This window comes from Cheilinus undulatus, linkage group 1 (genome assembly GCF_018320785.1).
Source record: "Cheilinus undulatus linkage group 1, ASM1832078v1, whole genome shotgun sequence".
NCBI classification, from domain to species: domain Eukaryota; kingdom Metazoa; phylum Chordata; class Actinopteri; order Labriformes; family Labridae; genus Cheilinus; species Cheilinus undulatus.
Genome location: NC_054865.1, coordinates 5,874,011 through 5,946,099, shown reverse-complemented (window position 1 = coordinate 5,946,099; position 72,089 = coordinate 5,874,011). Strand labels below are relative to the sequence as shown.

Sequence of the window (72,089 nt, the reverse complement as noted above, 5' to 3'; positions counted from 1 at the left end):
GCAGCCAGATGTGACTACCTCCAAGTCAGCAAACAACCTCTAAACCAGTGATATGAAACGTGTGGCTCTTTTATGATGTCTTGTGGCTCTTTCATGTCTTAATTTGAAATATTATTCCCCAAGAAAACCTTTATAAAGGGAAACTATGACCTCAGACATTACCCATTGCAAGTCACATTAATCAGTTTGAATCCCCACATTGATACAGTTGGCTTTAATTTTTTAACCTTTATTTTTGTTTGTATATTTCCATTGCCCTTATTTGCTTTTTTTCACCACTTTTGACCCATTTCTACTGCTTTAAACCCACTTTTGCCATTTCTCTTTGCCATTTCTTGCCCATTTGTAATACTCTCATTCCACTTTCCACCAGTTTTTTTTGCCTGTTATACTGCATTTTGCTATTTGCAATTTTTTCCCTTTTTTGCCACTGTTCACCAATTAAGTTGCATTTTGCCATTAAACGCCACTGTTTTCAGCATAATTGCAATTATTTGCTGCTTTTTGACCATTTTCCCCACAATTTCGCCCATTTCAGTCACTTTTACACTTATTTCTTGCTATGTTTTTTGCTGTTTTTTGGCCATTTTTTTGTCACCTGTGACTTGTTTTTTGGTAACTTCTCATCTATTTTTGCCGCTTTCTGTCCTATGTTGCCATTTTTTTCCGTTTTTCCACTTTTAGCCCATTTTTTGCCATTTTATGCCTACTTTGCCCCTTTTAGCCACTTTTTGTTGCTGTTTGACCATTATTTGCCAATTAATTTTTAATGCCACTTTAATCAGTTGTTGCCACTTTTCACCACTTACATTGTGGCTCTTGCAAAGGCATTTTTCAACAATTTGGCTCTTTGGTTGAGCAGGGTTGAGTAAAGCTGCTCCATAAGTGTCCAATGAAAGCACTTTAAGTTTCAGGTCTTCTCAGTCCAAAGGGGGCAGCCATCCTAAATGCCTTTTTCCTAAGTTCTGACTTCTGGAACAGATCGTAAGAAAAGATCCTGAATTTGAAGATTATAACCTCCTGAGATCCTCTGACTGATGTAGGGTTAAAATACACCAGTGTTTAAGTCCATGTGTAAATAAAACAAAATATGATTACAGCAATAGTTTACCCAGGTGATTAATAACTGGGTCCTTAAATGCAGGTAAAAAATGGCTATTTGTCATTTCTACATCCAGCTCCTAACCTTGCATCGAGAGATCCATCCTGCAAAAGTCCAATCTGAAACAATTGTACCTGGTCTGAGAACGGACCGGACCAATCAGCTTCATTTGAGGAGAACTAGCTATGGGTGGGTTTAGTTGTGCTGCTAGCAATGGTGTAGCAATGGTGTAGCAATTATCTTGAATATAGCTTTAGTCCAGTAGCCATTTTTATCAGAGCTTGACCGCATTTCTTTATTATTAGAAGAGAAAAGAACCCCACTAAAAGCTTTTCTTGCCAAAAGATGTTCTGCTCTCCTTCCGACAGGCTTCAGCCTGAGTTTGCAACAGTTATGGGCGGGGCTTAGTTGCACTGTAAGCTGGTAGACAGAGGCCGCAGCTTCAGCAAAAGTTTTATTATAACTGGACAACTTTTTCATTGAATTAAGAGCAAAGTATTGCGCTGAGCACTTTTCTTTGTGTAAAAGATGTTTTTGCTTTTCTCCCCGACCAGCTTTGGCTCGAGTTTGTTTCTCTATCTGACTCAGATAATAACTAGCAACCTTGGCAGCTACTGTGGCGAGTTCACTCCAGGGCTGTGCACGCCCACTACATCGTATGTGATTGGTCCATAATGAATGAGACAGACGAAACATTCCCACAGTCACCCTCTGAGACATCTGCCCAGATGGATGTGAGGCATTTTATGCAATGGAAATATGAAGCTGTCTGTCTGGTGAGTCAGGTTATCCAGCTTCCTGTCTGAGTAAAATTGGACCTGTAGCCATAAGTTCACCCATTAGTGGGATGGTTTTGTCATTGGACATTTGTACTGTAAGGCAGCATTCACCAACAGCATCACTGAGCAACAGAAACTTGGTCTGAAGTCAGTGGTGTAATGTTTTCTGTCTGTATGAGGAGTGTTACTCTGATTGTTTTATCAATCATGTTTGCAAACCATTAAAAATGTCCTTTGTCTGTCATTGTGTTTTTTCAGGATAGGTTTAATTTCCTGTTATTTTTTTATATCCATCCAAAGACCAGATCCACAAAGAATGAACTGTGTGCTAATAACACCAGGATTCCCTTGTGTCTACCATTTGCCTCACATTTTTTAATCTTGTCCACTGAGGAATTTGCACTAATCAGGCACCAACGCCCTCAAAGTCTGGCAGCTGAGCATACTTAGCATTTGTACTGCTGAGAGCAGATGAGTGGCTTTGGGCTTAGATAACACTCTGCAATGACAGAGTCAGACAGAAAAGAAGAAAAATACAATTTTAAGACCAAAAACTTAAGAGTTCATGCAGATACATCCGCACTCTGTTGCAGTTGTATAGAAAACACATTACTGTCAGACTAATGTGTTTGGAGGTCAGTTAGCTAAGAGAGGCCACTCTTTATGACTTTAGACTTCTTTATAAGTACAGTAATCCAGAATTAAATCATCAGTATAAACAGCACTTCTCACATTAGCATACTGCAAACTTCAGGCTGCAGGTTCACACAGACATGGTCTTTAGGAGACATTTATTCAATGCAGAGGATGAGGAGATGGACAAACTGAGCTGTTTATATAAGACAGTCAGGCTGTTATCAGACTCTAGAACTGATCATCAACTGGCGGCCCGAGGGCCTAATCAGGCCCCACAAAGCTCCCTATCCGGCCCCCAGAAGATCGTAAAATTCAGAAAAGGAGGAAAAGAAATGTTCTGGTCTTAAGAGTATCTTTTGGCTTCAAATGTCTGCAGCTGTTAAATCCATCCCAAAAACAATTACTATTGAAATAGTTTTAGAATGATCCGATTTTGATCTGTTTTTACAGAACTTTTACATGGAAATAAATATCTTTTTAAAAATGGGTTGAGACTGGCAGAAATGTTGTAAAAATGGCCAGATTAAGTGATGAAAAGGCGTTAAAGAATGGCAAAATGGGCAGTGAAGTGGCACAAAGGGGCAAAAGCGTGCAGGAAAAGAGGTTCAAATGTGGAAAAAAATAGGTAAAAGAGGAAAAAAGGGGCAAAACGTATAAAAATGGGTTATAAATGGAAAAAATGGTGCAAAAAAAATAATGGAAAGAGGTTAAAGAGTGGCAAAAAATGGATACAAGAGTGGCACAAAGGGTATAAAACTTGCAGGAAAAGTGGTTCAAAAGGAGTTATAGAATGGAAAAAATGTTTTAAAGAGGCATAAAGTATCAAAAATGGGTTAAAAGTGGCAAAAATATAGCCAGAAATGGCCTGGCAAAGTAGTGAAAAGGGGTTAAAGAGTGGCACACAGGAAGAGTAACTGGCAGGAAAGTTGCAAAAATGGGTTAAAGAGTGGCAAAATGGGTGAAAAGTGGCAAAAATTGTTTTAAAAGTGGCAAAAATGATCAAAAATAGCTTAAAAGGGGCAGAAAATGTTGCAGAAATGGGCAAATAAGGTAATTAAAAAGGGGCTAAAAGTGTCAAAAATGAGTTAATATTGGTGATTAATCACAACTGGGGAGGGCCCATTCTTTGGGATTTTCAGGGGCCTGGACAATTCTGACCTGTCTCCCTGTGGCCCGCTGCATTAGAGATAATAGGGATAGATCTCTAAAAAATTCCTAAAAAATAGCTAAAAAAAATTCCTGCGTTTAGAAAATAAATACAAATACTAACACAATAATATGTTAATCAGACCTATTTCTTCAGTTTTTGTTTGTTTGAAAGACCGGCCCTCAGAGTCTCTATCAAGACTAAATCTGGCCCTTGTGCAATCATACTTGATGACCCCTGCTCTAGAGTGTTCTTTACACTCTTTAACAGGTAAACTGAATTATAAAAGGACCATTTAAATTTTTATTTTCAGTCGGCTGCCGTCCATAGACATTCTCACACTTTCCAAATGAGCGCTTTCCTCCTTTCAAAAGAAAAATCTAATAAAAAGATATGAATACTGGACACACCTATTCATGTGGGTCCTGCTCTGTCTGACAGCATGATCAAACATTTTAGACAACTTTAGTGCTGAAAGCCAAATCATCTCAATGTGCCAAACCCTGTGTGCACTCTGCATAACGATAGGGCTGTTGCATTCTGCAGGAAGAATGAACAGTTCACAGGCAAATGGCTAAAAGTAAATGGATGATCCTAATGTATTTATTTTCTCTGAACATGAATTATGTAAACTTCATCCACCAGGGGGCTCTCTACCAAAACAATAACACATGAGCAGGGACGTAGCACGGGGGGGGGGGGGGGGGTACTGATTACCTGGCCCCATAGTAGGGAGGGGCCCTTAAAAGGCCTGCAATGAAAAAGGTGTTTTTAGTCATTTTTCCTTAGCATTTAATGTCATTATTGAATCAAAAGTGACTAAATGAGTGTGGGGCAGGCAAAATAAGAATTTTTCTTTTCCCTGCTCCTTTCTAGCCATGGAGTGGAGTGAGGTTGAATGTCTCTTTGTGAGGGAATGTGGATTTTGCCATGACTAGAACAAATAAATGAAATGAAATGAAATGATATAAATGAATTGGTCAACGTACTGAAATTAGAATCAAATACAGTGAAATACAATACTGGGGGCCCCTGCTTCTCCCTTAAAAATGTCCAAATGGTGTGGTCCAGTGCTGCAGAATAATACAAGTGAATTTAGTAAAAATATTGCTCATAAATGGGGTTCAAAAATACATTAAAGTGCAGAGATATTTGTAAAAATGAGGCAACATTTGCTGCTTGGCTAGCCGATTAAGGGGGCCCTGTGAAATATTCTTTCTGGGGGCCCAAAATCCCTAGCTATGCCCCTGCACATGAGTACAGACCAGCATGCCCAGCTCAACTGTTTACTTTTTGTTTAATTTGAGGTTCAACGAAAATGGCATAAGGTGCATTTAATAAACAGAAAACTAACACTTTGTTTTTATACATAAATTTCTCATTACTGAGGAACGTATGCACTTAAAAGTTTACTTCCATTTTCATGCTGGAAGCAGAATGTGCATGTCCAAGGAGGTGCATGCACTCTGGCGTCACCTCATGGGCAAATGCTGAAGTGCACTTTTTAGTGCTATCTCCCTTATTCTGAGAAATTTATATACGGAAACAAAATGTTGGTTTTCTGTTTAGTAAATACACCTTATGGAGTGCCTTTTTATTGAACAGAACCCCCAGTTGAAAACAAGTAGTATTGAGAAGGAGGCCAGTTTGGGTCCTCGACTTGTCCTCAAGACCCGTCTTGTTGCAATTACAAGAATTTTCTGTCTTCTAAAAGTTTGAGAAAAATTTAAAGAAATGAAAAACTTAACTTAAAAATATGTATATTTAACACAGGAAAGGGCAGTTTGAAAATTATATATATTTCAGTGCAAAAATTCAACATTTTGTGAATTTTATTTATTAAATAATGGATCAGAAAGTGGTTTGTTCCAGCTGCAGTCAGATTCTTTAATGAACATCCTCAGTAAAACTGTGACCTCAAGCTGTAAGTTATGCATCAAATGTATTCATTCTCTGGTGTTATTTATTTTCTTGTTGTGTATTAAAAATGTGTTGATGAGGTGGCAAATGAGTTTACCCACTGGGGATCAATAGTTTTCTAATGTAATCTAAAGCCAAAGGGTTTTTTTTGTGTGTTTTGTACCAAGGAGAGCCTACTGCCACTCTGCCATAAAGTCCAGATCAGTGGAAGGCTACATTGATGGTTGTCCTTCTGGAACTTTGTCCCGTCTCCACACAGGATCTCTGGAGCTCGGTCAGAGTGACCATCAGGTTCTTTGTCACTTCTCTTACTAAGGCCCTTCTCCCCTGATTGCTCAGATTGGGTGGGCAACCATCTTTTGGAAGAGTCCTGGTTGTGCTAGACTTCTTCAGTTTGATAAGTATGGAGGCCTCTGTGCTTTTGGGAACTTTTAGTGAATCAGATTTTTTTGTAGCCTTCCCCAGATCTGTGCCTGTCAACAATTCTGTCTCTATGCTCTGCAGGTAGTTCCTTTGACCTCATGGCTTGGTTTTTGCTCTGATATTCATTGTCAGCTGAGGTCTTCTATAGAGAGGTGTGTGGCTTTCCAAATCATGACCAATCAGTTTAATTTACCACAGGTGGAGTCCAGTCAAGGTGTAGAAACATTTCAGCAAAAATTAAGAGAAAGGGGAGGAACCTGAGCTACATTTTAAATGTTTTTGCAAAAACTCTGAATACTTATATCAATGTAGTGTGTCTTTTATGATTTCTGGCATGTCCTTTTCAGATGTTCTGTTTTTTTTTTTTTTAACTCTGTAAAGCTCTTTGAATTCCTTCAGTATGATCAGTGCTCTTTATACAAACTTTCCTTGCCCTGCCTTTTTTATTGAATAGACTGCTTGAATCTAAATCAAGTTTTCAAATTTTCAAAAGCTTTAAGAATGAAAAAAGGGAGAAGCATTACTGTAAAACAAAACAGAAGTCTGAACATAAAGAGCAGCAGCTCCTGTAGAGCTCTGAGTGTGTGTTAGTGTGTGTGTGTGTCGGGGTGTGTCACATGACCTCACTCTGCTTCTCACTCCGGTGCGATTACACACACATTGATGCAATCCCTAACAGTGGTTGTCATGGTAACCAAGTCTCCGCACCCTGTAAGATTTATAGCTGCGGCTGTTAAAAAACATGTGACGTGTGTTTGTGTGGCTATCAGGTGTCTCTGCCAAAGAGCACAGCCAATCAGAGAGGGAGTACGGGGAAGAGGGCGGGGCCTAAGTTTGTTATGTTACGATGAGAGGGAGAGAGAAAGACGGTCTGTGTGGAGTTAAAGTGAAGCGTGTGGGTTTTTGTGAAGGTGTCAGATTCCGTTTAGTTTTCAGTTCAGCGAGTTAAATCTGTAAAGTCAGACTGAAACATTTAAAGTCAACAGAGTGTGAACGTTAAACTAAAGCTTTTACTGCAGCTGACAATTCTCTCTGTGTTTCTTTAAAGAGTAAATCAGTCACAACAGAGCTCCAAAAAACAGAGAAATAAAGAGGAACCTGATGTAAGTGGAGGTCTGTGCAGTGTCACCACTAGCCTCAGGCCAGTATGATCTGTATGCACATTTTAACAGCTGTGTAATTTTCTAAGGAAATAAAACAGTGACAGCAGCAAATCCTGTTTATTCCTTTTTCACTTCTCTTGTCTTTTCTGCTCTTGTGTCTGCTCCGCAGTGTCAGGATGGATATAAGTTTGAAGGCCTGTGATTGGTGTAAGAACAGAAGCAGGTACAGATGTAACTCACCAGCTTCAGCACAACACCATATGATTCTGATTCTTTGGATTAATATGATATTTTCAGGAATCAACAAATCTGCTATGATATGATTCAGATTCAAACTGATAAAAGGTGCCCCATTTTTACACAGTTACAGAAAAAAAGGAGTTTTGGCAATGCAAACTGCTGTAAGTTTCTGCTTTTAAATAAAAAAAAACAAAGACTTGTGATTCACTTATCCAAACTGTGGATACTTGTGATGTAATATTTTCATTTTTAATCAGCTAACATTTTAAATTCCAGACATTTCTTAGGTTGTTTTCACACCTGATAGCCCCTACCAATGTCCTCATCTTGTTCCATTTGGTTCAGTTGATTTTGGTTTCACTCTGTGATTTTGGTATTACCATCAACTACATGGCTGCTTGTAGAACAAATGAAATAGTCATCTCCACCATCATAATGTTGATTTACAACAGTGTCAACTCTAGGAGCAGTACATAGGGCTAGGCTGAGTTTGCCTTCTTCGTTGGACGACAACGTTATCATCGTAAGCAGGAAAAGAGAAGACAGTTTGTGATCCAGCGTGACCCAGGCCCCGTCCATACAGAGATGAATTCAGGCGTATACACGAAAGTTTTTTGTCGTATCGGCGTTTCATCCAAAGGAAACGGTGTTTTGGGTGACTGATACTTTTTGAAAATGGGTCCCAGAGTGCATAAATCAGTAAATGACTACGGTTACGTCTCCGTGTGGATGGCTAACCGCATCTTTCTAGAAACGATTACGTCACACACAGCGTAGCTCCCTCAAGGCGCCTGCGCAGGTCTGGCCAAAACAATAATAGCGGACTGCACAGTTCTGTTCGTGCTGCAGAAGCTACTGAGCTTGTTATGGCTTTTACAGCAAAATCTGATGCTCCTTTACCACCACTGCGAAACGCACACGCCAGATGTTCTTAAACCCAATGCTGAGAACAACCAGTAGGGCAGCTAGAAGAAAGTTTGTGTCAGTTTTCTGTGATGTTCTTCTTCCCTTTTCGTGCATTTCCGTGGCAGCAACACAGCGCCACTTACAGGCTTGGCATATGCACTACAGCGTTTTCAGTCATTTCCAGTGGTTTCATGCTTAGGCGGATATTTCCTGAAACGATCCCTTCTTTACGGAAAACTTTTTCAACACGAAACGGCAATATATCGTTTTTGTCTCCATGTGGACAGGGCCTCAGTACCGAAGAAGAAGGTGAGCCAGAATGTGAGCAAGAGTACGAGGTGTCATCGAGCACAGATGTCAAGCAAGGTACTGACATATGTTTGAATGTATTGAATGACATAAATATGTTTGTAAATCCTTACGCTTTGTGCCAGTCTTTCACAATCAAACAAACCACACCCGTAGTTGTTTGAAAGTGAACTGAAATTTTAAGTGGCCCAGGGTTTGATTGTTTGGTCTGCACCAGAGTTCGTATGGGCTTTTACAACCACTTCAAACAACCTATCAAAAACAAACTATCTGGGACCAGGACCTGCTGTGAATGCAACTTTAGTGCATCAATGGAGACATTAAAGCAGATGTTTTGTTCTCAGTTTAGCTGCAGAGCCTGGATCAAACACCACTCAAACTACTGCAGCCATCGATAGACAGCAAGGCCGGATCAGGAATAGGAGCATCTGCTGGTTCGGCACTTCCCATGTCAACCTTGGTCATATACTGTTCTGGCCTCCTGATGGTCATACTCAGGTACCCTCCCAGCTGTCCCCTCAACAAAACACACAGTCGCCCCTGGCCTCTAGACCAGCCCACCGGGTCCAGGGCACCCAGTATGCAGTGAGCTGGATCAGGCCTGGGAAAGCAAGCCATCCCCACTCTCCCAACCACGTCAGCATTGGACAGCTGGTATTGTCAATGATACCCAAAAATGTGCTGAAGAGAAGTCATCACAAAGGAGTCCAGTCTGGCCATCAGTCAGATAAAAAGGAGAGAGGTTCTATCCCTAAATTACCATTTGGTGATTGTTTACAGATGAAAAGACACACAAATGTAGTTAGCAAAAAAGGTGGGAGGCCCACCCTGAGAAGTCTATGTCTGACAGAGGACTGGATATCTTCTTTATCCTCATAATCTTAGCTGATAGCTGTTAGCCCATTTCTGCTAGCTTGTTTAAAGGTCAGGATGACGCACAGCTGGGCGGAAACCGTTATAGGGCATATGATTAAACGCCTGTTGCTATTGCTTCTCTCTCCTCAATGATTGTGATCAGTCAGGTCATTCTCTGAATAAGCAAATGATCATCAAGCTTTGTTAGACGCATCCTCCTGATGATAGACATGGAGTGTGGCTAATCCATCTGCTTTGTAAAGCCAAATTAAACAGGCTTTATTGATTTAAATACAGTGTACCACTAAGGACTGAGGTAAACATGCTTTTATCTTCACAGATCCATCCAGATCATTGTGACGCCCTTGCATTCCTCATTTTCGGTATCAGCTGTGCCATTGACTTTATAAAACATTAACATAGTCTCAGTTATGTCACCTGTTGGCCTCTGAAATGCATTTTTATGGACCAGAACTAGAAACAAAAGACATGAAAACCAGTAAAAGGGGGCTGGAATCCAAAGAAAAAGCAGAAAGAAAACAAAGGGGTCAACACACCAGGAAGCTCCTGTTTTAAGCATTTACTTGCAACAAGTGATGTTAAAGCCATCATACTATGGCTCAAAGCCTCACTAGTTTCCAATAAATGCTTGAAACAGGAGCTTCCTGGTGTGTGGACCCCTTTGTTTTCCAACTAAGGCAGTCTCCTTGAACACTTTAGGGGTAGAAAAGCTGCCAGGTCTTTGTACCGTCACATAAAGAGGCTCTCTGGAAACTTTGGGTTCACTGTGCTCACGGTGGCAGTCTGCAGGATGTGTGTAGAGTTAACTGCCTTTACTTTACATGGCAGTGTCTTTAAAAACAACATAGGTGTTTCAACCTACTGAGGTCTTTGTTGAGCCGTTATCAGCAGTAGGAGTCACATGATTGAAATGCTTTCTCAAACCAGCTGTCATAAACCTTGGAACAGGTGATAAGCTGGAGGTTAGCGAGTTCTCAAGACTCCAGCTGAACTGTCAGCATGATTCTGCCTGTCAGCCAGATCAGCCACACCCCTAACTTTGCAGAACTCTCATATATCATCTACTAAATGAACTCAAAACTACAAATGTAAAACTGATGATTTCTTTATCAACTGTCCTGCTAATGATTGTGCACATAAAGTCAAACTGGGAGCAATAAACTGGCCTGCCCTAAGACTTGGCTAGGACCCTGAAAAACCCAGAGAACGGGTCCTCCCTAATTGTGATTCATGGATATCAGTGCATGTGTGTTGGATCAGTAGCATTGGTGCTAGCGTCCTGGCTAACAGTTACTTAAGTTTGGAGCTGAAAAAAGTGTCAGCTATAATTGGGTTCTGATGTTCAACTTGTGCATTTATGCCACTTTTAAACCACTTTCATCACTCTTTTTCCTGTTTTAACCAATTTTTGCCCCTTTTAAGCCCTTTTCACTACTTTATCCAGCCATTTTTGCAACATTTTTCCCCACTCTTAGCCCATTTATGCCCCTTTTTTGTCACCTTTAACCTGTGTTTACAAATTCATCTGGCAATTTTGAAAAAAGTTTTCCCACTTTTTTTCCCTTTAGCCCTTTTTGGCAACTTTTTAACCCCTTTTCAACACTTGACCTCATCATTGTTGCAACATTCTTGCCACTTTTAACCAATTTTTCCTTTTATTGCGCCTTTTATCCACTCTTTAACCCATTTTCACTACTTTGCCTGGCAATTTCTGAAACATTTATGCCGCTGTTTGCCCCTTTTTTGTCACATCTAACCCATATTTATTGATTCCGCTGGCCATTTTTGCAATAGTTTTGCCACCTTTTTGCCCCTTTAGCAATTTTGGCAACTTTTTAACCCCTTTTCAATACTTTACTTGGTCATTGTTGCAACATTTTTCCTGTTTTAACCAATTTATTTCCCCTTTGCCCCATTTATGCCACTCTTTAACCCCTTTTCACTATTCCATCTGGCAATTTCTGAAACATTAATGCCACTGTTTGCCCCTTTTTGTCATCTATAACACCTTTTCACTCTTTCGTCTGGCAATTTTTGCCACTTTTAACCTGTTTGTGATGATTTTTTTTTTTGCCCTTTTTAACCCATTTATGCAACACTTTGCCTCTATATGCCACTTTAAACCAATTTTAGACATCTTTTGTCCCCTTTTTCCCCCACTCTCAGTTCCTTTTCAACACTTTATCTGGCCATTTTTATCCATTTGTGATACTTTCACCCCTTTTTGCCTCTTTCAACTAATATCTTGATTCCTTAACCCCTTTTCAACACCCTTCCTGCCAGTTGTTGCCACTTCTATCCCTAAAATTTGTCTCAGTTCCTTCTACTTCAGTTGCTGGCATCTTTACATTTGTGCACATTGTGACTCATGAAGTCTGACATTATTTCCCATGTAGTTTAGTTCTTTGTGGCCATCCTCATTAACATTACTAAAAAAGGTAATTCTGTTTAAGAAAGGAGGCTTACATTTTGAAAAAGGCTGTATTGTGTATACAGCATAGACAAATACAATTGTAAGTTATAGGTATAACTATACCAGTTAAATATAAAATATGGTTGCCACAGATTAACTTCGTAACAGACCATGATTTTACTGACCTCCATGGGCCCCCCCATTTGGCTGGGCCCCAGAAAGCTCCTCCCTGTGTCACGCCTAATGGGCGGCCTTGACAACAAGTACAGTACTAAACAAGAGTGATGGATGCACATCTCTGTGAAACTTAAGTCAACATTATGTTTGAAGGTCTCAAACTTCAGTATGAGCTATTTCTGGGTTACGTCCACAATATAAACAACATAATCCATATCGATGTAAACCATCCTTTAATAAGAAATATTTATTCTGCTCAGAGATATAGTCTATTGACTTCTAACAGAGAAACATTTGAGCTTTTACAGCCTTATCAGCAAGACAAAGACTTCTGCTCCATTGGAAATCTACGCCTCCACTCTCACAGATATAATCTCTTTCCTAAAACTGCAAACCACAAGACAACTCAAAGATTGTTTTGGATTTTGACAACCTTATCTCATATCTTTCAGCCCCTTAACTCACTAAGTACTCTTTATATTTAGTACTTTTCCAATTCTGTTACTGTCAAATAGTCTTGGGCTTGTTTTTCTGTGCAAGATTACTGTTGTTCATGTAATAATTGGAAATGCATGCACATCGTTTATAAGCAGATCTGTTCGTCTCTGCTTACGTTCTAGCCATTCTGTGAATGTAAGATTGGAAAAATGCTCACCCTGACCCCTTCTTCTGGTCCCAACACTGGACCTGTACTGTCTGATTAACCTTCACCTTTCAGAGACATAAAACATCCTGGTGGTTTTTCTAATCTGTTAAGTTTTACTTTGGGTTTAAAGGTATGAGTGTGTCGGGCTCGCCAGTGGTCGAGTGGTTGAGGCGCGCACCATGTGCGCAGGCGACCAGGGTTTGAATCCAGCCTGTGGCACTATTTCCTGCATGTCTCTCCCTGCTCTCTTCCCTGTTTCCGACTCTATCCACTGTCCTCTCTCTAATAAAGGCACAAAAAAGCCCAAAAATAATTCTTAAAAAAAAAAGGTATGAGTGTGTCACGCTCTTTGTACTGTATGGGTGTGTCTGTGTGCCACTGAGTGTGTGTGAGGATGCTCTTACATATCTCTGCAAACCATTACATAAGTGTGTGTACAGTCCTACATAACACAGACAGCATTATTCTCACAGTTTCTGGTCTAAACACAAAAAAATATAGCCAACACTCATTTCAAATTAGAAATGACACAATTTACAGCAAATATTTATGAGACTAGCATCTTTACTGATATAAGGATATCTTAATAAAAATTAACTGTAAAAAATAAATACATGATCACAACAGTCTTCCTATTTAGAGCTAAATTCTTCATTCAGTGAGGCAAAGGTCATGTTTTTGATTTTCACCTAAATTACAGATAAGGGTTTATTTCAGATCCTAAAATCTAAAAATATAGTTCAGCCTGTATCTAAATATTTTAAAGCCTTAGGAGATAACTTTATTGCAGGACACTTTGCAGAGTTAGTATTTTATATATAAATGAGGGTATAAATGAGGTTTATTGTAACATTTGCAGATCTTATCTGGAATAAAGCACAAATTAAGTATGCATGTGCATAATGTGCATGCACTTTTTAATGATTCAGCATGTTCTGGTAACTTATAAAGGATTTGCATGAGTCAAAGTCTTGTTTCCAACTTGCTCTTTGCAAGTCTTACCTTAATCTGTCCCACATAACCTGAGAGTTTTTACATGGATTCAAAAAATGTACAGAAAAAGTTTCTGGTTTGCATTTTTGCATCTGTAAAGCATCTTATGCTGCATGTTTATTATATTTCAAAGTTTGACTCATCTGTGGAGAAACAAAGACATCTGCAGCTTGGTTTGACAAATTTCTTGTGCCAGTTTAAGTGTAGAAAAACATATTTTTTCCTATTATGAGTTAAAGTATTTTTCATCTTTCTCCTAAAATTGAGTTAACACTCCAAAGGCAGAAAAACTCGCAGACTGAATCATGCAGTCTTACCTGTCCGTCCTCTGTCCTCCTCAGTCTATCCCTGATTCACCTTCGTCTCTCCTCTCCCTCTTCTGGCCCTCTGCAGCAGTCCCAGCATTCAAATGAGCGCTGCAGCGCTGAGGGCTTGTTATCATCTGTTTATCCTGTCACCATGACGACATCCTGTCCCACATCAGGGGAGGGCAGTGAAAAAATGGAAGAGGAGAGGAGGAGAGGGTCCATGCAGACTTCTATAAGCCACTAAAACAAGATGTCAAAAGCCATTTTTTTCTGTTTTTGCAGCTCAGTAGTAATCATTAAAACATAAATTATTTTAACAAGTGAACCATCAGCTGTTAACAGGCCTCCACAAGGTGCATTATATGGACTACAGTATTTGGCACACCTGTTAACTATTGGATTTAGGGGTTTTAATCAGATCAGTTGCCACACCTAGCCATGCAGTCTCCATTTTAAAACATTTGTGATATTAAATGGGTCAGTCTGAAGAGCTCAGTGATTCAAGCGTGATACTGTGATGGATGCCAGCTTTGCAACAAGACGGTTGGTGAAATGTTCTCTCTGCTGGATATTCCACAGTCAACTGCAATGATATTAGAAAGTGGAAGCATTTAGGAACAACAGCAACTCAGACACAGGATCAATGACTGCTAAGGTACATGGGGCCTTAAAGCCGCCAATGCTCTGTTGATCTCATAGCAGAGGAGCTCCGAGGTTCCACTAATGCAAGCACCAAGTGTTGGATGAGTGGTGTAAAGCTGGGACGTCACTAGGATTGAAAGATAGGGGGCCTTAGCTCCAAGGGTTGCAAGTAATGCTTAACATGTAGCGTGAATCAAAGTTTTGTGTCCACACTTAATACTTCATTTACTAATTTATTATTAGTTGTAGAGTATTTATCAGGACCTATAATCTGGCCCACTCTCTTTTCCTTAGAAGACTGTCCTTTCCTGAGGAGTTCATCCTTTTTTCTAATTAAAACCTTCAGTGAGTTTATGAGTTGGTATTTGAAAGTCTATATGTTAGGGTGAGTTTATAGAAAGATGTTGGAAAACAGATCCACCAATACATTTAGTAAAATATAAATGTGGTATATAATGTCTAAAAATAAATGGTTTCATAACTCCTCTCTTTCTTCTTTCAGGCTGTTCATGCTTTCCAAATAAAACTAGTCTATTTCTGCCTGCCACTGATATTTCTCTGTGTCTGAAGGCAATCTAGATTCACTGATCCATAGGTGAAATAAATTGAAACAGTGAATTGTTGGATTATTGTGTAGTTAAATAGGATGCAATAGGCCACATAGAGATAGTGGCAGGAGAATGGATATGTAACTAATAATGAACATATATTTTTTATTCATGCAAGTTCCACCTAGTCTAATGACGTGTTAAAATATTAGTTTGAGCTCTTCTTTTCAAAGAACTGATGAATTATGGTTGGCTACTTGGGTTTTTATATCTCACACTGGGGCATTTACTGTAGTTCTGTGGCTCTGTTTAACTAAAGAGAGATATTTTCTATTTTTTTCCACTCATTACTGATGCCTTTAGCTGAAGGGGGAGGGGCCTCATATTGGATCTTTGCCCTGGGCCTCCAGATGACTAAAACCGGCCCTGCCTTTCACCTGCAGCTCTCTTAGGGTGCTTTCACATTAGGGGCCCAGTCCCGGATCCGAGTGCACTTGAGCCCAAAGTCCGGTTTGTTTTATTAGTGTGAATGCAAATGAACCATGCTCGGGCACCGGGCCCGGGCCCACTTGGGGAGGTGGTCTCGGGGCGCGATTCAAGTGGACTCTGGCTCGGTTCGGATGAGATGTGAATGCAACCGCGCCCGGGTACGGGACAGAGCGTCATATCAGCTTTATGACGTCATCGTAAAAACTAAACTTCTTTCCACAGCGCAGCAGTTTGTTTACATTTTTCCTCTATAAAGGGTGGAAATCATCAGAATCTAGTCAATAAACGAGCTGTTGTGACTCACCTTACAGACGAATACTAGTTGGAGTCAGTGAGAGGAGGTGCAAAGGCAATAAAAGTCTAAGATGTTGCTAGTGTGAAAGCAAGCCAGCAGGGGAAGGGAGAGGGGGAGGAATTGCGCCGCGGTTTGAAACAACTGGGCCTAATGTGAAAACACCCTTAGGCACATCGCTCCACCCCACCTCATTCTGTAGCTTTGGTTTCCTGTTTCTACTCTTTTGACCGTATTTATTATCAGTAGTGCATTAACGATCAAAGAAAACACCCACGTTTCATGTGCTATCAAGTCATTTCAAACTGTGATCTGTGTGTGTGAGGCTCAGTGATAATGACATGTATCACAATAATCATTATAAGATACGAGTGTGGAAGAACATGGGCAGAAAGCGGCTGAAGAAACTTGTTAAAACGAGGGCATAAGAAGCTTTAGTTTAGCTTAGTTTAGCACACCTCAATGAATGAGCTTACTGAAGAGACGCACAACCAGCGGACTTCCTCTGCTCTCTTACACACATTCCTCTGTCACGCGCACCAGACGATAATAATACATGGATTAAAAGTAAATAAAGGTTTTTATGTAGACTTGGCACTAAAGAGCTACAGGCAAGTGGAGAGCCATGAGTTGAGTATCTCTGCTCTACTAGTATATGTTAAGCAGAAAGTAACCTAATGGTGTGGTGCATTCCTTCATTAATTACGTCACTGTTTTTACTGTAATTATTGTTAAGGGGGCTAAGGAACATTTTTAGGGTGGCTTCAGCCCCTCAAAAGGGCCTAGTGACATCTATGGTGTAATGCACATCAACTCAAGGCTGTGGAGCAGTGGAAACGTGCTCTGTAGTAACAAATCACTCCTCTCTGTTTGGCAGTCAGATGGAAAGGTCTGAGTTTGGTGGGAGAACGCTACTTGTCTGACTGTACTGTTACATCTAAAGGCTTCAACATGTCAAGACATTGTGGACAATGCTATGCTTCCAACTTTGTGACAAAAGTTTTGGAAACCAACCAGAGTTTCTGCTAGACTTTTTGTCTCTTGTTAAAATGGCCGTCATTCCTCAAGAATTTAGGCCATTTAGAATAACTAACGGATATTCGCTTTAACTTTGTTTTGCAGTAGCAAAACAAGTAATCATTTTTTTTCACATCCCTACTTAAAGTGTCAAATAATACAAAGACAGGTTCAGATTCCCAAAGAGGGACAGAAAATCCAGTGACACCTAAAAGAGATGTATGAGAACAGTACAAACAGATTTAAAACCACAAAGAAAAACAATGATCCCAAAGACAAGACAAACAGTTTCAAAGACATATAAGAGATTAAAGGACAAAGACAGAAAATTGTGGCACCCCAGAGAGGAATAAAAAGACCTCAAAGTGACAGAAAGCCAAGAGAGAGGAAGAAACATGAAATAAAACATGAATGATGACGATATAAAAATGAGCTCAGAGACCAAAGGAGACAGCCTCAGCACATTTAGGATTATCTGAACCGAGACCTGCTGATCTGGTCTGATTGGATTCTACCTGACTCCTCTGTAGTTTAAATAAACTCAATCCCTCACATCATTTGTCATCCGGGATGGTCTCCATGGCAACGGAGACACAAACAATGACGATGTAAGTTACAGTGTGATCACCTCTGAATGAACCAATCTGAAGGTCATGGAGTTTGATGGTATTAACAACAGTGGACTAGTCCCAATCTTTAAACTCACAATTTTAATGTTTGTTTAGCTTTTACTCAGCTGATGCTTGTGATTCTGATTAGATAGATCCATAAAAATATGGTGGGGTGTTGGGAGGGTATGCTTTTTCTTGACAGAGGAGGATAGTGGACAGAATTGGAAACAGGGATGAGAGAGCTGGGGAGAAACATGCGTGAAATTGCCACAGGCCAGATTCAAACCCAGGCCGACCAAGCACCTGGGGCGCAGCTTAAATCACCTGGCCACCTGCGCCCCCACACCAGTTGTTTTAGGAAAAAACATCCTGCTGCATGTGATTGGTTGGCTCTACCAGAACTGTTGTTGATTGCAGTGATCCCAAAGTTGAGCCCAGTGGTAATTTTGGCAGCTACTTTAAATTTAGTCTTAGACTCAGCTTTTAGATTACAAGCTTTGTTATTTTTAGTCACATTTCAGTCATTTTCACTCTTATAAGTTTTTAATTTTAGTCTTTAGGTTTAGTCAAAAGGTTCATTCTATTTGACTTAATTTCATAAGACAAATTGAAAAATTAATATAAATGTAAAGTACTAATATTAATGCAGTGTCAATATTTTAATGTTGAAAAGTACACTGATGAAATACTGATACACCTTATTAAATTTGCAAAGTAGATGGGTCCGCCAGACTCCATTGCTGTCATCAGGGCCTGAGAGTAACCTTTGATTGGCCCGTCATGAATGTGACAGACAGAACATTCCTCCAATCACCTCCTGAGAGTCTTTTGAAAAGTCCTGCCCTTCCCAAACACTTCCTTTTAGAGTTTTTCCGGATTAATGTGAAATATGGATGGTTTGTCAGGTTAGCCCAGCAGTCCAGCACAAAGATTTCTGTCTCCCTGATAAAAACTAAACAAACTAACAGTTTCAGGCACACATATCTTTAAATCGTCACCTTTATTTGCTGTTGGGTTCAGTGAACCTGAACACCACATCTGTAATGTAAATGTCTGAGGGGCTGTACAGAGTTCAGCCAAAGAAATCATGTTCTTCACTGAAAATGAGCCCAGCCTAATGAGTTTTCAGTTGAAAAAAGAATTAATAGCAGCTTTTTTCCACTGGTGAACATAGAAGGCGTCCCACAGGCCATGAGAGTTTACTGTTGTAAAGGTCCTGATGTGGACTTGGCATCACCAGATTACACTCTTTCCCTGAGTCTGAACATCTGCTGACTTTCCTGTGGGACTTTTCCAATGTTTAATATAAACTTGGTGATGTCAGGTAGGATTTTATCCAATCATCACTGAATGTAAACACAGCTAAGCAAATATTTTTTCACTGATAGGGGTTAAATACAACTGGAAACAGATGTGAGGAAAGTAAGCATGGATATTTAACAGAAGAATGATAATGATGGTAAGCTATGAATGTAATTTATCACTTGTGTGGTTATTCTTTTTTTTTTTTTAATTTGATGTATTTTCTGATAGCTTTTCTGACTTTTGTCAATCCATTACAGCGTCTGCAGACTTTGAGGAAACATTTTCTACCACGATTCATTGTAATGATGCATGCCATGATTTCATGTCTGTTTCCTCATTTTAAAAATTGTCTGCTTACAACAGTTTTATCAGTGGAGAGGAAGTGCTCCACACAAGCACTCACAAATATGTTTGCTGTTTGATTTACACTTATCAAGTTTGTTGAATTCTAGAACCCAAAAAACAGAAACTGATGAGGATTCCAAGATGTTTATTATGACAATTAGCAAATGAAAGCTGGAGGGGTTATTGGAAGTCGCGGTGGTCAGCTGGAACAGAGGGCTTGGCAGGACGAGGGAAACTAGGACAAGGACAGCAGAGATTAAAATCAGGGTCCAAAGTTTCACAAAAATTCAAAGTTCAACATTTCAAAAATTTCTCAAGGGTTTGAGCCAGGAGCACAGTTACCACGTGGTGAAGCTGAACAATCAGGCTGGACTGAGGAGCCGGGTATATAAACTGCAGGAGCTTGATCTCAGGTGTGCAGCAGGAGTGGCAACAGGAGTGGCAGCGTGTGTGTGTGATTACCACACACACAGACAAACAACAGACAACACCCACGAGGGATGGGAAAACCAGCTGAAACAAAAGGACTAGGGAGGAGAAAACAGCTGAGATCATGACAACACTTGCAGCTCTCCTACATTTGTGTTTGTGATTTCATTCATTAAGGGAAAAAGCCACCCAAGCCGACCTAGCCTGATGTGAAAAAGTAATAGCCCTCATGTTGAATCATGGTTTAGGTGATTAACCTCATTATTTTTATTCAGCCATATTGGAGGGGTTTCAAGCATGAACGGCCTGTTTAAGGTCATGTCAAAGCATCTCAATCAGACTTAAGGACTTTGACTAGGCCTCTCAAAAACCTTCATTCTGTTTTCTTCAAGAAATTCAGAGGTAGACTCAGCAATGACCTTTTCATGCTGGGGCAGGTAGGTTTTAATGGCCTCTTTCACTAAACAAATGAAATCACCATTTAAAATTTGCATTTTGTATTTACTGTGGTTATTTTTGTCTAATATTAAAATGTGCTTGATGATTGGAAACCGACAAGTGTAAAAAAATACTTTTAAAAACAGAAGAAATCAGGAAATATTTTCTCCCAGCGCTGTACACCATTGAGGCCATTCCTGTGAATGCAACATCTCAGGAATGTTTGAGGGATTTTCTTCTAACTTGACAAAAATGTCCGCTCTGACTCAAGGATGAAATTATTTCATTCAAACTCTTGAGAGCACAACTGTATATTTTAGGATCTCTAGGATTTCTAGATTTTAATGCTTAAAATTAAAAGTCTAATTTGAAAATAAAAATACATTGACAAAAATGCTTTTTAATTTTCAAAAGTGCATTTTTTAACTCATTAATAAAATCAAAATATAGTTACTCAATTTAAATTCAACTTTCATCTTTAAACATGCAATTTTCCCAACATAATTCAAATAAAAACAGAAAAAGGACGTTTTATTTTATCATTGTATTTGGGTAGCATTTTTGTCAACACCTTTGATTTATTAAAGAGCCATTTTCTCTCCAATAATGAAGGCATTCAAGCATTTTCAGAAAACTGAACCTCGATTAAAAATGATCTTTTTCTGTTTTTATTTGAATAATGTCAAACACTGAGCAAAGTGAAGATGAAAATTAAAACAAAAAGGGAATAAGTGAATATTTTATTAATAATTCACAAAATGCACACAAATTTTGAAAATGGAAAAGCATTTCTGTCATTGTCTTTTTATTTAATAAAGAGCCATTTCTGTTTAAACGATGAGGGCATTAAAGCAGAGCATTTTCAGAAAAATGGAAAGTAAAAAAATTGTACATTTAAAGATGAAAATTAAAATGAAGTAGAGTAACTGAATTTTAATTTTATCTATGAGTCAAAAATGCATCCGTTTTTGGAAAATTTAAAAGCATTTCTGTTAATGTATGTTTATGTTCAATTAGATTTTTCATTTGAATTTTGAGCTCTATAGGCTTCCATACAATTTAATCTGACTGCAGAAAGTGCATGGACTGTTTTTTGTATATAAATAGATATTCTGACAACCATTACTCACAGAATGTTTATTTTTTTTCTCTGTTTTGTCCCCAAGAGATGGGAGAACAAGTCTGTGCAAAGAAAAGGCTTAGTCACTATTGTTTACTTTGTGTTATCAAAAAGAATCTGAGTTTTACATTTTTTTCATCTGTCTTTAGAGCCCCATAATGTTTTTAAAATTCAATTTAAATTACTGCTGTAGATGTATTCTTAAAGTCCAGGTTGTCCTGAAAAAAATAAAGGATGTTTAGAGCTTGACTGTGCACCACAGGGTTGACGTTTTACAAGCTTTATAAGACAAAAAGTCCAGACTAGACATGGTGGTGAAAAAACAGCTGTGAGCTCTAAGGGTTAAAAAAAAAGATACCCAAAATACAACAATAATACAACATATTTTTTCCTGCATGTGCACATTTTCTTAATTTGATAATGTCCTGGGGCTGCATAGAAACATAAGGGGGGGCCTGATGTTTCCCTCGGGCCACCAGCTGAAGCTCACTGCTAGACAGAAATCTGAAATACAAAATCCCAAATAGTCAACGGTACCTTATTACCTCATAGAAAAACATCATAACTCAAACTCAGCATATCATTACATTTCAACTAGTGTTAATTCAATGGCCTGTTGGAACTTCAAAAATAAAGAAGTATGTACTTGTTTAGGGGGAATAGCTATCAGACATTTTCCTTCAGTCTCATGCCCTATTAGCTCACACCAGTGTTTCTCAACCCTGCTCAACCAAAGAGCCAAACTGTTGAAAAATGCCAATGCAAGAGCCACAATCCAAATGGTGAAAAGTGATAAAAATGGGCAAAAAAGCTGTAAAAAGGTAGGGAAAAGGAGGAAAAGTGGCATTTAATGGCAAAAAAAACAAACTGCTTTAATCGGCAAATCAATTGCAAAGAAGCAGGATAAAGGTGGTTTAAACTGATGAAAAGGGGCAAAAATGGGATAAAAGTGGCAAAAATGGTCAAAAAAGTGGCTAAAAGAAATGTTAAAAATGGGCTAAAAGCAGCAGAAATTGATTAAAAGTGGCAAAAAATGTTAAAAAAGGCAAAAATAAAGTTTGACAGTTAAGTTTGACCATTAAAACCTAGTGTATAAATATGGGAAACAAACTGGTTAATGTAACTTGCAATGCTAAATTTCTGAGGTCAAAGTTTAGAAGAATAAGATTTAAAATTAAGACAAAAAAGAGCCAATAATCATCACAAAAGGGCCACATGTGGCTCTAGAGCCATGTATTGAGTGTCACTGGCTCACAGTTGTCCACCAGATCAAGATTTTAAAATGGATCAAGGGATCTTCTTAACTGTAATTTGCTTTTTGAAGAGCTTTGCTGTTTGGAACAGGGGCCTTCCACTCGACTGTTTTGTACGTAAAAAAGATGTATTTGGATCCCATTAATTTGCTCTTTGCATGTTATTTACATTTAAATTAAGGATTTTAATCACTGACTGTACTTATAGGTATACCTCATTCTTTATGTCTAACTATCTCAACTATAGTTAGAGGCCCCTTGGAGTGTGAGGTCCCAGGGATCTGTTTACATTGACCTTACTGGTAGTGTTGTGATTACTTTTTAATGATCTGGATAAGTTAAACTCAGGCCTAAAGAACACGAGGTATTATTGCACATCATTTATATAAAGTGGGAACTCTCATTCACTTATATCATACATGTTTGTGTCTTTTTTGTGGTCTGCGTAATGAGTTATGATGAACTAAATGATATGATTGTTTAAAAACTCACCCTCTCCTTCTCAGAGGACGGGGCAGGATGTGACCTCATGTCAGAGCTTCTGTAAACAGGAAGCAGCTGTCAGTGTAGGAGGACTTCAGGGTGACATAATGTTGTTTGGGGTGTTAGCGTCTCCAGGGAGACGGTCACGTGACGGTCAGAAGCATCAGTGAGCTGCTGGTCAGTTATAAAACACCAGAATCTTCTCGGAGTTCACTCTTGTTTAGTGCCGTTTCCAGGAAATAGACCCAGCCGCATGTATCGGGAGAGACACTGAAAAAGCTCTCACCCTCCCAATAGAAACGAGCTCTGTAGAGTGTGTTCAAGTGTGTGTGAGAGAGACGTTCCCTTTTGATTGACGTTGTTATGATGTTGTCGTGACTTGTTGCCGGGGCAACTTCTCTTCACATCCCAGATAAATAAAGGCATGCAACCGCACATTTAAACATTCACACACACAATAACATGCTTAAAAAAGCACGACCTGGTGCTGATAATAAATGTGATGTAATATTTGGACTATGACTACATGCTGCAGCACAGACCTCAGCTGACCTGGTGTGACCTTGTTTTCCTCATGAATGGTCAGCATTGATCCATATTTGTTTATGTAACACTCAAAGCATCAGAAAAAAAAAAAAAAAAAACAGTCAAGGCAGTGGCAAACTACGAAGTCTCTGCACTGCAAAAACTTAAATTTCCTGAACATTTGGGTATTCCTTTTCCTCCAAAAATATGTCATCACTCTTCTTTTTGGTAGTCAGCCATCTCTCAGCCAGCAGGTCAGAGGTTCAATTCCCAGCTCCTGCAGTCACATGTTGATGTGTCCTTGAAACTTAATCCCAAATTGCTCCCACTTCTTCGTCAGTTGTATGTGGATGTGTATGAATAGGATTAGTTCAAACTCATGGGTAATATACCTAGCAGCGTCAGCCAACAGTGTGAATGAGGAGTGAACGTTTAAGTGTGACCTGCACTGAAAAAAAGCACTTTGATTAGATGGCTAGAAAAGTAGGCATACTATGCAAGCTCAAGTCTTGACCATTTTAGGTAAACTGACTCAGGCCTGATTGCTTCCAGAACAAGAAATCCCTTAAATAGAACCTGTCTGACAAAATGAAGTCAGCTAAAAGATCACAAAAAAGCAACACAATGTCGTCATCTAAAGAAATTCAAGACCAGATAGGAAGCAAAGTTTGACATCTATCATTCTGGAAAGGGTTACAAATACATGTATGGCTTTTGGACTCCAGCCAACCACAGTGAGAGCCATTATCTGCAAATAAAGAAAACTTTATTTGCAGATAATGGTGGATAATGAACAGTGATGAACCTTTTGAGGCCTTGTCCACATGGAGACAGAACAATATATTTCCGTTTCGTTTTGGAAAAATTTCTGTAAATACAGGATTATTTCAGGAAATGTCCGTGTAAGCAGAGAACCATTGAAAACAACTGAAAACGCTGCAGTACATATGCCAAGCCTGTAAGTGGCGCTGTAACGCTGCCATGGAAATGCACCAAAAGAGAGAAGACTACTGAAAACTGCCACAAACTTTCTCCGCGTTGCCCTTGTGGTTGTTCTCCATGGTGGATTTAAGAACATCTGGTATGTCCTATTCTCAGTGGTGCTAAAGAAACATCAGATTTTGCTGTAAAAGCCAGAATGAGCTTAGTAGCTCCTGTAGCACGAACACAGCCCTGTAATGCACCATTGTTGTTTTGCTTTGACACACACATGTGGCCTAAGTGGGCTATGCTGTGTGATGTAATCATTTCAAGAAAGATGAGGTTGGCCTTCCACATGGAGATGATACAGTAAGCGTTTACAGATTTGTTCACTCTGGGACCCAGTTTCAAAAAGTAATGTTTACGGCCCCCCAAAACGCTGTTTCCATGCAGATGAAATGCCGATATGAAAAAAAACTTTGGCATATACTCCTGAGTTCGTATCCGTGTGGACAGGGCCTGAAGAGTGTCCGGCCAACCAGAATGACTCCAAGAGCTCATTGTCGACTCATCCAGGACGTCACAAAAGAACCCAGAACATCTCAAGACCTGCTGGCCTCATTTGACTCAGTTAAGGTCAGGGTTCATGACTCAACAATAAAAAAGAGACCGGGCAAAAATGGCATCCATGGGAGAGTTCCAAGGCCAAAACCGCTGTTGATCAAAAAGAACACAAAGTCGTATCTCACGTTTGACTTAACATCCTGATGATCCCCAAAGCTTTTGGAAAAATATTCTGTGGACAGACCAGACAAAAGTGGAACTTTCTGGAGGGCATGTGTCCCATTACATCTGGAGAAAAACTAAAACAGCACTTCATAAAAGGAAAGTTGAAAAAACAGTTCATGACCGGCCGAAAAGTAAAGGTTTTAAACCAATGTCTCCATGTCCAACTGACAGGTGCTAGGGATCGAGCCGCTCATTCTACATGGCATGTTGAGGGTTTACTACTTGAACATTTAAAATCTTTTCCACCCTCTATTAAGAAAGCTTCTGACTGCTCCATTGTCTCTAAACCTTGTCAACATCACGCCGCTCATAAAGTGCTGTATTTATGATTTTGTTGAAAACGCGTTTTTGCTAAGAGGGGATTTCTACCACTACTGCAAAATGATTTTGGAAAAATGCCACTGCATCTCCAATTTTTTTTAGTCTTTCAACACTTAAAAGAAAAAACATAAAAAATTCCAAAACAAATTGTGTCTTCTAAGATGTTTATGTTAACAGCCTATATAAGGTCTAAACATAAATGTTAACTTGTCTTATAAAAACATTGTAAAAACCTCTGAAATAGAGATTTTTCGGTGATAATCCTGAATAAAGGAAAAATCTGTTCAAAAGAGTGGTGTATTCATATATTTTACTGTAAAATCAGGTTAATCAAATGTTATATTAATATTTGTCTTCTTGTAGTTGTACAAATGTGAGCCAGCATCACACATCACCATTAACATTAGCATGAATGAGCAACTCTGGATCAGGAGCTGCTGGACAGGAAGTGATATCACTCTGTCTCTGTAGAGCAGGGTGACCATGGAGACAGGAGTACACATCAGGGGAACTGTTGACTGGGAAACGGTGAAAACATCAGTGATGGGGGACCTGGAGGCACAAAACACCCACAAAGAGTTTGGTGCAGTAAAAAGTGAATTCTCAGGGGTGAAAGTTTTCCTTCATTTAAAAAGATTGTGCACAAACATGATCTCACCTTTGGCATTCAACATAAAAGCGACATCATAAACATTAAATAATCACAGAGATACAAAACATACAAAACAAAAACAAACACAGATTATTGTGCGAGGCTGCAGATCGCCTGTGATTGTACAAAGTTAAAGAGTGGGAGAAGTTTCAATAAAGAGTCTGTTTAAGGTTAAACCTCCATCCAGGAAGCCAGTGAGGTTCGAGACGCCGGTCTGGATCCGGTCTGCCTTCTGCTTAGACTGAGGCCCTCCTCTCGGGGCCCTGAGGCCTCTCCGCTAGCTCGGCTAACAAACACTGTGGGAGGGTGGGTGGAGGACATCTCAAACCTCAGCTCTGTGGCGGTCTTATTAGCACGGGAGGAGGTCTTCCTCTTAGTCCTTGGTTGGGGGGAGGGTAGGGGGAACGCGGGGCCAGCTCTGTGTGAAGATGTGGAGGCCTCTCTAGAAGACGAAGAACCCAGTTTGGCCAAGGCCACCGGGATCTCCTCCAGAGACTCTGCAGAGTCCGAGTGGTACTCAGCAGGAGGAGCTGCTGCCTGGACAGGGGCCACGGGTGGGGCCAGAGGGGGCAAGGTGGCCCGCAGAGGGAACGATGGGAAAGGAAGTCGCTGACCCAGGGACACTGCAGACATGCTGCTGGGCTCAACTGGAAAACAACAAACCGACACAAAGTCAGATGACATTTTCTCATCTTTAGGAGATATTTTAGATTATGGACGAACTACCCCAAATCCAAAAAGTCTGAGTGCTCTATGGACAGGAAATAAAATCAGTACTCATTGATATACAAATCTCAGAAACCCACATTTTATTCACAATAGAACATAAACAACATATCAGATGTTGACACTGTGACGTTTTAACATTTCAGGAGCTCATTTTTAATTTGATGGCAGGAAAACATCTAAAAATAGTAGGGACAGGGCAACAAAAGGTTGGAAAAGTAAGTGGTACAAATCAAAAACAGCTGGAGGATCATTTTGCAGCTAATCATGTTCATTGGCAACACATCACTAACATGACTGGGTATTTCAGAGAGATAGGCAGAGGTTCACCAATCTGCAATAAGCTGTCTAAAAACTGTGAAACAATTTCAAAAAATTATCCTTTTGCATAAAATTTCAAAGACAAGACATTACAAATATCTCACCATCTACAGTATAAACATTATCAAAGGATTCTGAGGATCTGGAGAAATCTCTGTGCACAAGGGCCAAGGCTGAAGGTCAATATTGGATGCTCCTGGTCTTGAGCCCTCAGGAGGCACTGCATAAAAAAACAGGCATAATTCTGTGCTAGACCCCAGAAGGGGCTAAGAACACTTTTATCACTGTCTGTCTGTGCCATCCACAAATGTAAGGTAAACGTAAAGAGAAGCTACATGTGAACATGATCCAGAAACACTGTCTTATCTTGGCAAAAGCTCACTCAAAATGGACAGAGACAAGATGGAAAATTGTTCTGTGGTCAGATTAATCAGAATTTGAAATTATTTTAGAAGAAGGACCATCAGCACACAGTTTAAAAAGCCCTAATCTCTGATGGTATGGGGTTGCATTATAGCCTATGGCATGATAAGCTAGCATTTCTGGAAAAGAATGATCAATGGTGAAAAGTAGAAAGAGGTTTCAAAGCAACACATGCACCCCATTAGGTAATGTCTCTTTCAGGGAAGGTCTTGCATTTCCACATCCATCACAACAACATGGCGTCACAATAGAAGAGTCCAGATGCTGATCTGGTCTGCCTGCAGTCCAGACCTTTCACCATTAGAAAACATTTGGAGCTAACCTGACACCCAAGATGGATTTGTTTCACACATCCATCTGGTAAACCTTCAATACTAAGTGTTTGGGAAAGGACAGAGAATTTGAAAAAAACTCGCAGTGTGATTGGATGAACCTGTCTGTCATATATATACAGGCCAATCAGAGCAACAAAACATGCGATGTAGCCACTACTGAGCTGATCGTGCGTAGCTACCGAAGAATAACGCGAACTATGGTGACTGTAGACATGTCAGTACACGACTTTTGTTGTTTTTTAAAAAGAAACAACTCACTGCTGTTCTTTGTTCTTCTTTTAATGAGGAAATGTCGTCAAGCTCTGATAAAACTGATGCTTTAGCAGCATCTACGCTAATCTCTTCCGCCATTTTTGCACCAGCCTCTTGTTACTGCTTGCTTACGTCCCGACTCTGTCGCACCTGAAAGTACTGCCCCTCGACGCTGAGTTCAGACGGGAGCTTTGCAAGATGGATTTGCCAGTGAGAAACAAGGAAACGGGTGTATCCATCTGCTTTGCAAGGTTAAAAAGACTCCAGGTCTTTGCAAATCTAATCAAACAAAAGCTGCAGTGTTCCTGTAATGAAAAATAAATAATATAAGTTCTCTGGTGTTACCCCTCAGCCATCTACTTTAGCAAATGCACTGACATAAACCAGTACCTTGTAGTCTTACCTGAATCAACCAATCACACAACAGCAGGCTTTGGTGTATACAGTTAACTATACAGCTGACTGTATGAGAAACATTATGACGATAAAACTCAACAATTGTGATAAAATAATAAATAAATTTCCCTACAATGACAAAGAACTGCAGAATCAGTTTTTTTAGTGTTTTTCAGCCTGGGTTGGGCCTAAATCAAAAGGGTTTTTGTTTTATTTTGGAGAGAAATCTGTATGACGTTGGTTTCATTCATGTGACTGTGATGGTATTTAGTTATTATCCCCTTCAGACTTGTGTCCTTTATTTGTTTTAGTAGTAGCTGTGCAACTAATTAAGGAGATACTTAGTGTTCACTGCTCGTTTCTGAAGAGAACACGTGGATATAAAGACATCTGTGTAGTTTCAGGGCAAGTTTAAAGTAAGTACCTGTTTGCAGAACTTCAGCATTAAGTCTGTGAGCATTCTCACTCGTTAATAAAAACAACATTTGTGTTTATGTGGGATTATGATCGTTTATGTACCTGGGGGCGGGGCTGTACTTGGGCAGCGCTCTCTGGTCACCTCTGCTGGAACTTTCCGAACTTTCTTCTTCTTTTTCTGTAAAAACAAAACAAATATGTTAGATTAGATGCTGTTCAAACTTTGTTCGCCCACACAGAAATATGCTTCACATTTGTTGGGCTCAGCAAATAAAAGATTCTTTCTTCTTTGGATGGAGGAAAAAGCTTTTTTCTTTTGCTTTTCATAATCTGAAGATTGTTTTATTTTGTTAAATACTTTCATATCTGCTTCAGACACATTTAAGGTAAAATATGAAACACTGTTATTTTTTAAGATATATTTTTGGGCTTTTTATACCTTTATAAATAGAAGATGACAGAAATAAGGATGGGAAAGTGGGGGAGAGACATGTGGGAAATGGTGTCACAGGCTGGACTCAAACCCGGGCCGCTCACTCACATGGGGTACACCTTAAACCACTAGGCCATCTGTGCCCATGCAACATTATTTTATTTTAGTAGCAGGATTCAGAGATATTCTGACTGAATTTATTAAGTGATAAGGTTATGAAATTAGACTCCCTCTGTGTTTGTTGTTCTGAGCTCTGAGTGCACACAGGTGGGATAGCACTCGCTTCAGGCTCAAAACATGTTTCATGCATGACTTCACCTGAACACTACACTGTATAAAGTATTGGATGATATCTAAAGTCACAGGAACATGTCCGCTGTGGAAACATGCTTGGCTCTGTGGCAGACTATTTCCATACAGGTAACAACAACACTAATATTCTCATCATTTTGTCCATTCTTCAAGCAAAGAGTGAGGGGTCATGCCTTAATGTGTCTTCATCTTCCTCAGCAGCTAACATCACCAATTCAAAATGAGCTCATCGGTTATCCTCATCAACCAATGAAATTGATTTCACAGTCTGAGAGTTTAGAAATGTTTACCTGTGTGCGTCGGTGTGTATGTGCTGCTGCTTTCAGCTCTGTAGAGACATTGGGCAGAGGTTCTTCCTCCATTACAGGACTGGAAACTGTCCTCACTCTGCCATTAGCCAGGAATCTGAAAGGCAAAACATTAAGGTTAAACACATGTCAAACTCAGAGGATCAAACTATCTGATTGGCTCACAACATTAGAACAAACACACAACATTATAATAAAATAGCTAGAGATGCTCAGATTGATTGGGAACTGATTAATGATCTGATGTCTGCAGCTGAAAGAAGCACTATGTGTGCAGTATAGTATGTTTTAAAAGACAAAATGAATGGTCAGTCAATTAGTATTAGAACGTCAGCATTGTGAATCAAATAAAATTAAGGAACAGCACTTCTGACTGTCTGGATAAAAAGTCCCGCCATGCCCTGCAGCTTCTGTGGATCAGTCATCCTCCTGTTCTCAAAACAGCTGTGGTAAGATTTGCCAAACTTTGTAATAAGTCCAGATTGTTAAAAGTATTAATCCAGACTGAAATCAGGGTCCAAACTGACAGAATAAAACTTAAGTAGCTCACTTAACAAGCTGACATACAGTTGCATTTAAAGTTAGACAAAGAAAGCAAAAAATGAGCACACTCCAATAATAAACTTATTTAAGTACAAAATGAAAAAAGACTTATAAGACTCGCCAATGCTAAGGGAGACCATGAGTTGAAATGCTGAAAATAAGTTGAAAATAAAATTACTAAAATTACTTACTTCGGTTTTGGTAGGAAACTTAAATAATAACTGTTTCTTGATAATACAAAACATCTGCATTAGCTGCATAATGCTAACCCTTCAAAGCAGATCCATCTTTCGATGGATTTTGACATGGAGTTTGGCTCTAATCTACAACATTTGTGCCGTTATGGTTATCATCATTGGGGGGGGGTCTGCCTGTGTATACAATGCTGCCATAGAAGCTATTAGCTCAGATATAACTGTAGTAAAGCAGCAGTGTAATCAGAACTGGGTCACATTTTTTTTTAATTAAAACAAGAGCAGAGAGACACACTGAAAGCTTGTCTTGGCAGAGAATGTTGTACATCTCCAGGTCTCCAGAGAAGCTCTGCAGTTCACACTGTGGCAGCGTTAGCCTGTAGAGCTCAGGGTAGTGCCAGAGCTGGGCATGTCCATTACCTTATTTTGTCTAGTCCCTGTGATTGGCCTGTGATTAATTTGACAGACGGGATGAGCATCCAATCACCTTCCAAGAATATTTATATAGTTAAGCCCTACCCTTTTAACATGCTTTATGTGTAATGTTTCCCAGATAAATGTGAAATATATCCATGCAATGGATTTGTGATACAGTCTATCTAACATGTTAGGTAAACATAATGTATCTGAGTCAATGTTCTGAGACTTCTTGCCTTGTATGCATTAGAATATCTATTCTTAAACAGGCTTGACATTTTTTAATCACCACATTGTGTAATTCAGTTGTCCTTACTGTGTGATACTGTTTGCATTGCTGCTTAAGAGTTTTTTTTGTTCTGCTCTGTTAAACAAAGTCAGTAAGGCCATGCTGTTGACCAAATCAGGATCACTTTTGTGCTCCTTTTATGAGGTTGCACTGCCACCTGTAGGAGATCTCAGTACACTACAAAGCTAAGTAGACAGACCAACCGCTAAACCAGCTGCTATAATAAAACACCGCATATGATCGGCACAGGCAGCAAGAAATTTGATAAGGGCATCTCTTAAAAAAAACTCAACAGTAAAACAGTAAACAAAGAGCCTAAATCTATAAAATACTTACTGAAATAAGACAAAATTCTTATCATTGGCTTAATATGACTGATTTTGTTTTTTTACCAACATACTTTAGTTGTTGGTATATTCATATGTGCTTGTATGAAAGCATGTTTGTGATGTACTATTCTGTCACTAGTTCTAAAGTTGTCTTCTACAGCTGCTGTTTTATAATTTTGTGGTGTTTTAAGTTCACTCTACAAAGGGACTGCAGATTAAAACTAGCTTAAAGCTAACCCTGCTTAAATGAATTACATGGGAGCATGTGTGTTAAATGACTTGACCCCTTAATAAATAAAACACAAGATTAAATAAGTTTGAAACTTGTGCTGGCTTCTTCCGCCGCTGTCATCCCCCTTGTTCCTGTCATGCTCACAGCTGCTGGAGCTGAGGTAAAAATAAAGTTTCCTCCGTCACCAGCAGCGGTCCAGCTTCAGGGCAAACAGCCACGGTTAGTGAAGTTATTTATGAAGCCCTTCTGTTGGACTAATACACAGCTCCCTCCACCCACAGTTCAAACACACACACACACACACAATACACACTTTGTTTGCTTCCTAGAAGTCAGGGCCAAAGAATTTCATTTTACACACTTTGTTTTCTGCAAAGAAAACGGTGTCCATGGCGACTGCGCTCCAGCCTCATTGTGTTATAAAAATGACTGCGGCTGGCTGTTTACTGAAACGTGACAGGACCCAGTGGGTCGGCTTCAGCCAATCACAGCAGGCCGTGGGCTGAACCTGGACCACTTCAGAGAGTGGACTCCAACAGCATGTCAGCAGTGATCAGAAGGACTAGACTGACTTCAGTTTAAAGGACATGTTTAACAGAGTGAGACAATCAGAACCAGAACCAGAGAGAGACTTACTCCGACTCCCCCTGCACAGCCACAGTGGTAGGTTCCTCCATGTCCAGCTGAGGGTTGGTATAACCCAGACTCCCTGAGTAGTTCACATCCTGAGGAGGGACACATTAACAATTTAAAATACTGATATAAAGATTAAATGCCACATCATTTTGTACTGTTATTAGAGCTCATCTTCCAGTTTTCATCACTTTCTCAGTAACAAAAAATGACTGGAATGATCTGAATTTATCCTGACTTTAATTTGTTGACTGACTTTTCTGTTTTATTTTGTTGTTTATGTCCTTTGCTGCTGGGTTTTGATTTTTTTATGCCTATTATGGTTATCTGTGCGTGCTCCATGTACAGAGGTTGCTGTCCTTGAACCAAGTAACTCAAATCTGACCTGTGGCTCCTTTCCTACATGTCATTCATCCTTCTCTGCCTGGTTTCAACTCTCTCTCCTGTCCTGTCTGAATAAAGACATAAGGAATATATTGAGTTTTGTTACTTCTTCCATCATTCATTGACTATACTTGTATCTTATATAGTCCAGACAGGACTGAGCTGCTTTTTGGTTGTTAAATATTTGAAGCAATAATGAGCAAGTGTTGAAATTATTTTAGTGCTTCAAGTTTACTTAAGACATATGCATTTGAGGGTCTTGGCCCCTACCCTAATGTGGTTATTGAGTCTAAGACTAGTTTGGAGTCAGCTGTCAGCAGGGGCAGGGAAAAGTGTGTTTTTTATCTATTTTTTCTTAGTAATTAGTGTCTTTATTGAATCAAAAGAGACAAAATGAATCAGTCAACAGACTGAAATTTACATCAAATAGAGTGAAATAAATACTGGGGAGCATCTGCCCCTCTCTTAAAAATGTCCAAATAGTATAGTCCAGTGCTGTGAAATAATGCAAGTAAATTCAGTTTAACCATAGTAAAAAATATTGCTCATAAATGGGGAAATTATGCTTCAAAAATAAATCAAAGTGCATACACATTTGTAAAAAATGATGCAACATTTGTTGCTTGGCCAAAGGGGGGAGGCTGTGTAATATTCTTTTTTGGGGGGGACCCAAAAACCCTAGCTACGCCCTGGCTGTCAGCCTTATCATACATCATTTGTTGTTGAGCATACAGGGGGCCATGATGGCTGATCATCGCTGGATCAGCTAGTGTCAAAGGGTTGGATGGATTTCTGTCCTGTTTGATGTTTTGGTCCCATGCACGCTCTTGCACAGCATCTGTAAGCACCACATTAACAGTCGTCTGTTTCATGTGTCTGCTTTGATCACAAAAGGAATGAAGGAGCGGGAAAATATCACAGAACTCCAGCTGACGTTTTTGCCGGATATTTTTGCCGGTTATGTGAGCTGACAACAGACTGCAATTACTACATTACTGGTTTCACAATATCCGCTGGCCTTAGTGACTGTGAAAGTTAACAGTCAGAAGATGAAAGGGATGAACATACACTATATTGCCAAAAGTATTCGCTCACACGCCTTTACTCGCATATAGCCTTAAGTGACATCCCATGCTTAATCCATAGGGTTTAATATGACAAGTTCCACCCTTTGTGCTCAGGGTTATTGGGTTTAGGTCAGGACTCTGTGCAGGCCAGTCAAGTTCATCCACACCAAACTCTCTCATCCATGTCTTTATGGATCTTGCTTTGTGCACTGGTGCACAGTCATGTTGGAACAGGAAGGGGCCATCCCCAAACTGCTCCCAGAAAGTTGGGAGCATGGAATTGTCTAAAATTTCTTGGTAAGCTGAAGCATTCAGAGTTCCTTTCACTGGAACTAAGGGGCAAGCCAAGCTCCTGAAAAACAACCCCGTAATCCCCACTCCACCAAACTTTACACTTGGCCCAATGCAGTCAGACAAGTACTGTTCTCCTGGCAACCGCCAAACCCAGACTTGTCCATCAGATTGCCAGATGGCACGTGATTCGTCACTCCAGAGAATGCGTCTCCACTGCTCTAGAGTCCAGTGGCAGCGTGCTTTACACCACTGCATCCGAAGCTTTGCATTGCACTTGGTGATGTATGGCTTGGATGCAGCTGCTTGGCCATGAAAACCCATTCCATGAAGCCCTCTACACACTGTTCTTGAGCTCTCTGCAGAAAGTTGGTGACCTCTGCGCACTATAAGCCTCAGCATCTGCTGACTCCACTCCGTCATTTTACGTGGCCTACCACTTCGTGGCTGAGTTGCTGTTGTTCCAAATCACTTCCACTTTGTTATAATACCACTGACAGTTGACTGTGGAATATTTAGGAGCCAGGAAATTTCACCACTGGACTTGTTGCACAGGTGGCAACCAATCACAGTACCATGCTGGAATTCACTGAGCTCCTGGGAGTGACCCATTCTTTCCCAAATGTTTGTAGAAACAGTTTGCATGCCTAGGTGCTTGATTTTATACACCTGTGGCCATGGAAGTGATTGGAACACCTGATTTCACTTCACTTCAGTACTTTCTTGATACTATGAGTTCAAAATTAATATAATTCCAGTCGTTTTAATGTTTTTGGGCCAAAACTTAGGAAAAAAGCATTCAACTACCAGTTTTTTTTGTACAGTTTAAAGTGTACAAGAGTTTGAATGCAATATTGGATAGTTACCAGATATTTCAATATATTTGAAACAACAAATTAACAAATTTTGGGTTTCTAGGACTGCTCTTGTTATCATCATATCAAAACAAACAGGTGCTGAAACTGTTTGATTTTTGTCACTTTAAAATTCTTTTTGTAGAAAACACATCCTGATGCATTAATAAAGTAGGATGACAGCCTTTTGTAAATGTAATATCTATAAAGACATCATGACTAATTTACATACATTCTGACAGAGATCCATCTTCTATAGTAGAGCTGCTTTCTACACTAAAATTGAAACTCTGGACTTGAGAAAACTGGCAACCAGAGGAAAAAAAACAATCCTTGACATATCAGAGCCAACACAGCTGCCAGCAGCAGTTACCTTGATGACGTTCACTGACGGCGCTGAAGCCTCCTTCACTGATCCTGGTTTCCTCAGGTCTTTCCCGTCCTGACGGTGACGCTGCCGGACGATGTACTCATAGGTGCTGAGTCTGTTCCACACTGCAAACACAAGCACAGGGTCAGGATAAGTGTTTTATCACAGCTTCTCTGCTGCCATCTACTGGAGCCTTATTGACAGATGAGATACATACATGTAATTTTTGCTTCTCTTAGTGTTCTGTATTTAATTTTTTTGTAACTACTTTTTGGTATAATAAATAGCCTTAGCTTAACTGTTAATGGAAGCATAGATAATGAAAAACAAAATTAAACCAATAAATAGATACATAAGAGTTCTGATATTTATGTGGGAAAGGGGGGAAATGGAAGTTGATTGTTTTTTTATTTTTTATATTTCTTTAAAACATTTAAAAAAACAAATACACAGACAGGCAAAGCAAAGTGTTACTACAGAAAACACTATCAATAGTCAGATATCACTTCACATAACACATCTGTTAAAAACCTTCATGATTTTCAATGCTGTACATAATAAGCTCTGAAGTTTACTAGGACCTAAAATTTAAGTGTTTTGAGTCTGATGAAGAGTATGTTTGCAGTTTCTCTGTAAATGCATTAATTCACTAGTCTATGGTGTCATTTCTGAAGGATTATTTAGATATAAAATATAGACAAAACTTTCATTTTTTTACTCAAGTATAATGGAAAATAAGTTATAACCAATGAAAAAGGTAAACTGGATTAGAAAAGGAAGAGAATACAGACAGATATGTATATTTGCCGTCTCTTACTCAGGTAGATGTGGAAGCAGAGCAAGTGGCAAAGCAGCACAAAGGACAGCAGACCCAGAGCGATGGTGACAGCAGCCAGACCGGGAATGACGGCTGCTGTCGACCTGATCGGAGCCACCGGCAGGAACACAAACCACATGCCTGTCTCATTCCTCACTGAAGGGAGACGGACACAAAGCAACATTTACACTGATATTATTATAACACGCGTCACAGTGCTTAAACTGGAGATGTATTCATATTCAAATCCATCTTTTGTTTGTTTGAAAGATCTTAGACATGTACTGTTTTCCTTTACTAATCATAGACCTGTTTTAATCTCAGAGTTTAATTTAATTCTGATAAAGGCAGGAGTGATTTTACCTGGAAGCCCCAGAGAAAGAACATTATGAGGCCCCTCTCTAGGCCAGAGAGGAAGAATATTTTAACACATTTCTTTTCAAAAGCAAAGTCAACACTAGGACATATCCAAATTTGAGCAAGGAGTACATGCTCATCAGCTCAGTAATGGTAAAACTCAATAGTTTAACATGTTCCAAGACAAGGCATTACTTGAAGTAATCAATAATGTATAATTTTTAAAATGTATCTTGTGCCGTTTTACAACACAGTAATCCACTCTTTATAGAGCTGATATTTCTAAATAGATGTAGCTTGCTATCATTTGCTTGATATGAAGATGTAGTGGGCTTCTTGAGGGGCCTAAATACAGTAGGGGTTCCAGACAAACTGTATTTTATTGTATTCACTCTGTGTACCTTATTTACATTCTGAATACTCACCTTGATTATCAAAATAATTTTTGATGTATACCTCAAATCTGATGCACACACCTTGGCGCCCCTTGGTGTATGCTTATATATAAATGTTATGTATAATTTCATACGACAGGAGCAGTTTTGTATGATCACAGTTAACTTTAACCATTACAGAATTATAGACATAACAGAGACATTAAAAAAAATATGTAACCAATGACAAAATGTAAAAAACTACAGCTGTAGTATGTCCGTGCAGGCCAACTTTGTCCCCAGTCACATTAGAACTGAAGAGGCCTTTTGGAGGAGAGGTGAAACATTTTCAAGTACCTCAGTGAAGTCCTGTTGCCCTTTTCAATAATTAGATACAGCACTAGTAGACTCTCAGGTCTAAGTGCTGCATAGTCACAACTTACCCAGGAAGTGTTTGTCAGTGCGGAGTTTGGACGGGTCCAGAAAAAATTCAATCAAAATGTAGGAGGCTATGATCAGAACGAGACAGACACCCAACAGAGCTGAGACCACACTGTGGAGGAACAACCTGCAGGATACAGAAAAGAATTAAAGAATAAACACACAACTACTGAATATACACGGTAGAGGTTAGATTCTCTGAGCATGCCCGAGACTGGCCTGACCCCATGCACAGCCTGGAGATGGACTCCTTAGGTCTTGAATTAAGGAATTAAATGAAAAACTGCAGTCAAAGCAAAGTGTATTGGCTAGACATTATGTAACCATTTATTCAAATGTGTGCCATTAACACGAGGAAGAAAAAGCTGTAAAAGAGCGGTGCTGCCAGGCTGCTCCACTCTGTGACCGGACAGTAACACGAAAGGGGGGGAGCACGGCATCAATTACACACATAGGTTGAAGTAAAGAAACAAAAACTTCAATTTATCAGCTGTTACAATGCAAATCTTTCACCCATGAAGAGCAGACTGAAATTTGATTCAGACTGATGCTTTCCAAAAAGCTTTGAGCGTTCAGCACACACTGATGTCTGCATGCTGACTACTCATCCTCCCTGCTCTTTATCATGGACAATAAACAGGTCATGCTCCTGTGCTGTGCTTTATCAGCATCTCATCTAGACAGATTACTGTCATTCAAACAATTTAGAACTGTAGTTCAAAACTTTAATTATAATACCCAACTTACTGAAAACATGTTGGTTTAAATTGGGCTTGGGCCCATACATAGAGCAGACCTACACTAAGACTAAACAGCACTGTCCAATCAGCAATCAGATAACTGTGGGTCCTCTGATCTGCATGTTTGATGCCTGTTATAACAGAAAAATAAGGTGTGCTAACCTGATGTAATTAGGTGCTCTGTACTGTGTGTACTGTGATACAGCTTACCAACAGAAATATGGGATTTGGGACACTGGTCTACTTTAAAAGCATCTTCTGTGATTGTATGCAAAGACCTGAGTTAAGTAGTTTATTACTGGTCTGTTTGAGGTGGAGTAGGGGTTCTAGAGAAGATGCTTTTCAATATTTAATCCATTTTCAATTTTGTAACCTGACAAATTAACACTACCACAATTACCAAAGACATAAGCCTTTACGCAACAACAACAATTAGGCAGGTTTAGACCAAATAACTGAATCTACAATAATAATTTTGCTTCCCATCCAGTAGGGCCAGTCTATAAAAATGGTACTGTAATTACGATTAAAACCTTATGGATGTAGGTGTTTACAAAATTAGACCCAGAAGACAAAAACACAGAAACTTGTTTATTTTTCTTCGTATGACCCCTCCAGGCTCAGCTGTAACATTAGCACAGAAGAAGAAGACAGACTTACTTGTAGTTTCTGCTCCCCACACAGTTGTTGAGCCACCGACAGTGATGGTCAAAGTTGGCAACACACTTGTTACAGGCACTGCAGTGCTTTGACTTAGGCCCCCTGAAATGACCACAAACACACAAGAGAGACGACACATCACAACACGCCAAGCAGTCGTGGTTACTTCTAGAGGAAATATGACAAACCTTTATCAGCACAGAACCACAGAAACACTCAATACCATTTAACTAAACAAAAATATCAAGCAGCAGTCGAAAACCTTGTGATCATTACAACAATGTTAAATTTTATGAGAATTATGATTAAAATGCCTCTTAAAACCCATCCCAACACCACAAAGAAGTAACAGAGTACATTACATGTTATCTGGCAAGGGCATGATGCCCAGTTCAGGGTTTAGTGTCTTACTCAAAGACACGGACAGACTGTGGACTGAAGGAGCAGGGGACAAAACCTTGCACCAGTTTACAGTACAGTACAGTTTGGGGGTGGCTGACTACCACTGAACCACAAGTGGTCTTACAAAGCTCACTATCACAGAACCATTTAAAAAGTACTACAGGACTTTACTGTAACTGCTCATGCTGACTGCATACTTTGTGAACCACTCTGAAGCTAGAACAGGACTTTAAGAGTTTCCCCAGACTGACGACGTTAGTGAATCTGACTCCTGATTACTGTATGACTAATTCAGAATGAGAAGCTAATGTTTGTGGATGTATTTATCTTTTAATGAACTCCTCCGCAGAACAGAGGCACAGGACTCACGTGGAGAGCAGACGACAGGTTAATGTGTCAGTCTGGTGTGTAACGGCTCCTGACTGTGACCCAGTTCTCCAAGACCTCCTGAGAGAAAGCGGCACACTGACCTGGTTTTTCTGAAGCTTTTAGAGCACATCAGACCTCCTGCCCTCAGTGAGTATTTTCATTATTAACACCACGATGAAGAACTGTGCTGCATTAAACATTAAGACTAGTGGAAACCAAACGTCTGCAGCTGAACACGTTTCACACTGGTTCATAACAAGGGATATCCCTGCTTTGCTTTAGTGCAGGGTTTTGACACTGTGGATTTAGAAATATGATGATGATATCTCTCTGAAAACCAATGTGTCATTACTGAAGCTTTGGTTTTGACCAAGTTACAACCAGAGGAGGATGAAGTGTGAAGTGCAACACAAATACAGGGATACACTTAATATCATTAACTTATAGTAGATTTCATGTTGCATTCACACCCTCGTCTTCACCAGAGGAAGAAAAGTGAAAATGAGCTAATATTAGGGCTGAAGGGTTTAGGAAAATAATCTAATTGCTTTTTTTTTTTCCCCCTAATATTGCGATTGCAATTTGATATGCGATTATTCCTTAAGTTCTTCTTCTTATGTATTCTCCAACAAACACAAGCAATAAATCATTATACATTTCAACAACACAACATTAGATAAAACTAGGGCTGAAAATTGTTGAAAAAAATATCTGATGATTTTGAATCATATTGCAAACTGGATATGAATTATCATTATAAATGATCATTTTCATGTTATCCTCATATTTAATCAGAAAAAATGTACAAAAATGAAGAAAGTAGGATGTTTTTTATACTGTTCTACTATTCTGGGTCTTGAATGATTGCATGATGTAATGCACAACATCTCTGCAGCAAAAAAAAGTTTTAAACCAGTATTTTGACTCAAATTTCAGGTTAAAGAAATACTGCAACTTCTGCGATTTGAAAACTACAGCATGCCATATTGAGATATAATCTAATTTTAGATTAATTGCCCAGCCCTAGCTAATATCTGTGAGTTTTCAAATGTTCTATCAAACTATTCTGCCTTTCTGTTCACCATAGACTAAATACCAAATTAAGTTTTTAAATGATGATTTTATTTATTGAGGGAGAAAGGGGAATCCAAACCTACCTGGCCCTGTGTGAAAAAGTAATTTCCCCTAAACTCAACTAGTCTGCATGTCTAAGTTGCACACAGATACTGGCAATGTTGGGATGTTGCCTATGTCTTCATGTGCAGTCCAGACCGTTTTACCACATACACACTGTGTTCCAAATTATTATGCATATACTGTTTTTGTTAATTTTTTCCTAAATATTCTATATATAAATGGCAGTCTATAAGATTTTTTATTCCTCAAAATTTCTATCATAATCTGGATTCTATTGTACAAAATTACCAACGATGACGATGGCATTTATTTGCAAAATAACTGAAATGCAGTGTTCCAAATTATTATGCAAACAGAGTTTTAAAACACTTAATAATTTCTAAAGGATTAAAAACAGAAATCTGTTGTATTTTTTGCATTAGGAGGTATTTTCTCTCAAATCAGAGCTATTTCAATCAGAAACATATTTACAAATCCAGTTCATTTTAACATAGAAGCCCTTCTTTGCTATCACCTTATCAACTCTCTTATCCATTGAACTTGTAAGTCCATGTTTAGTTTCTGCCTGTATTTCCATTGAGGATGCCAGGATTGCCTACCAGAGCTGCTGTTTTGAGGTAAACTGACATCCACGCTCCACAGAGCTTCCTTTTCAGGACTCTCCACAGGTTCTCAGTAGGGTTGAGCTCAGGGGATGATGGTGGCCAAAACAGGATTTTTTCTCCCTGCATGCCCATAGCAGCTACGGCCTCAGTGGTTATTTTTTGCAGCATGGGATGGTGCTTTGGTTTACATGAAAATGATTTTCCTTTGGAAGGCACGGTTCTTCTTCTTATACCATGACAAAACATCCCATCACCTCCTTGCTGACATTGCAGCCTTGTTGGGACATGGTGGTAATCCACCAACCATCCAGAACTCCATCCATCTGGACCATTCTGCATACAGCACGGCACTCAGCGATGAATAAAAGGGTTTAAAAATTAGTCTTCATGACTTTCTGAACCCATTGCAGTCATTTCTCCTTAAGGGCATTAGTTAAGGGTGGCTGAAAACAGCTTTATGCACATCTGCAAGCCTCTGGAGGATCCTGGATCCAGAGGTTCTTGGGACTCCAGAGGCACCAGCAGCTTCAAAAACCTGGTTGATACTCATCAGTGGAATTTACACAGCGGCTCGATGAATTTTCCTTACAGAAACGTTCCTTAATACACCTTCACCTGAACGAACCCATCTGTGCTCTAAATCACACACAAATCCTCCTCCACAGTACAATGGTCCCTCTTAATTTTTCATGAAATAGCCAGTGTTTCCATATCTTTTGCAAGATATTGCACTAGTTCATGTTTTTCCATAGGCAGAAAGATCTTTCTTTTCCTCATATTGCATGAAACCTGTGACTTGCTTAATAATGGGAATCGATTTCCTCAGATAGTTTCCCTTTAATTATGCTCGCCTGGAAAACTAAAGACCAAACCTGTCTGAGATTGATGTCAATGATGGAAACTGACAGGAAAAGCAGCACAACTAAATCTTTAATTGAAAACTAAACATCAAATATTTGTTTTAATTGGAATCTTATTTGCATAATAATAGGGAACACAGTGTAATCTAGTGAAATTGATTTGTGAATTTGAACAGACCACTGATACCTTCTCTCTCTCATTCTTTCTACCAGCAGTTTTTTTTGTCAAAGAAAAGAAATACTGTATATAAATTAAAAAAACAAAAAAATCAGAATACAATTTAAACCTCAGTACTTAACAACACTTTTGATAACTAATACTACAGAAATTTTAGTTTTCCAAAAGGAAGCATCAGCAGGATTTTCACCAAAAATCAGGTGACAAGTCTGCAGGTGTTTTTCACCAAGAAGTAGAGTTCACTGTCAGAAATTCAAAACTCTTCCATATCTAAACTAAATCAGAGGCAGATGAATACATCTCTGGCACTCTTACTACATGAAAAAAGAGAAGTCTTCCAGTTCTTGTCAGATTGCTGTTCGCTTGATAAAATCCCCAGCCTGATGGGTTCATGTAAAGTACTGGGGGATAAGCAGTGGGGGTTAACCCGTTACTATGGATGATACTGCATCCACAGTGATGAACCACAGCAGAGACACTCTGTCCTCCACTGAGAGACACTCAGTTGGGACATGAAAAATCTATTCAGGTAGGATAACACTTCACTTCTTTAGCTATGTTAGCTCAACACACTGAACATGGCCTGAGAGGATACATACCAAGGACTTTGGTGGTCTTTAAAGACAGCGTACCTAAAAAACTAATGATTTCGCTTTCAGATTGGGCTAATTAAATGCTTAAAATTAAAAAGTAAGGATCCATCATTACACTCTAAATAATGCATTTTATCTTTTACATGAAAAAAAGGATTGTGAAATGACTTTGAAAATTGCATTTTTTGCTGAATTATGATAGGTGCAATCACATGATAATTACATGTATAAAATTTCATAATTTTCCATTTTAAAAACACTAGCCTATATTTCAGTCCATACTGACCATGCAAATCACTTAAATAAATGAACAGATATGTACAGTGGTATGAAAAAAGTATGTGAACCCTTTGAAATGATCTGGTCATCAAATGTGATCTGATCTGAATCTAAGTCCCAGGTATAGACACACACAATGTGCTTAACCTAATATCACACAAACAATAATGTTATTTAAAGTCTTTGTTGAACACAGCCATTAAACATTCAAAGCGCTGCTGGAAAAAGTAAATGAACCCTGGATTTAATAACTGGTTGAACCTCTTTGGCAAACTTCTCACGTGCAGTGATGTTTCTTTTTCTGGAAAGCAGCAGCACTGACCTTGAGCTTACCGAGATTCTGTTTTTGTGAGGCATGGTTCACATTAGCAGATGCTTCTTGTGAAGAGCAAACTCAACAAATATGAGTGATTTTATAAGTCACAATAGCTGTACACCTGGCTCAAATCTCCTTTGACTGATTGGACTTCAGGTGTGCTAACTCCTGACTCCAGTTAGCTCTTTTTGGAGTCATTAGCCTAAGGGTTCAATTACTTTTTCCAGCAGCACTGTGAATGTGTAAAGGCTCTGTTCAAGACTGTCTTGGCATTAGGTTAAGCACATCTATACTTGTGACTTAGATGCAGATCAGATCACATTTGATTAGGGATGTAAGGATATATTAACCTTGCAAAGCAGATGGATACACCCGTTTCAGTGTTTCTCACTGGTGAATCCATCTTGCAAAGCTCCTCTCTGAACCGTTTGGGCCCTGTTATGAAGTGACAGAACCAATCAGGGAAGAGGGGCAGTACTTCTAGGCGCGGTGGAGTCGTGACATAAGTAACCAGCAACAAGAGGCCGGTGAAATTATGGCGAAGACATCAGCGTGGATGCTGCTAAAGCACCAGTTTTATCAGAACTTGACGACATTTCTTTGTTAAAAGAAGAACAAAAAACAGCAGTGAGTTGTTTTCTTTTCAAAAACGACAAAAGTCGTGTACTGACATGTCTATAGTCGCCATGGTTCGTGTTATTCCTCGGTAGCTGCACATGCACAACTCGGTCGCAGCTACATCACGTGTTTTGTTGCTCTGATTGGCCCGTAAAGATGTGACAGACAGAACGTTCATTCAATCACACTCCGAGTGTTTTTCAAATCCTCTGCTTTTTCCCAAACTCTTAGTATTGAAGGTTTTCCAGATGGATGTGTGAAACACATCCATCTGTCGTGTCAGGTTAAGAATATATCCTAGATAAGAATATATATATATATATATATATATATCCTAGATTTGTCAATATATCCTAGGCTATAAATCAATACACTTAAAGGGGATTAAAATCGATACAGCACAGTATGTGCTTTGATACTCTGCTTAAACAATAGGGGGTGCTGTCTGTTTTTAGTGCCGCTTGTTTTGACGTCACGGTCTCCTGCTGACCTGAGTTCAGTCTGCACATTCGGACTACATCAGGTAAATTCACTGCAGCCACGGCAGCGGTGGGTGAAGACTTAGCGGTAATGGACGCCCTGTTTAGTTTTAGGTTAGAGGTATGGCAGCATTATGGCTCTCTGAAGTCGGAAAATGAAAAAGGTGAGAAGATAACAGGTAGGACAAAGACCGTATGCAAGTATTGCAAGAAAATAATGAGCTACACACATAGCACAACCAACATGATGCAGCACATTAAAAGGCACCATCCAGAGAAGCTGCAGACACCAAAACCCGGCGAAAAGCTTTACTGAAAGGCCAAACAACGCTTGTGGGTGGAATTGTTAGTCCCCTGTCACAAACAAGTGCAAGACCCAGGGAAATAACCAAGTGCATTGGTATTTTTATTGCCAAAGATATGAGGCCATTTTCTGTAGTTGAAAATGAGGGATTTTGGCTGCTAGCAAACACCCTGGAGCCAAAATACCGCATCCCCTCCCACCCACACTTTAGCTAGTCCGTTATGCTGGAACTCTACACGGAAACAAAACGAAAGGTGGTCCAAACTCTGAGAGATGTCGACACCATGGCAATAACAACAGATGGCTGGACAGACTAGCTGCCCTACCCAGAGTTACCTATTATGGCTTATATAAAAAGTGAGTGGGGCATGGCAAGTTTTGTTTTACAAACTCGTCCTCTCTTTGAAACACATACTGGAGAACACATCGCACAGGTTCTGAAGTCTGCTATAGCAGAATGGGAGCTTGAAAAGACAAATCACGAAATTGCTGTCGTCACCGATAACGCACGAGTTGCAACTCTCTTCCACCGGCGTTCAACAGCAACCGGTGTACTAACGTCCAAACAGAACTACCGCTGCACAAGCTAATCATCGATGTAGCAACTCGTTGGAATAGCAGTCTGGATATGATTGAACACTATCTCGAACAGCAGGCTGCTATGACAGCAGCTCTCCTGAGCAAGGACGTCAGATGAAATGCCTGTGAAATTGACACTTTGGATAGCACAGACATCAGTGATGCTGAGGATATAGTGAGGCTTCTTAGGCCTCTGAAAAAAGCCACCACTGTACTGTGCGATGAAAAAAATCCAACTGTGTCACTCATCGAGCCTTTAAAGCACATGATCGAACAGAGCATGGTTTCAATCCGGAGGACTCACTCACACTGACAAACATGAAGAGAGCCATACTAAACAACCTGTCGGAAAGGTACACTGAGGAATCAATCTTCCTCCTTGAGTGCACTGCCTTGGACCCCTGATTCCGAGTCCTTCCTCATCTAAAGGATGATCAGCTTCAGGATGTCTTCTGCAGACTGAAGAAGAAAGCTGCACAGCTGCACAATAGCCAGGTAATAATTTTGACTTTATATTTCTTTTTCTCATAAAAAGTGTGTTTTAGGTAACTTTAAGGTGTTTTTTTAATCATATCCTATATTGTGGTTTATATATGGTTTATACGGTTTACTGTTGAAAATATGAAATCCCTCTTTCTGTGATTTCCTTAGTTTTTGACACCCTCTGCTTTTTATACAGTTGCAGGTTGCAGTGGAGGAGACAGTTGAGGAGGGAGTCACACCACACAGCAGACCGGCCTGTTAACCAGACAAACAAAGCACAAGAGGCTGAGATGGATCCTCCTCCTCTTAAGAAGACAGCACTGGAGGACCTTCTTGGAGGGACTTTAACTGAACCAGCATCACAACAGTCCACCAGTGGGATTGATGCAGAAGTGGATAAGTACAGCAATGGCACAACCATTCCCCTCACAAGCTGTCCACTCAGTGGTGGAAACAAAACTCTCACATGTACCCACTGCTCTCTCCTCTATCAAAAGCATGACTCTCCATACCAGCTACTTCTATCCCAAGTGAAAGAGTTTTTTAACTGCAGGGGACGTTGCGAATGTGCAGAGATCTCAACTTCTTTCTGAGAATGTAGACATGCTGACAGTCCTTAGGAAAAACATGTAATTTCCAAGACAAGCACTTAAAAAAAAAAAAAAAAAAAAAAAAAAAAAGTTACCTCTATTTTTTTCACTTTATTTATACGATTTGGGAACTTTTCCTATTTTTCTATTTTATATGTATTTCAAAACAGATATTTCTGTTTAACTTTTCAAGGTGATAAATGAAGAAATGTGCTATATATTTTGGTTTATGAGTTTGACCACAACCTCAGAATTTTTCAAAACTACTTGGTTTGTGAGAAGGACATAAGAGGAAAATATATTTGTCAAAACATTTCTTGAGAATTTAAATAAAAGAATAATAATCTGTATTTTGACTTTAATCTGGTTTTTCATAATTTTGGGATTCGAATCGTATCGAGGGTTGGGGGTATCCTTACTAGAGCCCGACCAATATGGGATTTTTGGGGCCGATGCCGATACCGATATTGGGGGCCAATGAAAAGCCGATATCCGATATATTGGCCGATCCGATATATTGGCCGATAACCAATATTTTGGCCGATATATGAAAGAAGAACATTGATATACACAGGATATATACTGTACTTGAAGACAAATGTGGACATGTGAATAACCAGTTGCATTTATCTTTGTTTATTTCACAAAGATGCAACTTAGACGACATTAAAACACTGTATAATAGTCTTATACTGTGGCTGTGGACAATATTAGACAGGAAAATGATAAATGGAGAGCCATATTTACATCGTTGTGGCAAATATGCACATAAAATATGTTTACAGTGTGTTTCTTGATAACTCTGAGGAAGGCCACAAGCTTAAATGCGCCTGTTTTATAAAGTTGTTCTCTAAAGATCTACTATTAGTGAAACTTTCTGTCTCCACACTGGTAGAATATGTCACAGGAAAGATAAACACCGTATGAATGTGTTTCTGGTTTGCATGGAGACACAACACAGAGCGACAGGAGACAATCACCACGGAGCAAAAAAGTTAATATATCGGCCACATTTTGGCCGATGTTGATTAATCTGTGAAACGCTATAATCAGCCCCATTAATCGGCCCGCCGATAAATCGGTCGGGCTCTAATCCTAACATCCCTACATTTGATGACTGATTAAGGCAGAAAACTAGATCATTTCAAAGGGGTCACAGACTTTTTCTTGTCACTGTATTTAATGATGTTAAATTTCAGATTGACTATGTAAATGAGTGCTGCACTGCTAAACCAGTATGGTCTGAAACCATGACTTAGAGGTAGTAGAAAGCTTCAATGTGTTTACCTGTGATAAATGATGTTTAACCAGGTTATGCAAAAAGAAATATGCTGGCTTGCATGTACAACATTATTCTCTGAAGTTGAACTGTCCCCAGTAAGTGTAACAGAATTTAAACCATAAAGAAGGCCATGTTTAGTTGCTTTCTCTTTATCATAGGTAAGGTTAAAATATATGCTCAGACATTCTCCCAATAAAGCTCATTTTTAAATGCTGTTACTGTGTAATTTGTCCAAGGATAGTTAAATGTTCAAATAAATGCCTTGTATGAATTTATGAAGAAAATTAGGACCTTCTGGTAGATAAAAAAACAAATTTGGTTATTTTAATTTACATTTTGTTCCTTTTTTAAGCCAACAGAAATGAAAAAGGTGAAATGTTTGATACAACAAGGTGCAGATTATTTTCAGCTGATAAGCTTGTTTGTGGAGCTTTAAGGCACACCACTGCCCTTTTTTTCTTATCACTGTGAGAACAGGAAGATGCTGCAGTGAGTATCCAGCTAATGTCTGTTACAGCCGCTTAACTGCAGTGCCTGTCAAAGGACTAAACTGTATACAATTATTGCGATTATTAAAATTTCATCTGTTGTGTTTCTGACCTTAATAAATCAACACGTCACTGACAACATTAATATAAAGATAAACGTTAATCTTTAACAAAAATCAATGATCATGAAACACGACTTCAGCTTTCTTCTGTGATGTGATGACAGTTCAACAGAACTAGAATTTTAAGAATACTGTAAAATGAAAATCCTCTGCCTGGCTGGTTCCTGCATGTCTCTGAAGCATATTATTCTGCCTGAGTAACTAAACATGAGCATGGGCCGCAGACACAGTAGTAACACTGAGCTCAGTCTGAAGAGTTTTGCAGATTTGGGTTATTTTATCCCAGATCTGTCAGACTGAATTTAGAGTAAATGAATCAGGTTAGGAAAAATTGTAATTAAAGTTTTTACTCACACGTCGACCTGGCAGAGGTAGCAGTGGCAGTTCTCAATGACGTGAGCATGTTTAGAGCGGTCAAAGACAGGGATGGGACCTTTGTTGCTCTTTTTTCTGACGTTGTAGTCGGCTGGGTCGATGGACACGGCCATGATGTGGACACACAGGTGACAGACGAACATGATCCCTGTACACTGTTCTCAGGTCAGGACTCATCAACAGGATTTTCAGATTCTCTTCAAAAATATCTTTTCATGCGTTTATCAGCTTCAGCTACCAAGTGTCAAGCTCTCTGTCTCATCTCTCTAGCGTTTAGTGTTTCTGACACTTTACAGTCACGTTGAAAGTATTTCCCTCATCCAACATTTATCAATGATTTTAAATATTTTAGAACAATTCTAGTTTGTATACCAAGATGCTGTTTTCTCAATGACACTTTAGACCAAACAGATACACCAAAGTGTGTCACATCATCCAGATCAGGGGTTCTCAAACTTTACAGCCCTTAACCTCCAAAATAAATGTGCCAGAGACCGGGGACCCCCACTATACCTGAGGGTGGTTGAAACATAGTTGAACAAAGCCATGCACATTCAAGAATAATAAATCTCACCAAATCACCATGTTTCTATTTTAAATTTAACTTATTTTATCCATACATTTTCATAAAAATTCATAAAGTATAACATTTGAAATAATTCGAAAATACTCTTTATATTTTTGGAAGGCATCTGGCAACTCCTTTCTCAGTGTCCCAAGAGCTCCAAGGGGGTCCTGACCCCCAGATTGAAAACCCTCTGATATACTGCATGAATGACATCAGAACCTCATGTGCACAGAACAATTAAAACTGGGACATGTTCCATAGCTTTTCAAGAGGTTTTAAACTCTCCAGGGCTCCTCTTGAGAGATAAAGTCTTTACAGTTTTATACAGCAAGAAATTTTAGAATCTGCCTAAAGGTCTTTGCACACTGAGTTCGTTATTTTCAGATATTTTTTCCAGATCCCTAATGTGAAAAAAAAAAAAAAAGTCATGCACTCAAACCTTGCACACTGAGTCAGTTGTGTTTTATTTGTATTCACTGTGAAAATTTGTAGAATGTAGCCAATTGTTTCATACTGTGATGAAAATAAGCAGTGAGGATGAGCCTGTGGCTCTGTCACTCCTTAAAAAAATCACTCTGAGTCCATCCATCCTGACAGGAGGCTTCATACAAGGCACAAGGCTGTGCATCACAGCTGTGCCAAGTTGGAGAGATGGAGAGCAACTTTTCAGTTCAGTCCTTTTTTATTTTACTTTAAACTCTACAGTATCATTTTAACCTGCTATGTTGTTGCCCCTGTATTTTTACAGAAGAGGATTAGGGTCACGGAAAAAAAAAAAAAAAATTGAGACACAACTTTTTTTTTCACTTGTGAGATTAAAGTCAGAATTCTGAGTTTAACTCTTAGAGGTCCAAGGGCCATTTAACCATTTTGTTGATTTTCTTTTGACAAATAAACCACTCAGAAAATGTATACCATGCCCATGTTTGGTATAATCTTTTTCATCACCTCCTTAACTTTATAAACTGAAAACTCTATATTTTTAAGTTTAATTCACTAAAACTAAATTTTTTATGTCCAAAAAACACAACACCCCACAAAAAATGGATTTTTAAAAATTATTATTGAAAATAATATATTGTTATTTTTTAAAAGAAATTACACTATCCTGAAATTCTGAAAAATACCAATGACAGTCCTGTGCAACAGGGTCCACTGTCCCCTATGTGTAACATTAATCTTTATATCAAATTAAAATGATCATATTTCCTGCTTTACTTTGCCTATTGACATCTGACAAAAACTGAAGAAAGCTTAAAGATCATGCTTTCCACATGAAGGGATTGCGATGCAAAATGTGGCTTTGTTTTCATGATGTCATGTGACAAAAGTAGCGCATGATGGAATCAAGCCGGCGTGATCGTGGCCCCCTAAGGGCTACTGTCAGAATTCTGAAATTCTGTCTCAATTTTTTTGGCCCTAATCCTCTTCCATACTTTTTCTCCTTTTAAAAATTAAAAAGTAAAGGGCTATGATTAACAGCTGACCTCAAGTCAACATGGGGTTTCCTTTAGGATTAGACTGAAAAGAGTGCAGCCTTAAAAATATCAAATCTGTGAAAATAAGACGTAGACGCAAATATTTTAATGAAAAAATAATTCTAGTATTGAGAAATAAAAGTTGTGATCTGATGGACAATGATCTGAAAGCAAAAAGCCAATATTTTAACCAATTTTTACTGGCTGGAAGACATGTGGATGTTTCAGCCTTTCCTGTAAATGAAATCTTTAGCTCCAGCTCACTTATTTGGGACATTAAGGTTGTTGTGTACGTAAAAACTGTGATTCCAAGACTTTCTCCTTAAACATTTTATCCTCTTTTTATCCAAACCTAACAGTGGCTCTCTCTGAGGAGCTGAGTGCTCTCACTGTAAGGATACGATGTAGCCTGCAGGGATCCAGTGTGCAGGCAACAGAGGGACAAACACGCCGAAGCCTGTGACGGCAAAGTAAACGTAGAGCAGCCAGGCCAGCAGCTGAAAGGGATGGGGCGGCCAGCTCCAGCCATTCGTACGAGAGCAGAGAGGCACATCGGCTCGTTGCGGGTCTTCCTCAGCAACCGGCGCCGTACGGTTTGGGTTCTTACTGCATACATCCATCCTGCACACAGATTCAACACCAACGTTAAATAAGTCTTCATAACATCACTGTCAGTTCATCCAGAGGAAGAAGCTGCATGAAGAGCTGCTTTGTGATCATTTAACCATCAGAGACCATGACCAGCAAAGGAAGCAGGTCATAAGGAGCACAAGATCTATTTATATTAACAAACATGATGTAACCAAGCAACGGGCTGAGGAGGGTTACTCACATAACAGCTCTTACAGCAATCAAAACATCTCAACATCCATCATTGGCATGCCAAGTGCACCAGCCATTATTCTAAAGATATCAGTTGATTGTTTTAGTGAGTAACGTGTAGCTATAAATTAAGATCATCCTCGTGACATTTTATCTGCTGCCTTCTCCTTCTGTCCCAGTCACAAAGAGAATCTGACAAAGGTTTTGATGGTCTGAAACACATAAAAAAGTCTACTGTATACAATTATCATTCATATCATGCATATGCAGTGCCATGAAAACATATTCCCCCCTCCTGATATCTTTTTTTTTTCTGCATATTTGTCACACTGAAATGTTTCTGATCAAAGCAAATTTTAATATCTGAGTTGATACACAATGATTTTATCTAACAAGGGAAATAAACTGATGAACCATTTGATTATAACAAAAATGCAAAAAATGAGAAACCAGGAAGGGTTCAAATACTTTTTCACAGTGCTGTACACGTTGTGGCTCCCCTCTGCTCCTTACTTAAATTAAAATGAGAGCTGTTGTGATGGAAGGGGCACAGCACACTCAGTGCTGTAAAGGAGGGGAGAGTGCGCTCTATTTACCACACGTGACATAACTTATAGAAAAATGGTGCAATGTGGCATGTGGCACAAAAGTTGTGTAATATTTGTGATTTTTTTTTTATGATGGTGGAAATCCCAAACTGGGTCTGAAGTAGAAACTCAATTAATCTACTAGAACTATTTGAAAGTCTTACTACTATTTAAACTTATTTTAAAACCTTGTTGCAACCAGTTTGTTTCTGTTTTTACAACTTTTTTTAACAACATTCAGTTTCTCTTCCTGTGTAACAAGGTAAATTCCCACACAGGGGATAATTAAAGCGTATTTCAGATCTTATTTATCAGAATTTAAACTCAATCTGACTGAAGCTTTGGGAAAAAAGTCCTGAGAATTTGTTGAGGTAATAGTTGTGTCGAAGTTCAACACAATGGATTCATGATATTTGTTTTAGGGGGCATTCAAAGCTAATATTTCCAATCTTGAATTACTGATACACACTTTACTTGATTGTAGAGAACAGCACAGCTCTCCTGTAGAATTGAGCTATTCCTCTTCTTGTGATGGTTTGTTTTAAAAATAGACAAGCAAAAAACAATCTTACAATCCTCAATAAATGATGGATATATTCTTTTCCAGACGTAGACATTCAGTAAGATAAAACTGAACACTGCATGTACATTGAATGCAAAATAAAGTAACAGTAACAGTAGACAAGCATCATCTACATAAAATTGATGCCCCTTTACATGGAGCCTACACTTTCAATTTAAAATACAAGATTTTCTGTTTCACTGAGGCAATCTTGACAAAGTGCTTGCAGTCACACAAATAAACCCATTCTTAAAGTTAAAAAATTAAACTACCTGTAGTTTGGATCTAAAACTTCAGTTCAACATTTTACAGTTTATAAATATCAAAGATGAGGAAAAAAATCTTCAGCTGAGGAAAATTTGCCTGTTCTGCCTCATTTACGTGAAGCATCATGTTAAATTTCTATATTCTAACTAAATATGTCCCTTATGATTAAGGCTAGGCAATAAATCGCAAATGAGATTAAATCGCAAAATGGCCTGCTGCAGTTTTCAAATCACATAAGTTGCATTATTTCTTTAACTTGAAATCTGTCAAAATAGTTAAATAAATCATTTTTTGCAGAGATTTTATGCTCATTATGAAACTATTAAGAATCAATCTTTTATAATGGTTTACAAAAATCCTCCTTGTAGTGTTTTATGTATGTTTTTCTTAATCAAAATGAGTGACATAAAAATGATAATGCATTTTAAACAAAGTAAAATAAATCACTTTTGAAATAAAAGCAAAAAAAGAGTTAGCTCGTTCTGTCTAAAACGGTTAAAGTGTTACTTCACAAAAGTCAAACCCCAGCTGCTATTAGCTGGTACCCAGCCTCACCTCCTCCACCTCAGCCGCTTCCTTTATTAGTTAAAGCTTCTTGCAATCCCATTTTCAGATTCATGCTTCTATGGATTAATTGCTTCAGAAATAATTTCATTGTTTTCGATACACATGATCTTATTTATGGAATTTTCTATTGCTTGAATTTGTCAAAAAATACAGAAGATTGATCTAAGAATAATCACATATTAAATCACAATCGCAATATTTGGGGAAAAAAACGCAATTAGATTATTTTTGCAAATCTTTCCACCCTATTTATGATGTGGTATTTCTTAATTTCTTTTTTTTTAAATTTCAATGAAATAAATCAGAGTATTGACAGATTGAGAGAAAAGCATGAGACTAAAACCAGAATGAGATTAACAATAGATTGGGCTGATCAACGTTGGAAAACAGTGGCTTTGTTTTGCTTCCTGTAATAGAGAATGCAATTTTTTAAAGAAATTATGAAATTATTTTTATAAAAGCATCTAAGTTCTGTAAGCTCAGTTATGTTACTGGCCTTGGAATCTTAAAATTACAATTTAATCAGACTTTCAGTCTGTTTTTGTGTAAGACCCACACGCAAGGGAAAAAAAGGGACATTCAATTTAATTTTTCAGTGATGTGATAATAAAATGAATAATAGGTAGACATTCTGGGTAGAAAAAAACAGGGCTTTTTGGCAGTATTTTTCTTATTTAGAAGATTAAATTTAGAATTGTATAATGTGTGTAATGTGAAAGCTTATATTGAAATAATGATAAAACTGATGTATTGCGCAGCCTTGATAAGTAATTACAAACCTGGTGCTTAGTCAAGAGTAATTCTATGTTTTTCTTTTAGACCAAACGATGAGTAAATGACTCTGAGATGAGAAATGAGGGGAAGCTGAAGAAAAAATGCAATAATCAATAAAAAAGACAACAAGGTGTTCATAAGTGTTTTAAAACAAAAAGTACCAAGGTAGATTAATGAGCTTATTCTGTAACATCTGAGGTTCATTTGTTCTGAAACAAACCAGGTAAAAGAAAACAGACTCACCTGGTTAGCACGGGTTAACGGGATTCGGGATGCTGATCGGCTCCAGGTCCGCTGCATCTCATCCCACCCCAGAGACCGGGCCTGACCGGAGACGTGGAGCTCCACCGTGCTCCAGCCGGGAGGACCAGGCTGCTCTTGCGTCTTCTTAACGGCTCTTCTCGACACGAATATCCCCTTCTGGGAACCACAACCCCGGGCCAGACCGTCCCAGTCCAGCTGTTAACTCACATCCATCCTGGCTGAAGGCTCTATCCGTGTAAGCGGGGTTAGCTCAGTGCTAATGCTACATGTCCATGTTTGGTAGTAACAAATTATGGGATAATATTTCGATCAATGCGTTAGTTTCGTGACTGGTTAGCGTGCTAATCTTATCTCTACCTGTCCCACAGTTAGCCCCAGTTAGCGGGACACGACTGCTGCCTTAAAAGCGAACTTGTAGACGGTGACGCGGTGACCGTAGGGGTCAGACACCGGATCGTGACTCTAAACGTTTACAGCGGAGCATCTTTGAAGTGTTGAAAGCCCGATGTTGATTCTGCTCAACGCTAACGAGCTAGTTAGCCTGTTAGCTTGGTTGCCTCTGTCTTCCAGTCTCCAAGCAGTACGCCGTCTCCTTGGTAACGCTCCAGTTCTGTCGTCATTGGTCAGTGGAGCTGGCTCCGCCCATTCCTTAGCGTTCTACAACAGACCTCTGTGTTAGCGTGTAGTGTCCAGCAGGGGGCGGCAGCTACATAGGCATGTACACAGACAGCTCAGTAGAGCTAGAACGAAGAACAAACGTAGACGAATATTATCTTAAATGTTTCCGAGAATTTAGTTAAAATATCTGCAAAGCGCCCCATTTACCTTTACTCTTCCCGAATTCGTTTGATAGTGCCACAACAAATGCAAATGTTACAGTAGTCCTATAAATTATCCAGGAGGTTAATTTATGTGATTAAAAATGCAACACTTTTTTGATTTTTGATTTAAATCAGACAATTTCAGAGCCAATAATCTTTTCTGTTGTTAAAAAAAACACACTCTTTAAAAGTTAAACCCATTGTAACATCATTCATAAAATTTACCCAACTGCTGTGTTTCTGAAGAAAATGTTTAATTTTGAAGAAAGCATGTGTAGGGGAGAGTGGGGTTAGTTGTGCCAGTTTTTACTCAAAGTGACTTTAAAGTGAGGCCATGACAGTAATGCCTCCAACTTTAGTATGTACACATATTTCAGGATGTGGTGCATCCCTGGGAACAATAACTGTGGATCTGAAATAAACTGTTTAAGAAATATAGCTTTCAGAAAAAGTGGTCTCATGGCACAACTTGCCCCCGGTTTGGGGTAAGTTGTGCCTTTGGGGAGGATACGTTGGGGTAAATTGTGCCAGTAATTATTGAAGATTATTGAAGTAAAACAGAACATTTTAATCTTATAAACTGTATACTGTATACTCTATATAAAAGCCAGAAAAAGTCAATACAAAATTACTCATTTAAGTTTTATTTAGATATCATCACCCTATTAAACTAATGGCATAAGTCATATTTTCTAGTTTTCGGGAAAACACAAAAAAATTAAATACACAATATTGATATTTGTGAATCATTCAATAAATGTAGGCCAATTTCTGAACATCACATTGTGAGTTAGGCCTCTTTAAAACTGAATAAACTGCTCTTTAATAACAGTGCAGACTTAAAACTGAAATCGTTGTTAGCTAAATTAAACAAATGGCAGGTAAATCAAACACTGATGAAGCATGTCCATCTCCTCACTTCTCCAGCTGTTCTTGGCCCTTCTTTGCTGGGTTCTAGGTGTGTAGGTCTCAGTGTGTGGTTGTGTGGATTTGTTAGGGTGGGTGTGTCAGTGCGTCCCTGGGTGTGTGGGTCTGCGTGTGTGGGTCTGGATTTGTGGGTATTTGGGTGTAGTTGTGTGGGGATCAGGGTTTGGGTGTGTCTGTGGGCCTGGGTTTGTGGGTGTGCCACTGGCACAACTTCACCCAGGCCCTTTGGCACAAATCACCCCAGCCCCACCATTTTGAAAAACTAGCATTATCCAGCAGTTTAGAGCTAACATCATGCTAACTGTATAGACTCATTGTGTAGCCTACTAAAGCACTAAAACATGTGTGAAATGTTTTCAAAGTTGTCTATAATTGTTCAGACACAACAATCAAAAAACCTTGATCAAAGAAATTTTACTTTTAAAGGCAAAAAATGAGCTAAAATGTGCTTACCTCTCATGCAATGTGTCTCTCTTTTATGCAGGATAAGTAAAATGGATGGCTCTTCAAAAATATGTGGTCACATGACCAAGTTATTCTATGGTTTTCTATAAACAAGGGGTGGCACTACTTCCCTGCAGGCACAAATTACCCCACTCTCCCCTACCTTCTGTTTTGAGGCTGAAGAAAGCTTAGAAATGTTGTTACTTTCATGTCCTATGACTCAAAGATTCTGGCTATTATTAAAAACTGGTTATCACTCCAGATAAATGATATTCCATCATTATACACCTGTAGCATTCTCCTGTTTATGGAAAACTTCGGCACTTCTTTTGTGACATGATTAATACCGTTTTACCTATAGGTAAACACAGGGCTGGCTCTGGCTAGCTTTGGTGCCCTAGGTGGAACTACAATTTGGAGCCCCCCCACCACCAGTTTAATGGAATAATGTTGACAACCACAATTTGAAGCAGCTTTTCTAAACTTAACACACAAAATCAAAGAAATCCAAAATGAAAATATGCTGTATAAGATAATATGAGATAAGATACACTTTTTTAATTATCCCCCATCAGTGTAATCACCTAATGCTACTGTAGTTTCAGTATGATAGGAACTGCTCACAGGCAACAATCTACAACACACTCAGCAATAACATACTTTTACCAAACTTTAAGATTCAGGGCTTTCGAGAAAACATTAGGGGCATAGGCCCTGCAAGCCACCCCATGGCTCCACCTCTGATATAAACTTATCCACCACACAAGATTTACACATCATAATGCCAAAACAGTGTCAGAAACGTAGGGTTATAAACACATTGAGAAATAATTCATTACAGACATATTTCAAGAGCACCTGCAGCAGTTTTTTTAATGAGAAGGATCATGTTAGATCTACTAAAAGAACCAAATTAAAGGGCTGTATTGGGATCAGGTCTGGCCTTAAATTTTGCTGGCACAAAAACTGTTAAAGTTAGTAAACAGGGCTCAGTCTAATTCTTTAAATGTGCACAGAGGCTTTAACGCTCCTCATAGCGCTGAAGATGAGCGTCTCCACTGCACTGATGACACACAGGAAAGGACACTGGCACAGAGATACTGAGCCATCATACTGTTATTTGAGGGGAAATTCCTCCTTTCTCTGAAAGCTGGCCTCTTTTAAACAAGCGTTGAATTTACAGACAAGGACAGGGACAGAAAGAAGCAAACAGAGTTAAAACGTACTCTCTGCAGGAGCTGACTGAAGTACGCCACGCTTTTGGCACTCACGAACAATGATCCGGAAAATTCCACCTAAACTAAAATCGATGTGTACAAAAAGTCTGTAAATATGACCCTGACATTTCTCTTATTAATACAACCAGCGGGTGAATTAGTCCAGGCTGCCAGCTGTTAGTTGATGCTTTTGGAGCATTTTGGCTGATGAGGATGAGAGCGTTTTCTTTAATGCTTCATTCAATGAGAAAATTTTGATTAGCTCAGTAAAAGCCCTTATTTGTCAAGGGCTGTGTTATATTTTGTATATGCTTAGTGTCCCTCGGGGCTACCTGTACTTCAGGCATGCACACTGGGACATGTTGATATCTTATGCCAGGAATGAGTGTAGTTTAGGCAGGTATTCATACTGTCTGTTTGTAAGCCTAAAGCAAGAAATAAAGCTATGAATGTGGCACACATCAAAAGAGACCATTTATTCACCCCCATAAACCTAAGATTATTACAGACAGCGCTTAAGTGAATGCAATATTATAATTTGTTAAACTGAACGTAGCTTATGTCATTCTGTGTTTTACGTGGATGGTCAGACTTTAGGAGGGATTGGACACGCATGTTGTGGTTGCAGGTGGGAGAGAGGGGTGACACACACTTCACAGGCTGGTGTTAATGATCCAGAACTCAGGAGGAATGGTCACGTAGGGTGTTGGCTGTCCAATGCATGGCTCTATCTCAACATCCGGTCTGTTCAGTGCTGTGTGAATGAGGAAGAAAAAAACTCGATTTCTCTCAACGTCTTGCTGGGCTCTTAGCATGTGTGGGCCGGGGGCATGTGTGGAGAGAGAGGCGAGGAGAGGCTGGACCATTTCACGAACGAGGGGCACAGAGGTTACAGGAGTGCAGGAGTTGATGATCTGTTACATTGGTGGACCTCTTTAAAATGTTTAGGGTTCATGACAACGACCCCTTCAGCGTGGCATCCTAGGCGAACGCCTATATCGTCTATGCCCAGAACCAGCCCTGGGTAAATACATTCACTGTAGTAAATGGAGAAGCCCTACTTTGACTGTTTCATAATGAATTTAGATTGTATTTTTTTCTCTAAAGATTGATTTCTAGCAAGATTGCAAAAAATATTACTGGCAACTTGTCAAAATTTGTCCTAATTTAAAATATTTTACTCGTTTATCAAAGCTTGTGTCCTTACTCCATTGCACGTATCTCTGTAATTAAGTTTCTAGTAAATATTTCTTCAAAATAATAACAATAAAAAAAGAATTACAAAGTGCATAAGTTTATGGATGTTTAAGTAAGTAAACATGTCTTTATGGATGTCTGATGTCAGCAGCAAGGTGCCTCTCAAATCTGATAAAAGAAAAATAGAGGCTTCACTGTCACCAACTGGCTCAGAGTAAGTGAAAAAGAAGGGAATCATACATGAAGCAAGTTTAAAAAGAAGTTAATCACAAATGAAAGTTAAAATTATCACAACCATGCAAGTCTGTAAGATCAGTCATGAATGCAATGTATGGATGCGTGTAAAGTGTTGTGGAGTGCAAACCAGCTGGTGTAGGCCTGGGAGGAAGAGAAGTGAGAGAGAGATGCTGAGGCCTGATTTACTCAGGTGTGCATAGTTAACTGTTCAATTCAGTGATGGTCCTCCTGGCTCTTCCTATTGGCTGCTGAACCACGAAACCAAACTCACATAAGCAGAGAGGGCAGACCATTACTCACCCCCCTTAAAAAGCCTCCACTCTCACTAGCTGTAACACTAATGAGAGCATTTTAACAGAAGTTTCCATATCATATCCTTTATTTAGTCAGAACAATTCCCTTTTGCAGTTAATGGAATTGTTCTGACTAAAAGATGAACTACATTTGCTTAAGAGTCATTTAAATACCAACCTGTCGACCAGTCTCTCCTCAAGTCAAACGATTTTGTTTCCACTATGATGAAGTACCTGTCGAAACGTTAGTCCTCTGCACCTGATTAAACTGCAACAAGTGATTTGTGCGCTCCAGTTTCTTTGGATTTGCCTGTGAGATAAATCCATTGAAACACCTTTGTACATTACTGGTCCCTCCTGTGAGCACCAACCTCCACGTGTGGAGGGGCTGGAGTGCAAGAGACTCCTGCTGCATTCCATTTGTCACCGTAACTGACTTGTTTTTCATCTTAGGTCGATCACTGGGAATAGCAGAGTCATCCACAGACTTTTATAAATGTTTCTGGAATATTCTTGGACATAGTTTATATGGAATATTGTTGGAGGGCTTTGAAACAGGATTTGTCTGCATGTCCTGTCAGAGCGCCATACTTTCACTGCTTCCAAAGAAAGGAGACCTGGACCTTCTAAAGAACTGGAGGCCAAAGGTTGAGGTTGTTTTCAACTCGTTGCTTATCGTATTCAAATGCAAATGTTTAGTAAAAATGGGAGCAGGGCTGAGTCAGCCAACCCCTGTGCGGCAGGAGATCAGACAGGGCTGTCCCATCTCCAGCCAGCATGGCAATAGCATGGCTATTGAGTCCTTGCTTCACAGCTTGAGGGGTCAGCTCAGTGGACTGTCTTTGCCTGGGTCCTGCGGTATTAAGTGTCCTCCTTCTATCTCTTCTTATGCAGATAATGTAAATGTTTTGGTCTCCAGCCAGGGGAGCATTGAGTGTCTTGAGGACACCCTGCCCCTGTATGAGAAGGCTACATCAGCAACGGTGAACTGGAAAAAGAGCAAAGCTCTTCTGGTTGAATGCTGGAGAGATCAGACATTGCCCAATCTGCCAGGTGGACTCAATGGAGGGAAGGCATAAGGTGTTGGGAGTTCTTTTGGGCACTGAGGGTTTCAAGGCCAAAGAGTGGGAGAGAATTAAGGAGGTGTGTGCTGGGTTGTCTAAGTAGAAATGGTTGCTACCCCATGTTGTCGTATAGAGAAAGAGTTCTGGTTGTTAATAACTTGGTCGCCTTGACTCTTTGGCATCGGCTTGTCATTCTGTCTCAACCAAAAAAAAAGTCTCATAGAGGACATCCAGTAAGACATCTTGGACTTTTTCTGGTCATGCAAACATTGGATCTTGACAGCAGCCTTCTATCTGCCTGTGGCTAAAGGAGAGCAGGGAAGGGTAGACATTAAGTCAAAGATTGCATCCTTCAGACTGTTCAAAGGCTCCTCTATAGCAGCGGACCCAGACGGTTGGATACTGCTCGACTGCTGCTAAGCAGACATGAATGATTGGGCTATAGCAAGCAGTTATGTTTTACTGAAGCTTGAGGATGCAGACCTTACAGGATCAACATCCTTCTACACTTCAGTTGTGCAGGTGTGGTAGATCTACAAGGCCAGGAATGTGGGTTTTTGAGAAACTGCTCTTCTTTAAAACCTTCTTAAGGACTCAGACTTTGCAATCAGCTAATCTATGGACCAGCTTCAGAGAGGCAGGATGCACCAAACATGGCTATCTGGTGACGATGACTGCTCCATCTGTAGACGCCCTGAAATAAAGGACTAAAATCACATCCAGCAGGCTGATTCACAGAGTGGCTGAGGAAGTCTTTGCTGCCCTTCCACAACACCTAAGGACATTAGTCAGGGACATAATCTGTGTTCTCTGTCAGGAGTGAAGGAGTCAAGGTGGGCTGAGTTTTTTTGGCCCATACGTTTCCTTGAAAGGCTGGTGGTCTCTGTACATGCTGCTCATTGAACAGTGTACAGCGGGAATCCCGTGGAGGGTTGTACATTGGACTTTAGCAACAAACAGATACAGAGCGTACATTGATACCGGGGTGGGAGAGGAATGTCTTTGTTGTTTACAGACTGAAACCCTAACTCATGTTTTGTTTTAGTGTTCAAAGCTGGTGTCTTTGTTTGAGTTTTTGTAAAAGTTCTTTCTTGGTCTTGGTGAAAATTTCACATTTGAGCTGCTTATTTTTGGGCCAAAGTACACTGCTGAGAAAAGAGCCGTTTAGACTTTGTTGAACTTTTTATGTGGTTCTGCCAAGTTGGCTATTTGGCTGACACAGAGAAATTGTGCTCAGAGCTCTGAGTGTGGAGCCACGGATGGTTCTAGAAGGACTATTAAAGGCTTGTCTGAGGGTTGAACATACTATTATCGAATGATGGCAATCTGCAAGACTTTGAGCGTATCTGGACTGTAAAGGGCACTTTGTGCTCTGTGGGAGCTTATTGTTAATTTCTGAGCTTGTTTAAGGGTTCAAATATTGTTGAGTTTCAAAATTCTGGAAATTTATGTTTTGTGCCTTAGTGATGATGCAGTTGTATATATTTGGTCCGAGTAGTTGGTCAATAAAGGGACTCTGTGTGGACTGTACATCTGAACAGCAGCCAGCCACAGAGGACACCAGGACCAGGAGGCATCAGAGGCTAGCTACAGAGTTAAGGTAAGCTACAACGCCATTTACAGTGTTTCAGTAGATTGTTGGCAATCTGTAGTTTGTATTTGTATTCATTTTCACCCAGAATAAAAGCCTAGCTACAAATACTGCTGTTTGTTTTAATATTAATAAACCTGACTCTGATAAAGAGGAGTAATCAGTCGGGATCAATGTAGTCATACAACATTTGTCTGAAGTTTAAGATGAATGCTGATGTATTTTTTACAGTTAAATGGGACCATCTTCATCTATGATAAGAAGCTGTTCTCCTTCACACATCCCCTTATCAGCACACCTCTGCTCTATGGAGAAAAGTTCCTTTTCATACCACAGGATACTGCAGCACCTAAAACTCCAGTGGCAGTCCCCCCATGTTAAACTGTGGCAAACTTTGAGCTGAACTCTTCTTTTATGGATGATAACCTTCAGAGCACGATGGCAGAAACTGAGAGTCTTCATCATCACCAAACTGATGGTAACAGCAGAATCAGACCTTTTCTGACTTAAACAAAAGAGTAAATGAGATTTTTGTGTCTCTTAAGGGAGGCTAACCTTGCAAAGCAGATGGATTCCTTGTTTCTCACTGGTGAATCCATCTTGCAAAGCTCCCATCTGAACCGTTTGGGCCACTTAGAAAGTGACAGGACCAATCAGCGACAAGGGGCAATACTTTCAGGCGCAGCAGAGTCGTGACATAAACAAGCAGCAGCAAGAGCTAGTGCAGTTATGGAGGAAGAGATTAGCGTGGATGCTGCTAAAGCGCCAGTTTTATCAGAACTTGATGACATTTCTTCGTTAAAAGAAGAGCAAAGAACAGCAGTGAGTTGTTTTCTTCTCAAAACGACAAAAGTCGAGTACTTACATGTCTATAGTCGCCATGTTGTTATTCCTCAGTAGCTGCGCACGCACAGCTCGATAGCTGCTACGTCCCGTGTTTTGTTGCTCTGATTGGCCCGTAGAGATGTGACAGAATGTTCACCCAATCACAGAGTTTTTTTCAAAGCCTCTGCCTTTTCTCAAATGTTTCCTATTGAAGCTTTCCCAGATGGATGTGTGAAACACATCCATCTGGCGAGTCAGGTAAAAAGGAGGAAGGATCCCACTCCAAACCAACATTTCTCACCTAATACACTGCTTTCCAAAATGTTATGCAAATAATATTTTAATCTGATTTTCCTTAATATTCGATGTAAATGGCAGTCAGTAAAATTTTCAAGTCATCAACTTTTAGAACATAATTCAGATATTGTTGAACAAAACTCCCATTGATAACCTTTTTCTTCTTCTTCAAAAAAAAAAAGAGCTGTTCCACATTATTATGCACAACAGAGTTTCAAAACATTTTATAGGGTGTAAAGAAATGAAAACGGTCCTTAATTGATTTTGCAGCATTAGGAGGTCATATTTACTGAAATCAAAAGCTATTTAAATCAAAAACATCTTAACAGGACAAGTTCCATGTTAACATAGGAGCCCTTCTTTGGTATCACCTTCACTATTTTTGCATCCATTGAACTTGTGAGTTTTTGGAGAGTTTCTGCTGGAATTTCTTTGCAGGATGTCAGAATATCCTCCCAGAGCTGCTGTTTTGATGTGAACTGCCTCCCACCCTCATAGATCTTTAGCTTGAGGATGCTCCAAAGGTTCTCAGTAGGGTTGAGGTCAGGGGAGGATGGGGACCACACCATGAGTTTCTCTCCTTTTATGCCCATAGCAGCCAATGATCATAGGCGGTTTTACCAGTAGGCAAAGGTAGGCAATTGCCTGGGGCCTCCTCCATAAGGGGGGCATCAAGAATTTGCCTAGGTTTGTTTATCTACAATTATAGCTCACTTGTGTTTTTGCCATTCCCCAGGTCAAAGAAAATTATTCATAGTTTAACATTTAGAGCAGGGAGGAACATTGTAAAAAAGACGCACAGCAGAGCCCATAGCTTCGCTGTGCAACTGCAGCACCATCTCTGCTCTCTCAGTGAGTCTTCTCCTGTCCACACCTCTAATTGGGCCTTAACAAATGCCGAATAAAGAGGTTTTTGCCCTGTAAAACCAAACTTCTTCCCCAGAGTGTGAATAAAACAGCTGCTCTCAGGATAACAAATACTTTCTCTGAGTAATAGTCCCTCAGTCACAAACGTGGACATTGTATCTCGCTTTGGTGAGCGACTCAGTTCAATCTCCAGCCTGATTTAATCCCACATTATAATAAATCTGTATCGCCAAACTAATATCAACCAATTCTATTTACATATGATTTAATTTTACGTCAACAAGAAGTGAAATTATGGTCTTGATCACTTAAGTTTAAACAGGACATCGTTTCTAAATCCTACGGCATATTTAACTCCAGCTCTCATTAAATGGTAGAAATTACTCTCTTCAGGGTTAATATGATTCAGTAACTTAACATTCAGTCCTAATCTGGACACAGGCTGTGCAAGACATGAGAGGTCGGCATGTTTGTTCTTGGCGATGCGCTAAAATGCATCCAAAATACGCACGGAGATGTGCCAGTTCATCCAACAGTTCAAGTTTTCACAGCAGTTGATGGTTTGCAGCTACATAAGAAGTAACAAGAACTTGCAGGTTCCTCGTCTCTGTCTCTCTCTCTCCCACTCATCTCCTCTCTGGAAGCTGTGCATTGAACCTGGGCCATGTTAAATAATCTCAGGGTCAGATCAAATATTGTGGACGACAGGTTGCTGTTTTAAATCCATAAACAGTCATGTTGAATGTATATTTATAATGAGCATTTCAGTCTCGGAAATTCATCATCAGTGGGTCCTAAAAAAGTTAAAATCTGTAAAAACTGTCATATGTTACAAGGGCAGCATATTTTTGCCTGACCTGTTTAGATTACCTGCAGGTAAATGCACTTTCTAAAGTAGCTAATTAACCCTTTAGTGTGCAAAAATGCAGCACTCATTAAATAGTGCCTGCATGTAATATTGGATCATTTCTCTTTATAAACATTACAGCAGTCTTCATATCAGTCTTTGGTTGTATAGATGTTGCTGAAAAATTGTCCGGCCTGCAGGACGTCTCATTGGAGCAAATCCATCCCCCGACCCAAAATGAGCTTGACATCCCTGCTTTGCTGCAGTACAGTATGATTCAGATGAAAAAAATACTGAAAATAGAGCCAATTGTATTTTTCTCTTAATAACATAATAAAAAACTCATGTAACAGCTGATTTGATGCAGAAATACAAATTAACTGCATTAAGTTCTTAATAGGACCTTGGGCCAGATACACTTACTAAGATATTGTACCTGAAAACATGAAACCCTAGAACAGGAGAGTACATGAACTTCAGAAAATGATGAAGAAAAAGCCACAAGTTTGTGCAGAATGATCATTTAAGTACAGAGAGTCTTTATTCTCATATCTCTTTGGAGGAGATGTCAGATTTACTTTTGTTTTTTAATTCTCTGTCTAAGGTGGATACAGTTTGTCCAGCTTGATGTAACCAACTATTTACTAATACTTAACCTAACAGATGTTGGTTATAATGCAGATTTTCTTACACTGAACAGAGTTAAATGTGTTGTTATTGGCCACTGCACACTGTGCTGCTTCTGTTAAATCACATTCATAAGGCAGTCATCAAAGAAGTTGAGGTGAGTCAAATTGGGGGGGGGCTCACATTGATCTTTGCTGGGGCCTCCAAGCCACTAAAACCGCCCCTGCCAATGACACAGAGGTATTCTTTGCAGCATGCAATGGTGCATTGTCATGCATGAAGAAAATTTTGCGATGGAAGACACGGTTCTTCTTTTAGTACCATGGAAGAAAGTGGTCAGTCAGAAACTCTATATACTTTGCTGAGGTAATTTTCCCACCTTCAGGAACCCTAAAGGGGCCTACCAGCTCTCCCCATGAGTCCAGCCCAGAACATGCCCCCCCCCCCCGCCCTGCTGGGACATGGTGGCCATCCACCAACCATCCACTACTCCTCCATCTGGACCATCCAGGGTTGCACTGCACTCATCAGTAAACAAGACTGTTTAAAAATGAGTCTTCATGTATTTCTGGGCCCGCTGCAACCATTTTTGCTTGTGAGGATTGGTTAGAGGTGGCTGAATAGTAGATTTATGCACAACTGCAAGCCTCTGGAGGATCCTACACCTTGAGGTTGGTGGGACTCCAGAGGGACCAGCAGCTTCAAATACCTGTTTGCTGCCTTGGAATGATATTTTAGCATCTGCTCTCTTAATCTGATGAATTTGTCTGGCAGAAACCTTCCTCATTGTGCCTTTATCTTCATGAACCCGTCTGTGCTCTGAATCTGAATCAACAGAATTGTTATTTTCATACTTTCACTTTTTTCAAATATTTATCAAGGGTATCAAACATAGTCCAAGATCCCCAGAAAAAGCATAAAAAATTACAACACAGGAATTTATTATTTTGGAGTATAATGTGCATTTTCAGTCAAAGTGACACTTTTTTAAATTTTTACCCCCAAATCTGTGAATTTCTGCAGCAGTGTTTAAATGGATTGGGAAATGTTGAAATGATCGATGAATGTTTAAAGACTTGAACCCTGCATGTCTGCTGTGTCAGAGTACAGTATGTTGAGCTCTGGTCACATGGATGGGTCACTGACCGTGTCGACCGTCTCTAAAGGCTAAATAAATGGAAAATGACGGTAATAATCTGTAAGTGAAAGCCTGCGTTGACTTTTGTTACCTGAAATGATCTTATTAATGACGTCTTTAGCTGAGGATATAAGTTCTTCTCTCTTCATCGACTGTTTGTGTCCTGCAGTCACGTCAGAGGAGCGTTACACCTCCTCGCCTCTAAATGTCATCATGGTGCGATAATGCCGAGCCGGCAGCAGACGCCTGAAATATTAAAGACGGCAGCGTTCAGCCTGCTGGAGAGAAAGTCATGACTAAAGCAGTTAGAGCTGCTTCTGATCTCCCTCTACAGGTCTGCTGCATGAGGCAACTCTGTGCAACCATCAGGCACCAAAAGAGGAGCACGGAGAGTAGCGTGGAAAAGAGGATAAAAAAGTGGCATAAAAGAAGTGAGGGAATCAAGTGGGGAGAGGGAAGAGAGAGAGAAAAGGAGGAGGAAGAGAGGAGAATGGAGAGAAAGTTTAAGAAAGTAAGGAGTATAAGGAGTAGGTAGAGAGGGTAAAGACAAGAGAGAAAGTTAGGGGAGAAAACTGGCGGTAAAGATAGATCATGCCAGGAAAAGACTAGGAAAGGAAGCAAAAATATAGGAAGAGGATGAAGAAGAGAAATAGGGGAAAAAAAAGTTAGAAAGAAGAAAGAAATAAGAAGGTAAACATACAGCTGTGTTCAAAATAAAAGCAGTGTGTTTAAAAAAAGTGAGTCAAGCTAAAATAATTTCCATACACCTAAATGCACTGTGAACTCTGCAAATCCTGTTCCAAACCAAACATGAAGGAAACTGATCAAATTTCTTTTTATGTTACAGAAAGTAAAGAAAAATGAATATTAGGCTGTTAAAAAAACTAGCAGTCTGGATTTTTTCTTTACAAACTCAGACATTTAGTGTGTAAACTGAAAAATGCTCAAAGATTTAGCTTTCCTGTGATTCACTGAACCAATATTTAGTTATGTAACCACTGTTTTTGCTTCACATCTGTGTTGCATGGAGTCGACCAACATCTGACACCTGTGAACAGATATTCCAGCCCAGGATGATTGCACTTCATTCCACAATTCCTTTGCATTTCTTGGTTTTGCTCCAGAAACATCAGTTTTATTGTCACCCCTCAAGTTTTCTATTGCCCAGGGAATGGGCTGGCTACTCTATAACTTTAATCTTGTTGGTCAGGAACCAAGAAGCTGCTCCCTCACTGGTGTGTTTTGGGTCGATGTCTTGTTGAAACACCTATTTCAAGAGCATTTCTTCTTTGGCATAAGGCAACCTAACCTCTTCAAGTATTCTCATGTATTCAAACTGATCCCTGATCCCTGATATGAGATAATTAGACCTGATACCATAGTATGAGGAACATCCCCACCATGCTTCACTGTCTTCTCACTGCTTGAATTCAGTGTTTGGGGGTCGTCTACGGTCTGCGGCCCCTAGACCTAAAAAGAGCAATCTTGCTTTTATCAGTCCATAAAATGTTTCTCCATTTCTCTTCAGGTCAGTAACTGTGTACTTTGGAAAATTGTAACCTCTTCAGAACATGCTGTTTTTCAACAATGGGACTCTGTGGGGGCTTCTTACTGTAAGCTTGGCTTCACGTAGGCGTCCTCTAACTCAGTGGTTCTCAAACTGATATCCAGGGACCCTGGGGGTCTGTGAACCACAGCTTGGGGGTCTGCAAAATAATTTAAAATAAATTATTAAAATAATGCCATGTCATTAAAAGGTAAGTAAATACATATAGGGACCACAGTGCCATATAACAACCACACTAAACCAATGACTCCCACATAAGTCAGCTCTGGACCAATAAAAACTCTGATATGATTGTGACATATCATGTAAATCTATCACTCATCATGCACTTATCACTTTGCTCAGGCAGCATTTGGTGTGCAGGTCCAGCTAGCAACAATGAATAAATATTTATTTAAGTGAGGCCCAAACACCATCTAAACTGAGAAAATATGATGACAGCTATCTTGAGTTTGGTTTTATTGAGAACAGCGACAGAAGACCAAAATGTGTTGAGTGTCTTTATGTGGAGCCATGAAGCCCAACAAGCTAAAGCGTCATCTGAAAACAAAGCATGCAGAGTTTAAGGACGAAACAAAAAAATTTTTACAGACAAAAAGGTGAGGAATACATCTGCCAGAAATCATGAATGGTGAACTCGACAAAAACCTCAGAAAAAGCACAGAAACTTCTTATTTGGCTGCTTAAAGGGTCGCAAAAAGTAAGGAGCCACACTCAATTGGACAAGAGCTTGTATTTAGGTCGAAGAGTTTAAAATTCAGCATCTAGGAGTAAAAATGGCAGTTAACGTGTTTAATCAGCGTGAGGGTTATGTGGGGGTCCAAGGAAAATTTTCTGCCCTGTAAAGGGTCCGTAGACCCCAAAAGTTTGAGAACCCCTGTTCTCACTGTTCCAGAACTCACAGGTAACTTTACCTGATCATTGGCTGAGTCTTTGCCATTTTGACTCTTCTTCGATCCATTCCATAATTTTCCATTTTGTTCCATGTCTTTCTGGTTTTGGTTGCCTTTTTTAGCATTTGAGATCATTTTAGCTGAGCAGCCTATCATTTTCTGCACTTCTTTATGTTTTTTCCCTCTCCAGTCAACTTTTTAATCATAGTTCTTCTGAACAACATCTGGAACGACCCATTTTACTCAGATTCTCAGAGGGTAATGCTCTGTAGCCAGCATGAACATTTACTGCCTTAAGGGTTTGACTCCTGTTTTTCACAGAATCAATAACCTCTCTAATTGAACTCTACACTGCTGATATTTTGAACACAGCCCTTTAAAATAATGATTCAATGATACCGACTTGGCAGCATGCATGTCATGACTGTTGAGGTCTGCTGGTTTTCTTTTTCTTTCTTTTTATTTGTACCAAACACAGTGATGGATTAGGTTAGTGACGTTGGACTACTATTATTTTGAACACAACTGTACACTCACCGGCCATTTTATTAGGAACACCTGTTCAATTGCTTGCCAACACAAATAGCGAATGAACCAATCACATGGCAGCAACTCAGTGCATCTAGGCATATAAATGCAGTCAAGACGACTTGTTGAAGTTCAAACTGAGCACCAGAATGGGAAAGAAAAGGGACTTAAGTGACTTTGAACGTGCTACACTGAAGCAGATGGGCTACAGCAGCAGAAAAACACACCATGTGCCACTCCTGTCAGCTAAGAAGAGGAAACCGAGGCTACATTTCACACAGCCTCACCAAAGTTGAGCAACAGACGATTGGAAAAACATTGCCTGGTCTATGAATTTCAGTCTCAGCTGGGACATTCAGCTAGCAGGGTCAGAATTTGGCATAAACAACATGAAAGCATGGATCCATCCTGCCTTGTATCAAAGGTTCAGGCTGCTGGTGGTGGTATCATGGTGTGGGGGATATTTTTGTGGCCACAGCTTCTCTGATTATTGTTGCTGACCATCTCTTTATGACCACAGTGTACCATCTTCTGATGGCTACTTCCAGCAGGATATTGCACCATGTCACAGAGCTCAAATCATCTTAAACTGACAATGAGTTCACTGTACTATGGTGGTCTCCACAGTCACCAGATCTTAATCCACCAGAGCACCTTTGGGATGTCGTGGAACAGGAGATTCACATCATTGATGTGCAGCCAACAAATCTGCAGCAACTGCGTGATGCTATCATTTCAATGTGGACCAAAATCTCTGAGGTGAGGAATGTTTCCAACACCTTGTTGAAACTATGCCACAAAAAATTAAGGCAGCTGTGAAGGCAAAAGAGGGTCCAACCCAGTACTACCATAACCTTGCAAAACAGATGGATATGCCTGTTTCCGTGTTTCTCACTGGTGAATCGCAAAGCTCCCATCTGAACCATTCGAGCCTGGTTAGAAAGTGGCAGGACCAATCAGTGTTGAGGGACAGTACTTCTGGGCGCGGCAGAGTTGTGAAGTAAGCAAGCAGCGACAAGAGGCCAGTGCAATTATGGCAGGAGACATTAGCATGGATGCTGCTAAAGCACCAGTTTTATCAGAACTTGACGACATTTCTTGGTTAAAAGAAGAACAAAGAACAGCAGTGAGTTGTTTTCAAAAATCACAAAAGTCGTGTACTGACATGTCTACAGTCGCCATGGTTCACGTTATGCAGTTCTCTATGGAGTTTACTTCTCGTTAGCGGCTATGTCACGTGTTTTGTTGCTCTGATTGGCCCGTAAAGATGTGACAGACAGAACGTTCATCCAATCACCCTCTGAGTTTTTTTTTTTCCCAATGGCTCTGCCCTTTTCCAAACACTGTCTGTGGAAGGTTTTCCAGAAACAAATCCATCTGACGTGTCAGGTTAGTACTAGCAAGATGTACCTAATAAAGTGGCCAGTGAGTGTATTTTAAACAGTTTGTCAGACTCACATAAAGAATAAAGGGAAAGGTAAGAAAAGAGGAAGTTAAAAAGGAAAAGAGCAGATAAGTGAGAGTAAAACAGTAAGAATGTGAAAGTCTGAAGAATTTAGGGAAATGAAGTAGAAGAAAGCAGATGTAGGAAAGAGAGTTAGATGTTGGAGAGGAGGGGGGGGGGAAGTATACAGAGAAATTTTAGACAGAGTACAAAAATGTGGGGAAAAACAGAGGTGAAGTAGCTT

General features: G+C 39.6%; 2 protein-coding genes across 2 annotated transcripts in view; both read right to left on the bottom strand.

Annotated features, from left to right (window-relative positions):
* The window catches only part of tppp3 (tubulin polymerization-promoting protein family member 3), a 21,537-nt gene extending 7,457 nt beyond the window's left edge, over positions 1-14,080 (bottom strand). The window contains exon 1 of the mRNA XM_041785927.1: positions 13,988-14,080. The gene's annotated coding sequence lies outside the window, so the exon portion shown is untranslated. The remainder of the gene's footprint in view (positions 1-13,987) is intronic.
* An 11,725-nt stretch (positions 14,081-25,805) lies between these two features.
* On the bottom strand, positions 25,806-55,593 carry zdhhc1 (zinc finger DHHC-type containing 1). Its single transcript, XM_041798901.1, has 11 exons — positions 55,001-55,593; positions 51,580-51,799; positions 49,112-49,287; positions 39,074-39,175; positions 37,676-37,800; positions 36,502-36,657; positions 35,688-35,809; positions 32,722-32,810; positions 30,064-30,178; positions 29,131-29,206; positions 25,806-26,805 (listed from the first exon to the last, which is right to left on the bottom strand). Exons 2-11 carry the CDS (start codon positions 51,796-51,798, stop codon positions 26,330-26,332), a joined length of 1,656 nt encoding a protein of 551 aa, XP_041654835.1. The 5' UTR covers position 51,799; positions 55,001-55,593; the 3' UTR covers positions 25,806-26,329.
* Between the last annotated feature and the right edge of the window lie 16,496 nt (positions 55,594-72,089).

Excerpts from the sequence above, each read along its gene's own strand:
- zdhhc1 (XM_041798901.1), bottom strand. The coding sequence starts at position 51,798 with ATGGATGTATGCAGTAAGAACCCAAACCGTACGGCGCCGGTTGCTGAG. Across the intron at positions 35,810-36,501 it reads CTGCTTCCACATCTACCTGA|TGTGGAACAGACTCAGCACC; the intron begins GTAAGAGACGGC and ends TTGTGTTTGCAG. Across the intron at positions 29,207-30,063 it reads ATACACACCGACGCACACAG|AAAAAGAAGAAGAAAGTTCG; the intron begins GTAAACATTTCT and ends TTGTTTTTACAG.